The 72,089-nt window shown below is 36.4% G+C and overlaps 1 protein-coding gene across 1 annotated transcript; it reads left to right on the top strand.

Moving 5' to 3' along the window:
• The first annotated feature begins 26,393 nt into the window (after positions 1–26,393).
• Positions 26,394–59,523, top strand: LOC149217942 (cationic peroxidase 2-like). The gene is made up of 3 exons (XM_089390413.1): positions 26,394–26,471; positions 59,102–59,281; positions 59,380–59,523. The coding sequence occupies exons 1-3, from the start codon at positions 26,394–26,396 to the stop codon at positions 59,521–59,523; spliced, it is 402 nt and encodes a 133-aa protein (XP_089246539.1).
• Positions 59,524–72,089: the final 12,566 nt, after the last annotated feature.

The raw sequence follows: 72,089 nt of genomic DNA, 5'->3' as shown, positions 1-72,089 counted from the left end.
ACTAAAACATAAGCAAACTAGAATTTGAATTTGACACTCTTGTTCACTTTCGGAAACTCATATGGTGGAATGTGATCTCTTTATCCTCATCTTTATCTTTTTCCTAAAAAATAAAAGCATACAAAAGCGGGAAAGGGCCATAAAGCATCGGGAAGATTTTTCCTAAGCAGAAAAGCATCTAAAAAGTGGAAAATGCCATTTTTATATGAGGAAACATTATTCACCCAAAATATTTTTCCCAAATTGAATTAATGAGGAATTTGGGAAATCTTCATAGCCTTCACTTTCCTGTATATTGGAGGCTTGGCCATTGAAAAAATGATGGGAATTCTTGTATTGTCACGCTGTTGAGATCTATCTTGAGAGGGAGATTTTTGGAGCTACGAGTTGTGGGGGGGGGGGGGGTGCTGTTGCAACTGCATCTGATTTTTGTAACTTTCCTCCAACTCCTTTATTCATATAGATTAGTTGTTCTTCCTTCCATTTGTTTCTATTCATTCTTTACTTCTTCTATTTAACTAATGGATGTATGGAATTTTGGTTTGTATTTATTTATTCAATAATATTTATATGTTTCTGATCGTTTCGATTATCAAGATATTATGCTGTGAAGGTTGCTTTATTCTCTCTCTTATGTGTAGGACCAAGCTTTGGAGCTAGCTAGGAGTGCTTCCTAGCTATACTAAAATGTCCAAGAAGATCTACATGCGAGGATTCACAAGAATTCATTCTCTTTTTCTTAATCTATACTCTACATCTTGATCTACTAAGAATCCTAAGCCTTAGAACAACCTTTCTCTTAATTGGTTTGTCCTAGGCTTCCGAGATAAACTGAGAGGGTTTTATTTTCATCTAACAGTGCATTAAATCCTACAACAAAATGATATTTAGAAACTTTAATATATTTCACTATGTAAATGAACTTAGTAAAATGAACCCATAAAGGGGGTTATAAATGGAAATAAAAGTAAAACTCTAAACAAGAAGCCAAAAGTGGATTTAACCATGGATGCAAAATTGCGTGTAGAATTGGATGTTAAACTAGCCATCAAAACAAGACGAAAATATTGACACAAAAAGGGTTTTAAAGTAAAATTAAAAAATGTTGCAACACTAGAGACAAAGAAGGGAAAAAAATAAGGCATATGAAAGGATACCGAATTGGGCGCAAACAAGGATGCAAAAATGGACACCAAAATGACAATTCAAAGAATGGTGTAAAATTAGGATGAAAAAAGGATGTAAGAAAAGACACAAAACAAGATGCAAAAGGGGACTAAGAAAATGGTGAAACCAAGGATGTCAAAAATGATGCATAACTAGATGAAAATTCAAACTAAAATCTAGGTGCAAAATGAGATGCAAATATGGACACAAAATGTGGCAGAAAATGGGATGCAAATTTGGAACCCAAAAAGGATGAAAAACTAGATACCAAAAAGGATGCAAATTTGGACATAAAAAATGGTGAAAATTGGACACAAAAGAAGAAAAAATGGTGCAAAAATGGGCATAAAAATGGCTCAAATTTGGATGCAAATTGAGATGTAACATTGGATGTAAAATGGGGTGCAACAAATCATTCAAAACTTGGTGCAAAAACAAATGCAAAAGTAGACGAAAAAATGGCTCAAAATTGAACTTAACAATAGACACAAAATGGGATGCAAAGGTGGATGCAACATATGGTTCAACATAGGATGCAAATTTAGATGCTCAAAAGGATGCAAAATTGGTTGCAAGAAATGGTGTTAAAAATGATGCTAAATTGGATGCAACAAATGATGCAAAATTAAATGCAAAATATGGTGCAAAATAGGATGCAAAAAATGGAGATAAATAAAACGCAAAAGTGGATGCAAAAAATGGTGCAAAAATGCATAAAAATTTGGCACTAAATCGGATTCAACATATGGTAAAATTGGATGGAAAAAATGGTGTAAAAAAAGGCAGAAAAACTGGCACAAAAATATATGTAAAAATAAGTACAAAATTAGAAGCAAAAATGGCATAAGACCAGATGAAAAAATTGGCACAAACTAGATGTAAAAAAAGGCACTAAATCAGATGCCAAAGATGGTGCAAAAATCGATGCAAATTATGACACAAAATTAGAAGCAAAGAATGCCACAAAAGAGGAAGCAAAAAATGATGCAAAAATAGATGCAAAAAATAGCACAAAACTAGAAGCAAAACTTGTTGTAAAACCAAATGAAAATCTTGATGCAAAATATGACACAAAAAATGATGGAAATTTTGCCATAAAAAAGATGCAAAATTTGGTGCAAGAAAGGACGCTTTAAAAATTGTACAATAGAGCTAGATTTAGCACTAGGCTGCTCATCCCAATTGAGAAAAAATGGCACTAAAATATGGTGCTAAATCTGGCGCAAATTGCCTGTTTTGTTGTAGTGGAGGGAATGATATGCATAGGGCTCTTGTTATTTCAAGAAATTTCATTTGAAGTCATTGTCAAGCCAGGGAACCTGAATGTGGGTTCAAATCATCTATCTCAATTGGAGTCAGGTGAATCTATAGGATCAATTGATGACCAATTACTAAATGCACATTTATTAAGAGTTGAAGCAGTCCCATATTATTTGGAGGATATTGCATTGTTCGTCACAACTCGTTAGTTCCCTGTTGATTATACAACCACTCAAAAATGACATACGGTATCCCATGATGTCGATTTTCAACTTATTGCAGTCCAATTATATAAAATGGTTATCAATCAAATCTTGCGTCGGTGTATTTTGGACCATGAAAGGGATAACATTTTATGGGAATGCCATGCAGGAATTGTGGGAGGCCATGTTGGAGGTAAAGTCATCTTGTAGACTAGACTATGGTGGCTCAAACTTTTTAAAGATTCTAAAGAATATGCTAAGAAATGTGATATTTGTTAATGAGTTGGTCAACTGCCTGAGAGGGGTGAACTTCCTCTTCATCTTGTTAGATCCCTTGAAGAATTTGAAAAATGGATAGTTGATTTTGTAGGCCTGATTAATCCACCTGCATGACACTCACATGCTAGGTACATTATTACCACAACAAATTATTTGACATGCTATGCAGAAGCTACTCCTATTAAGGATTGCACTGTTGATACTACTGCACGATTCATATTTGAAATATCATAACTAGATTTGGTTGTCGAGGAAGTCTTACTAGTGAACACGGGGGCTTCATTGGGAGAGAAATACCATACCACATGGTTTCATATTGGGGGATATAAATTGAGGAAAAAATGATATAATATATTGAGCATATAATAGGGGGTAAAGGGTTTTTATATTTCCAGATATAAAAAATGGAGCTCAAAGTTAATGAAATAATATAAAGGGGTAAAAAATGTTAATGAAAAAATGGATACCTACAATATCTAGTGAAAGTAGGGGGTTTTTAAACTAAGAAAGTTTATTGGGTTTGTATTGATAGGGGGTTAAATAATGTGATTTTTAGAGGTATTTTCCAATATGTAGTCAAATTAAGGGTATTGTTTAGTATACCACAAACATAAGTTCTATGTCAGAGGTTCATTGAGTGAAGCCCCTGTGTCAGTGACCAAGACTGGAATTTTATTAATGAGATGGTTAGTTTGATGCTCCACACTTTTATGATTCAAAGCCACAAAAGCAACCGTTATCACTTGCAAGCAAATGGAAATGTTTAAGACTTTAATAAAATCATAAAGAAGGGTCTCGCTAAAGTTTTCTTCACGAATAGGGATGATTGGGACGAGCACGTTCCAACAACTTTATGGGCTTATCACACTACAGTTAAGCGATTTCATATGTATACACCATTTCAACTTGTTTATGGATGGGAAGTAGTGGTTATGGTCAAATTCATAATCCCTAACCTATTCATCTCTAAAACCACTAGAAAGTCCAATGATGAATCCATTATTGAACAATTACAGGAAATATGGAAACTAGATGAGCAACAGTTTCTTGCAAAATTCCATTAGACTATTGAAAAATAAAGGTAAAAGGCTTGGCATGACTGGCAAATTAAGAAGAAATCATTCTCAGTTAGAGACCAAGTGTTTCTTTATGATAACACACATCTTTAGCATCTAGGTAAATTACAAATGTATTGGCTTGGATCATTTTATGTTGCGAGCTTCAAGACCCTCGAGTTGTCAAGCTTTCTTAGTTGGATGGTATCATTTTGCCTAGTTGGGTGAATGGAAAATGCCTGAAGCCCTACCATGGCTCATAAAATCAATTTTATTTTGAATTCTATTTGCAAAGGGAGCATTAGTTAGGTTTAGAGTTTAGTCATTTGCACAGATTTTAATAGTGATATGTTTTTTTTGTTTTAGTTATGTCAATAATTTTTTTCCTTCTTAGTTGCAACTAAATGCAACTCATTATCGTCGTGGATGTGTCATCGTGTCCAGTATATGTAATCGTTAGTCATAAATATTTTTTTTCATTAAGTCTCTTATTTCTCATAATATATGTCCTTCACATTTAGTAATATTTCCATATATACTTTAGTTAATACCCTAATGTTGTCAATCAATGGTTTCATTTCTCTAGGAAAGTTGGGCGATTTTATTGGTCTTTTTGTAGATTTTCAGATTTGCATTAAATTGGTTAAGTATTGATTTTATCAAGTATTGGTCCATTCTTTTTGATGTCCCACCATGTGTTCTATGTATCCCTAGCCACTTATCATTTATTTATTACCGCACTTGTGATCTCATCGAGTTTCCATCTTAGTTCTTGTGACTTCTGGATTTGTGTCTCCACCTCACTTTCGACCCCTCGTTCACCTTTTTTACACCCGTTACTTGTCCTCAATGGGCCATTCTACAAAACTTGCAGTTCCCCCGTTCCCTTTCATCCCCATATCAACACCATAGATGACCTTTTTTGGAATTATGAGAAGACTACTCTAGTTGACAATGATTTGTCTCACCATGTTCTTTTTCCTGCACTCAAGTATGATGTGTTCATGAAACTGAATTTGTGACCAAGTGCCTGAGCTTCCCACATGATTAAATAAGAATTTTGCATTTGAAGCTATCGACCTTGATGATACTAAGTGACCTACCTATCTTTGGTATTATCGACGAGGTTATGGACTGCACCAAATTTTTTATTAGTAAACTTCAAGGGGGTTCATTATGGATGGATATGGAATATTGAATTCATGTTGATGATATTTATAGGATCACGAGATTATCAACCTATGGTAATTATTTTTCTACAAATTTTAAGAGCATTTCCAAGCATGACAATAAAATAAGAGATAATAACTTGCATAGAAAGTATGGTACTCGACGGAAAGGGTGTGGAGCAATGATCGATTTGAAAAATAATGAACAAATAATACATTCCTACCATATCATTACAGGTAAATTTATGTAAAATTACACAAAAGGGGAATGTTTGTTGGATGCCATCTTTATTGCCGAAGTCTACAACAATGGTGAACAACTCAATTGGTCAAGTTTGTTGTTAAATGAGCTCTTTGAGGTGTGCAAGGATGTTCATAAGCACACTACATACTTTGTTTTTGGCTACATGTTGATCCTGTTCTCAGTGATGAAGTGGTGCCCCCATAAGGTAGATACCTTACTGAAGTTTTATATGGTAAGCCCTACGCTTATGCATATGCTCCTTGAAAAACTGTTGTCGATTCAACTAATAAGGAGTATAATGAACAAGCATTCACAAAATGGTACAATAAGATGGTCAAGGTCACACATAAAATATCCAGTGTGCCACTTTATTTTATCAACATATATGCTCACCTTATATGGTTTGGTATCAACCACAACAACTCTTATGTCTACCCTCATATTATGAATCCAACAACCTTTTCTATGCAAAAAAATTCCCTTCTACTTGAAAACGATGCCTTCCACACAAAAGTAAATTTCATGGCTATGGGTCCAACATATGGTGACAGAGGGTTAACACATATATTCATTCGAAGTAATTATGCCACATTATTTTTTGGATGACACTCCATTTTCCTCCAAGAAACATTCAGCTGATTTTGAGCACGACCTCCAGCCGTTATTGAAGAAATCCCAAGAGTGCACTTCATCTGTCTATAACACCATGTTGGAGGTGGGTTCCATGGTACATTTTGATACACCTTTATCTATTGTTAATCCCATCTCCACCTACCATTTCTGAAACCCTTCCCATGTCCACAAAACCAGCTACATTTTCCCGTAGGATGCATTGTCAAAATCCCAAGCCTAAGTCCTCCAGTGTCATTAATATTAAAAGTGAAGGCACTCCAGAGACTCGTGAATCTTCTCCCATAAACGAAGAAAAGAAAACCCCCTCTACCCCTCATTCTCATAATTCTTCACCCCACACTTCTTCAGAAGCAACTATCTCCGACTGACCAAATCCTGATATTACCCTCGACGATGCTGGCAACATGGAAATTTAGTCTGTTCTAGAAAACCTTATCATTTTGCCTGAATATTCCACCCTAACCCAAATCCTAATGGAATAAGTTATAATGCACACTGTTTTATCCTCAACTTTCTCTCTACTAGAACCTACCTAAGTGCTCTCTGCTGAACAAGTTTCTACCTTTGCTAGTGATCGAAAAAAAAAGTCATGAAGTTATTTCATTAGTTTCCCAATGAAAAGATATTGTTCCACTACTACCTTAGCCAATTATTGCTAAGCTTTGATTAGAAATTTAACAAAAATGGAGTTAGGATCTGGAATCTTCATGCCAAGGCCACTCAAAAAAGTTTGTTCCTAATGGTCAACCCATGAATGCTTGTTTCACATCATCAAACACTCTCTCCGCTGATGATCTTTAGATTTTGTCAACATCCCACTGATTTCAATTCATCCGGGCTTCTACTACTTAGTTAGAATATCACCTCACTATTGCTAGTTCACAAAAATAACTCTTCGCTACATGTGAGAAACAAAAAAAATGGCTCGCTTTGGTCACAACTTAATCAGATCAGTTGCATGAGATAAAGAATAGTCGGAGAAATGTATTTGAGATTTGGGATTTTGGTTTGCGAAGAAGCAGCCCACCATTGTTGAATTTGTTTCTCAACCACCAGAAGATATCTCTATATGTTCCCCTACCGAATGTTGTGAATATGTTGAGTCTACCTACTTGAAACTTGTCGTGCTGAATAAAGAATTGTAGGGTACTATTACCAAACTCTTTCAAGCACTTCCAGACCCTTCCATGTAGTATCGGGGACAAAATACTTGGGAAATTGCGCAACATCATCAGTCAGAAATTCTCTCAATCAACTCATGGATGATTGACGATAAATTTTTAGTTAAGTCTCAGGTTGGAGTGGTGTGCTCGAAAAGAATAATTAGCTATTGTACCTTCTTCGAGAGACTGTGAAGAAGTTATTTGATTGAGAAACATAGAATTTTGATTCGTATCAAGAGAAAAGTATCCTTGCACAAGCTGATACCTTGGACACCCAAATCTACCAGATATAAGAAGCATCAAAGGCTACCAAGCATGTATTAAGGGACCTTCGACCTATTGCATAGAACCACTTTTTCACTCTATGGGCCTTAAATGCTACAATTGATAGCCAATTATAGGAAGACTTTCAATCTCAACATGTTAAGCCTACTATAGAGGCTATTGAGCAATTCATTAGTAAGGTCACTGCCCTTTTGGATACTTGGAAGGCTACTATTAATAGATATACCAGTTTCAATGATGAGGTGTTACGCGATGTGATGGATATAGGTCTTTCATTTGAAGGAGAATCATAAACATAGAACAATGAAGCAACAGGTGAAGAAATACAACCGCAGATAGGATCAAATGCACAAAAAAAATTGACTCAAGGGTGAGTCTATAGTTTTTTGTTGGGGCCTATTAGGTCCTCCATTTTTTTGAAAGATATTTTGGAAAACATGGTTGAAAAGTAGTTGCAGAGAAGAAATGGACACCAGTTAGACTTGCCAGAAACGACGACTAGAAATCAAGGAGCGAAATATGAAGTTAAAATTTAGTCATATTGGGATTTTAGAAGCCACAAAATAAGGAAGTGCATGCCAAGTTTTAAAAGTATCAAATTTGATAAGGAAAAAAGCACTAAAACCCATCAAAGTGGACCCAGTCATGATTGGGATCAAGGAAGTTGCATGTTGATTAGATTGGACCAAATCAAGCGAGCGTGATGTATAAAAAGAACCAAAGATGAAAAAATCAAGCTGTTATTAGTAGAAGGATTTATTTGTTGAGAATTTAGATTTTTGTTGATGTAGCGTTGTGTAATAGCTCATTAGCGTCTATTCTCCCTCTAAAGTTATGTTATGTTCATGTAATATAATCTAGTCTATAGTATTAATATCTCGCAAGCATGCAGGAGTCTCCAATGTAATGGTTTTAACTAATGAATAATGGAGTCGTTGTGGGAATGATTTGTAATTTGATGGTTGGTGATCACATGGTCCCTTAAAATTTTAATTTTTTGCACATGATTATTTTAGTGTCTGTTGGGTCCCTATAATACTAGTGATTACCCCATTACTATTGTAGTTATACCACTTATTTATATTGTTGTGCCCCTATTACCCCCATGTTGTTATTTCTGTGCCCCATAGAATCCCTCTATTGTTATTTTTGTGGCTTTATATTATTATTGTTAGGTCGGCTGGATTATATTGTGACTCCTTAGACTCCTATATATAGAAAGGAGGTTTTGTCATTTGAATCATCCAAGAATTGTTCATTTATGTAATGTAAAGGAGGTTGCCCCCTCGAAGAGGTTGAATTCTAAAGCGTTGATCTGTATTTTCTATCTTCTCTTGAGCTGGTTTCATAACATTTGGTATCAGAGCTTTGGATTCTAGGGTTTCGTTGCTCCAAACAGGTCATCGTGGCATTTTCGCTATAACTTTTCTCTGTGACGTTTTAGAAGTCGCAAAAAATACCCATTTGAGAAGAAATTGCGCTAAACCTTGGGTCCGAATTTTAGAGCTTTTCACGTGATATTTTCGGAGATATGATCTGAGGAAGTTGGTCATTTTGCAGACTCCTGAATTATATTCAAAACAGGTGACCTGTGGAAATCGTCATAACTTTCTCTCTGGGGATCGGATTGAAATTTCATAAGAAGGTACAGAAATAGGACGGACTGTAGTTTCTTGTATGCATGTTTTAGATCCAAAGGTTGAAACAGTGACTCGTGGCATGTCGTACAAGTTCGCTCTACTGAACTAGTCTAGAAGCAAGTCACTGTGGGAGATTTCACATAACTCTTCCTTGGAGAATCCAATTTGGGTCAGACTTGTGGCATTGGAAAGAGTATGCAGAAGGATACTATAGGTCTCAATTTCAAAACTGGATGATCCGAAATTACAGAGATACATCAGATTCAATATCAGGCTTCTACGAAGTGAAAAAAGGTGTGTAGTTTTTTTATAAATTTTTGTGTAAGCTTGGTTTAACGGAATTCAAACGGTATAGTAAAGCATTATTATCGGTAACTGATGCCCTGAGGAAAGAAAATGCAAACACCTAGTAAGGAACCTGAAAGCTCTAGCATGACTCATGAAGAAGAGGAAGAAATGCTACATGATATATCAAAATTACAAGAACAAGTGCAACAAATGTCACGCTCACAAAAGCTAACAGAAGCTAAGATAAATGGCGTGGAATCTAAGATAAAGGGCATGGAAGCTAAGATGGATGATTCGAAGACAGATTTGAAGAGAGACATGGCAGATTTGAAGACAGATTTGAAGACAGACATGGCAGATTTGAAGACATATTTGACAAATTTTCTACAAAAAATACTTACTAATGGTGAAAAGGTTGCAAAGGAAACTCATGATGTGAAAAAAAGTAATGTTAATCATGATTCCATAGACTCTAATGTTGGATCGAAGACCCACCATATTCCAAAAATCGATATGAGGAAGTTTGATGGCAAGGATCCCGCCACATGGATATTACAGATGGAGCAGTTCTTCGATCTCAATAATGTGCAAAACACACAAAAGGTACGTATGGAAACTATATATTTGGAACCAAATCAGTTTGTATGGTATCAATGGCTTTGCTCTCGTAAAAAAATTATCACTTGGGCAATTTTTACGGAAGAATTGATAGCACATTATGAAGATACAAAAAGCAACACTTTTTTTAGCCAATTGATAAGTCTCAAACAAAAGGGTTCAGTAATGGAGCACATTGAGGAGTTCCAAAAATTGAACATAAGGGTAAAAGATATTCCAGAGGAGCATAGGATTGATGTGTTCATAGGGTCTTTAAAGGATAATATCCAACATGATGTTCGCCTTTGGGAACCTGATTCATTAGAGAAGGCATTCAGGTTAGCAAGAAAAATGGAAAGCAAAATTATGGCAACCAGGAAGCATACCACTCACAACTATAAAGACGGAAGTGTTTTTGCCCCTAGTCTTCCACAACCTATAAGGTTGACACCACAAAAATTGGAAGAAAAAAGAGCAAAAGGGCTTTGTTACAGTTGTGATAGCAAATACACTAAAGGTCATAAGTGTGCTGAGAAGAAATTATTCTACATAGATTGTGAAGAGGAAGAAGAAAAGGAGCAAGAAAGGTCAAAAGAAGAAGATATACTCCAGGAACAAAGCCTAGATGAAGAACAAATAAATCCGACCATATCTTGTAATGCATTGGCGGGAATTACCACTCCTCAAACCATCAAGAAGAAAAAGGTAATAGTGTTGATTGATTCAGGAAGCACCCACAATTTTATTCATTGTAGGGTAGCAAAAGAATTGAATTGCTTCCTATATCCAGCACCAGAGTGTCAAGTGATGATTGCAAATGGAGGAACAATAAATTTCTCTGGAAGGTGCCATAATATCAAGCTATCCATGGGAGAATATGTATTGACTAGCCCAATGCTTTCCATTCCAATGGGAGGTGCTGATGTTGTACTAGGAGTCCAATGGCTACAATCCTTGGGTACAATAGCTTTTAATTTTCAAGAACTTTTCATCAAATTTTCTACGGAAGGAAAGGAAGTTGAATTAAGGGGTATTGCAGGGAAACCAGGAAAGATAATCAGCTCTAATGGTATGACAAAGCTTCTAAAAAAGGAGCAAAGAGGTGTAATTGCACAATTATGTTCGCTAGATGTTTCCACATCGGAATCATCTATTTCTCCAGATCTCCAAAAAGTCCTGGACAATCATTCCAAGGTATTTGAGACTCCCAAAGGTCTCCCACCTATGCGTGATCATGATCATGCTATTCATCTGATTCCAGGAAGTGTTCCTCCAAACATCAGGCCGTACAGATATCCCTATGTCCAAAAAAGTGAAATTGAACGTATGGTTGCAGAAATGCTAGAGGCTGGTATAATTCAACCAAGTCAAAGTTCTTTCTCTACTCCAGTAGTATTGGTGCACAAGAAGGATGGATCATGGCGCATGTGTCTGGATTATAGGGAGCTCAACAAGCTCACTATTAAAGATAAGTTCCCCATTCCTGTCATTGATGAATTACTGGATGAATTGCATGGATCAATTTACTTCACCAAGTTGGATCTTCGTTCGGGATATCATCAAATCAGAATGAAGATTGAAGACATTCCGAAAACGGCATTTAGAACTCATGAGGGTCATTATGAATTTTTGGTCATGCCTTTTGGCCTTACCAATGCACCTTCAACATTTCAAGGTTTGATGAATTCAATTTTCAAACCATTCCTTAGAAAATTTGTGTTAGTATTTTTTGATGATATACTAATCTACAACAAGTCTTGGAAGGATCATGTTGAACATGTTGACAAGGTGCTACAACTATTGGAGGAGAAACAATTATATGCAAAAAGATCCAAATGTTTCTTTGGAGTCCAGGAGGTGGAATATTTGGGTCATATTGTATCTCATGAAGGAGTTAAGGTAGACCCTAGCAAAATTAAAGCCATTAAGGAATGGAAAATCCCCACATCCATAAAGCATCTGCGAGGATTTCTTGGGTTGACAGGGTATTATCGCAAGTTTGTTAAGAATTATGGGAGAATAGCAGCACCTCTAACAACATTATTGAAGAAAGATGCATTTTCATGGACTCCGGAAGCAACAAAGGCCTTTGAACATCTTAAAGAGGCAATGTGCCAAGCACCGGTCTTAGCTACACCGGACTTCACAAAAACCTTTATTGTGGAATGTGATGCTTCAGGAAATGGAATTGGTGCTGTTCTAATGCAAGATGAAAGACCCATTGCTTTTGAAAGTCGTCCAATCAAGGGAAAGTTTTTAAGCAAAGCTATTTATGAGAAGGAAATGTTGGCAATACTCCATGCACTTAAGAAATGGCGACCCTACCTAATGGGAAGACACTTCAAGGTAAAAACGGATCATGATAGCCTTAAATACTTTTTAGAACAAAGATTATCCTCTGAAGAGCAACAAAAGTGGGTCACAAAGATGTTGGGTTATGACTTTGAAATCATCTACAAAAAAGGGAAGCAAAATGTGGTGGCAGATGCACTCTCAAGAAAGGATGAGGATGTGGAAGCATTGTTGTGCACCATTTCTATTATCCAACCAGATTGGATAAACGAAGCAAGGGAGGAATGGAAGAATGATGAAGAAGTGTGGGCACTTATTCGAAAGCTACAACAAGATTCCAGTACGTCTGATACATTTAGCTGGCAAAATGATTCGTTATGGTACAAAGATCGCTTATACCTCTGTAAGAATTCCCAGCTAAAACAAAAGATTCTTATGGAATTGCACACTTCTCCCTTAGGAGGGCACTCAGGATTTTTAAAAACTTACCACAGGGTTAAGAAGGAATTTTTTTGGGATGGCCTTAAATCAGATATTCAAAAGTTTGTGGCAGAATGTTTGGTTTGCCAACAAAATAAAGTTGAAACAATTAAGACACCGGGTCTATTACAACCTTTATCCATTCCAAGCCAACGTTGGGAGGAGGTTTCAATGGATTTTATCACAGGTTTACCCAAGTCTGAGGGAAAGAGTGTCATCATGGTGGTAGTTGACAGACTTACCAAGTATGCACACTTTTGTGCATTATCACATCCATTTAAAGCCAGTACAGTTTCTACTGCATTTATGGAAACAATTCAAAAGCTACATGGAAACCCAAAGATTATTGTAAGTGACAGAGATCCCATTTTCACTGGAAATTTTTGGACAATTATTTTCTTGTCTTGGTACTCAGTTAGCTCATAGCTCATCTTATCATCCTCAATCTGATGGGAAAACTGAGATAGTAAACAAATGTTTGGAAGGATATCTTCGTTGCTTTGTATCTGATAAACAGACACAATGGGTCAAATGGTTGCCTCTGGCTGAATGGTGGTATAACACTTCCTTCCATACAGCAACAAAAATGACCCCATTTATGGCACTTTATGGGTATCAACCACCATCCATCACATCATATTTAAGAGAAAATTCTAAGGTTCAGGCAGTGGAACATCACATCGAACATCAACAACAAGTCCTCCAACTCTTAAAGGATAACCTTGTGTTGGCACAAAATAGAATGAAACAACAGGCAGATCAACATCGCAGTGAAAGAAGTTTTGATGTAGGTGATTGGGTATTCCTACGGCTACAACCATATAAGCAAATGTCCCTAAAGCAAGCTAAGAAGGATAATAAATTATCACCAAAGTATTATGGTCCGTACAAGGTGTTGCAAAAGATTGGTACTATGGCATACAAATTGGAGCTTCCTGCAGCTTCTCGATTGCACCCAGTTTTCCATGTTTCATGTTTAAAGAAGGTTATAGGCAACAAGCTCCCAGTTCAAACAATATTGCCAAAACTTGACGAGGAAGGAAAAATTATATTGGAACTAGAAGCAGTCACAGAAACAAGAACTCGACAGCTACGAAATCGATCAATTTCAGAGTATCTTATCAAGTGGAAGAACTTATCTGCTGAAGATTCCACATGGGAGGATGAGAATTTTATGCAGAAGTATCCAGAACTACTCAAGCATTCATAACAGTGTCTTTAGTTATGAATGTTTAATCTACATGTTGGCTTTGTTGCATTGGTTAATGGAATGTTTAAAATAAATGCATAATATGATGGTTAAAAATTATTCACCATTGTTCTAGATCCTTTACCTCTCATTGTTCAGGAATGCCTTGGGAGAGACACTCCTTTTCCCTGAGGAGTGAAAATCCTAGCGATAATATAGACTATGACGATACTTTTTGTTGGCAACCTAAGCTTGAATCCTGGTTTTATGATGTTTAAATTTTACACCAACATGATTCATTTATTGGCCAATATGACTGATTAAAATTCTAGATTGTTTATTTAATGATTTTACACACTTTTACATTGTTATATCTTTACTTTAGTCTTAAATATTTATACTTCATATTTCATACAACATTCTATTTTTTGCTTCGACATGCCTTATTTGAAAGTTGTGTATAAGTGGGAAACATCGTTATGTAGGATATTTGTCAAACATGATGCAAGATTATATTCTAAGGTTAGGACTTGTCCAATCATGTCCCACTTCAAATTTCATTACTAAGAGTGTAATTGGTTTGGCCTGGGAGTGCATATTTGTTCCAATTGTGATCATTGCTAGATATGATTAATTGCTATTCTGACATACTTGGATTTCAGTGTATAACATTTCCTTTATGAAAATGACTATGCCATGTTGCATAAAATGGTTTTATATTTAGGTTGGAATGATCATTATTGCACAGTAAATTAAGTACAAGTACTTGTGTGCATTTATTTTAGGCACAAAAACCTTGACTTTAACCCTACAAAATCGATCCAATTTGGCATATTCTTGCACAACACAAATTTGTATGTGAAAAATTAATGTTAATTATGAGTAAAAAAATACTCTCAATGTTGAATCATTCAGTTGGCCTTGAAATGAAGGCTGAGCATGCATTTTTGTGAAACATGCCAAAATTTCTTGCTTCACTAAAATGCATGCTAAGAATTCATTTATTGGCCAATCTGAATGATTCAAATTGTAGACTATTTATTTAATTATTCTACATACTTTTGAACTATTTTATTTTTACTTTGACCCTTAAATAATTTTGTTTCACATTTCATACAACATTCCAAGTTTTTCTTCAACTTGCATTATGTGAAATGTATGCATAGGTTTTTCTTCAGCTTGCTATTGGGTAGAACAATTATCCTTTTAATTTAGAGATATGGTTCCAAATCTTCACATTAATTGTCATTCTAGGTAGGTTTTGTTACTTTAAGGCTATTACACAAAATATATGCAAGGGAAAATGATGACTAGTGCTAATGAATCTCAAACACAATCATTGTAATCACTCTCACAATAATTCAACACTCTGTTTGTTACACTCTTAAGAAATAAACACACAATGTAGAATCAAACCACTTTGTCACACTCTCACTTTTATTCAGAAAAGAACAACACTCTTGAAAACCATTCTCTCAATAAATGCGGAAATGCACATTCAAATGAAATGAACACACCATCAAACTCTAACAGGAAGTAAATTATTGTCACACTAACAAAGGGATCAATCCAAGACCAATGCTATTACACAATATAAATGTTAGGATTATGTAATCAGTAAAGCTTCAACAAGAATAATAATAATAGTAATAACAATCACACATGAGTTATAACTAAGAGGAAATAAATGAAACAACTACAATACATTCCTAATGAGTGTTCCCTACTAAGAAGGATGACCCTTCCTTCCTAGCAGAGGCTGGTACACTACACAACACCCAAGCTAGTCAATAGAAAGGTATGATGCCATTCCATGATTTATTAATGTTTATTATAATTGTTGCATGTTTTACATCATTGGAATGACATGTTAGTTGTAACTTGATTGAAATTGTATTGTGGTATATATGTGCACTTTGATACGATGTAATATGATTATGGTTGTAATATTAGAAATATAACAAAAATATTAAATATTGCATGAAATAAATAATAAATTTTAATTTTTTATTTTTTTTTAGTAGAACATGGGTCTTCCATAAGATCCAATTGGTCCTGAAATTGATCTCGATTATCTTGGATCTGGTTTATGCATTCGAGACAATGACGATGAGGTAGATGGAGAGGACGCCGAGTCTGAAGACAACGATGATGACAATGATGATGATCATGATGTTGATGATCATGATAAACATGATGATGACAACGACGAGGAGAAATCTACTAGTAGTAGCCAATGGCATTGATCATATAGAATCTATCATGGATTAGTATTGATAAATCGTTATGATGTCTATTTTGATGTTTTATTCTCATATGTCTCATTTTCACCTCCAATACCATATTGAGTTGTATTATTTTGATTTTGATTTTTTTGACTTATATCATTTGGACATGTATTATCTAAGGTTGCATTATGTGTAGCTGGTCACAGACCAACAAATTTTTGTTATTAATAATGTAAAAATACAAGTTATATTTAAAAAAAATATTATCTAGTTATTTTATTCCAACGTTGTGGTGTGGTTTGTAACTATAAGAAGCCTTAAAGAGATTTGCCTTGGAAATGTCTATGACATGAATTTGGGCCTGTATTATGTGTATCTAGTCACGAACAACAATTTTGTTTATTAATAATATAAAAATACTGGTTATAGTTAAAAAATTGTTATTAGTTTGTATAAATGTCCATTTTCCCTGAAAGTTATTTATAAATGGTATGCTATAAAATGTTTCAAATGCAATATGACTTACTATATAATCATATAATTTATTTAAGAGGTATGATATACTTAACTAATTTAATTGAAATAAAAAAAATAAAAAATTAATAAATAGAAACTATAAAGGGAGCATCATGAGTTGTTAAAATAGAAGCAAGATGTGGCTCTAAAATGGAACTAAAATTTGACATGAAATTGGAAGCCATGCTTAGAGCTATTACTAAATCTAAATAGGAAGATAAATGGGTTGCTTAATAGGAAGGAAAATTGGAGGCTAATTCAAAAGCAAATCCCAACTCTGAAAGGAAGGAAACCCTAGACCTAAAAAATAAGAAAACCTAGGAACTAAACAAGAAGTAAGCCTTCCAACTGAAAGGAAGCAAACCAAGAGGTTAACAGGGAAGCAATTCTGGAATTAAAAAAGGAAGCAACAATGGAAGACAAAGTAGAAGCACAGCAAAAGAAATTTTGGAAGAAAAACTTGGTGTTATCTAAGAAGAAAAATAAGAAGCAATTTAGGTATCAAACCAAGAAATAATAATAGAAGCAATACTAGCAGCCAAACTTGGTATTAACTGAGAAGAAAAACATAAGAAATTCAGGTAGAAAACAAATAAGTAATTATGGAAGAAAAACATGGTGTTACCTAAGAAGAAAAAGCATAAGAAATTCAGGTAACAAACAAATAAGTAACAATAGAAGCAATGTTAGAAGCCAGCCTTGGTGTTCCTAAAGAAGCAAACAAGGAAGCCATTTAGGTAGTAAACCAAGTAGCAATATTAGAAGCAAAAAAAGATAGTATAATGGAAGCCATATTAGAAGCCAAAGAAGATTCCATAATGGAAGTGAAGCTATATGCAACAAGAAACACCATATTAGAAGCAAAACTTGACGTTATGATGGAAGTATAACTTGGTGTTAATTAGGAAGCCAAAAAAGAAGTTATTTTCGATGCCATATTAGACACAAAAAAGGAAGCACAACTAGGAGAAAAACTAGAAGTACAGATGGACACAACAGTGGAAGCAAGAGTGAAAAAAATAGTTTATGGTGATATTCCCAATGCTATTCCCATTGCGTTATTCCTGGCACAAATCAAGGTGACCATGTAAACATTCCATTTTCATCGGATTTTGTGACACCGCTTGAATCCAATTTGAGCGCCCAAAAACATTGGATTTTGATGCAATTTGTGGCGCTAATGGAATGTTTTGTTGTACTGAGTTATGGATTTTTTGTCATTTTAATTACATTCATTAATTTAAAAAATGTCATGTTAGCATGTGTCATATAAAATGAGTTATGGTTTCTTGAGCATGTGTTATTGATAAGCCATGGTATTGTAACAAATCCTATTTACAGATTAAGAATTTCTATAATAAAGTGGTGTCAATCTATATAATAAAGAATCTTGTTACATGTGTTTTTAAAATGTGTATATATTTAGTTATATATTATTTTTTTTATCATTAATAATACTTGTTACAATTATATTAATTTTTTTAATAATTTAAGGCTAATTTTTATGATTTATTTATCTTATTTAAGCAATTTGAGATTTATTATGAGTGTTTTGATGTTTATTATAGATTGATCTTATCAATACTTAATATAAATATAAATATTTTAATAATAATAATAATAATAAATCATTTTATTTATTTATATTTTCACAGCTGTAAATTAAATAAATTATAATTAGTATAAATATAAATATTTTATTAATAATGATAATTTCATTTTATTTATTTATATTTTCATATGTTATATTTGAGACTTTTGTTATCTCTATTGTAGATAAATGTCTTTCAGAATAATCACATCATTAGGATTTGGTCGACCTTTCGAACCAACCAATGTGGTTCATCCTCAGGACAAGGTGAAAGAAATCGTATAATCTTCAGGAATAAATAGTAAGGATGCATCATTGCCCAAGGTTAGCCATTTGAAACTAGCTGCTGGAGAATAGTCAAACAAGTGAATAAAATATTATATTTATTTAAAAATAAACAAAATATTTTTTTTTTTTGAAAACTAGTTTTAATATTCTAATATTATTTAAAATCCTAAAATTTTTAGATATAAATTATTTCGTGTTCTTAATTTAGTTAAAAATAGATGTTAGGATTACATATATTGTTAAGAAATTTAATGAGAGGGTTAAAAAATAATAAATAAAACAAAGTTAAAAGGGGGGGATAAGTTAAAAATAATTGTTTATGTAATATTAGATAATGAATAGGAAATGAGATAATCTCTAAAATAAGGTAAAGAGGGGTTTCAAAAAATTAGTTTTAATATTTTAATATTATTTAAAATCCTAAAAATTAGATATAAATTATTTAATATTCTTAATTTAGTTAAAAATAGATGTTAGGATTACGGATGTTGTTAAGAAAATTAATGAGAGGGTTGAAAAATAAAATCAAAACAAAGTTAATAGTGGGGATAAGTTAAAAATAGTTGTTTATGTAATATTAGATAATGATTAGGTGTAAGGATACGAGATTTGGTTCCAACATAATCTCTAAAATAAGGTAAAGAGGGGTTCCAAAATAATCTAAAGGGGATAGGAATTAATAAATATCATAAATCTATAAAATAATATAATTATAAGCAAACCCATAAATTAATAAGGGGGGTAAGGAAAAGTTATAAACCTTCCTCGGGAGACTATAAGGCTTGGATCTAAATACAAGGAAAAAAGAGGTTAAATACTTATCCCCCCTTTTAACTTTCTCTTATTTATTATTTTTTAACCCTCTCATTAAATTTCATAACAATATCAAGATCGGTGGAGGTGGCTGGTTGGTAAAGTCAGACTCGTAAAGACGGTGAGGTCTTGTGCTCAAACCTGAGTGAGGGCGTTCACTAGTTGTGAGGAGTGACTTGCCTGGGCCAAGCTCGCTCACATTTTAAGGTTGGAAGAGGCAGCTGGTTGGTAAAGTTGGACTCGTAAAGACGGTGAGGTCTTGTGCTCAAACTTGAGTGAGGGCGTTGACTAGTCGCGAGGAGTGACTTGCCTGGGCCAAGCCCGCTCACCTTTTTAAGGTCGGCGGAGGCAGCTAGTTGGTAAAGTCAGACTCATAAAGACAGTGAGGTCTTGTGCTCAAACCTGAGCGAGGGCGTTGACTAGTCACGAGGAGTGACTTGTCTGGGCCAAGCCCGCTCACCTTTTGAGCCCCACGGGGGTAGGCGAGTTGGTAATCACAATGCAGTGAAGTTCATTAGAAAGGAAAGCTCTGTACTAAAGGTCACGAATTCAAATCCCCCGGACTAGCTCGGAGCTATGGGGAGGGGCGGGCGCAGTTCCCAGGGGTTACAGTGCTAGTGGTCAGAATTGACCCTGTGTTATGCGAGTTGCGAGGCTGCTCTAGTTGCCGATTCCTCTGTAATAAAAAAAAATAAAAAAATTCATAACAATATCCGTAATCATAACATCTATTTTTAACTAAATTAAGAATACGAATTAATTTATATCTAAAATTTTTAGGATTTTAAATAATATTAGAATATTAAAACTACTTTTTAAATAAAAATAATATTTTATTTATTTTTAAATAAATATAATATTTTATTTACTTGTTTGACTAATCTCCAACGGCTAACCTTGGGCAATGATGCATCCTTACTATTTATTCCTGAAGATTATATGATTTCTTTCACCTTGTCTTGAGGATGAATCACATTGGTTGGTTTGAAACTTCGACCAAATCCTAATGATGTGATTATTCCGAAAGACATTTATCTATATTTTCATAACTGTAAATTAAATAAATTATAATTAACATATTATAATTAATATAGATTCATTTTATACAACTAAAATTTTTAACTTTAATAATTTGATCTCTTTTAAAATTTCATATAATTCTATCTTATAAAAATGTATTACATATTTTCAAACAGAAAAAAAGTTCTTATATTAGATAATATAAAGATAACATTACAAGGCTAAACATAACATCCCAATACAAGTTGATCACCAAATGATCATCCTTAACTTCTAAATCCCCAAAAAACAAAAAACTACCAAACCCTTACAAAAAGACAAACTTCTTCATTATTCCTAATAAGGAATTTATGAGATCATAACACCAACTTCCCAAATTAAAATATATACAAACATTCAAAGTGCTTAACTGAATCACCCTCACATTTTGCAAATTATAATTTTCCTTCCTGTAAATCCAACGCCTGTTTGGAAAGAAGATCAACTCCCCTATTGTATTCCCTGTAGATGTTTCTAGTTTCAACTCCTGAAACTTTGCACTTAACTGACGAATACATTACATCCATGGTTGAAAAGATATCAATTTCATATTATTCTTAAAAGAGAACCAATCCACTATAACTTTTGAGTCTCCCACCAGTTGTAAACTAGAGATTTGCTTGAAATGAGAAAATACAAAATAAACCATAAAGCCAAAATCTTAACCCGAGTATCAGTCCCCTACCTACAGTTCAATTTTAGGTTGTAAATTCCCAACACTAGACATTTTAGAACAACACCAGCACCACATCTAAATCCCCCTTCCTAAGATGCACCATCAAAATAACCAACTATAGTATGACTCTGCAATAATGGAGGACGAGCTATTCTCAGAACCAGACTACTCTTTTCTTTATCAATCTACCCCATATCTTGCAATACCTACTGAAAAACCTTGCCAATAGACAACATGTGACCTTCAAAGATAATTAAATTTTGAGACTTCCAAACTTCCCAACTGATGAAGCATTTAATTTCTTTCCAATGAATCATCACCTTAATCCAATTTTGAAAACATACAGGAAATTGATCAATCCCCCATACTTATTGAATATGAAAAAAAAATAAAACAAATCTCCATACTTTTTTGTAAACTGACAATCAACCATTAAATGGTTAACAATTTCTTCCTCAACTCCACATAGAACACATCTATTTGGACCAGCAACTCCTCGCTTTTATAAATGGTCCCAGGTCAACACTCTATTCTCAACCAAAATCCAACAAAACAACTGAATTCTAAAAGGAACTTTCCACTTCCAGATCTCAACAAGCTAGTATTTAAAACCATTGACAAAGTCCTCATTGAATTGGACTTCATACACTAGCTTTGCCGACACCTACCCTCCTTTAACATCCCACAAACAAACTAAAGAATGATCAGAATCTGATGGCATGAAACCAGAGTGATTAAGACCCAATACAAAGGCATCCCATTCACCTTTTAAATCCTATGAAAGGTAAAGTTGATCCACATATTTCCACTTGAAATTAAGCGCACTTCCATAATCATCTGAAACAGCCTAAGCTAGAAACAAAATTCCTTTTTCATGGAGCTCGAGAGAAGATCCAAAGACAATTTAAAGTACGATTGTGCCCCCACTAAAGGATCTACGCCAAGACGAATCTCCCAATAATTACTTGGCTTCCACGCAATCCAATCCGAAACAATATGAAGAGAAGAAGAAAGAGCCTTCCAACATTTAGAAACCCCTTTGTAATGCTTTCCCCCATATTTAAACGAATCGTTTAAGTACTATATTTTTATGGGTTGAGGTGAATGAATGTTCAGTATGGTGAATCAAGCATTAATTTGATCTTGAATCAGTGAGATGCAACCATGGAGGTCGCAGACACTAATGATTGGTTGGAGTTTGAGCTAGCCTATTTAATGGATCTGGTGGATGAGGTTTTGTTGAGCCAAGAAGGGGTTTTAAATATTACGAAGAATATCGAGAACTGGCATGGAAAGAATTTAGTGACAACAAGATGTTGTTTTACGATATATATTTATCTTTTAATGAGAATAATCTTGAACCGTTGAAAGGGACAAATTCTTCAACAAAGGAGAGTCTAGATAATAAAGAAGTAGACTATCTTGTTGCCCCAAGGTCCATCGAGATTATCGACGAGTTGTTTGATGTATAAGAAGGTGATGGAGGAAAGGATTTGGGAAAGTCTTTGAAAGGTCTAGATGGTCTTTTCTCTGGTTGAATTTAGAGCTCTGAGGGAGGTGATAAATTCGGGGTTGTTGGCAGCAGGTTGCCTATTTGTTTTCCAAAGAAGAGTTCTGTTAAATTGTGGAAGCCCAGAAAGGCCAGATCCAAGATGGTTTTAGGTAGAGATGTGGGGTTTAAGGCATTTTTTGCTATTTTTGTGTGTGCTTTTGTTGGAAGGGCCAACTATTGAGCCTTATCTAAATTTGAAATTGAAGGTTGTGTTGAAGACAAGTGGAAAGCCTTCCTTGGCTATTCTCTGGAAATCATGATTTTTGTTCGAGGGTTTTTCTGCTTCAAGTTTAAAGAGGCATAGGATGCAAAGAAGATCTTAGGTAGGGTTTGGTTACGTGGTTCAAGGAGTATGATGTTAAAATGATGGATGCATTGGTTTAACCCAAAGAAAGATCATTTTCCTTTTTTCCATTTGTGGGTTTTGGTGCTGGGGTGTCCACTGGCTGTCTAAAATCATGAAGATTTTGAGAAGATTGGTGAATCTGTCGGTAAGTTTTTGCATGTTGACTCATAAGTTTTTTTTGGTAAGGAACAAAGGGTTGGAAAAATTTAGGTCAAGATGGACATGCATAAGGGCCTTCCAGCTGAGATGGAAATTGAATGGAGAGGGTTTGCTCATACTTAGAGATTAGATCCATAAACCTTTTTACATTAAATTTCATATAAATTTATGTTATAATAAAAATATATTACTTAAACGAATAAGCCTCCATAAACCTTTTTACATTAGTTCGAAAATTATGCAACTTATCACTGTATACTTATTATGATGTTAAACATTTTTGAGGTGAATTGCATGAAAATTTTAAAACATAACACATCACTCGTTATGGAAGAAATTTTCCCAAACAATTATATCAATAAAATGTAATTAAAAATTTTATTTACACAGTTTTAATATAATTTCCTTATAACTAATTCGATTGCATCCTATTTAGAAGACCCACTATATTTTATTTATTTATTTATTATTATTATTATTATTATTATTATTATTATTATTATTTTTTAGATTTGGATGATTGCGCTGAGAGGCACATTATACAACCTAGTATGACCCCAATGTGTAAGTATGTTACGCCCTCAAAAAATAATAAAAATATTTTTTGCTAATGTGGCCAACCTTAAATTATATATAACTTTTTAATCTTATTAATGGACTAAGATTAATTATTAAAATATAACTATGTATTTGAATGGATAGTAAATTATCTCATGTGTTTAATAGTTCCTTTATCATATACGTGAATTTGAATGGATCATAAATTTACCTTTAACATATTTTTTTACCACATTAAAATTCCAAATTAGGTAAAATTTTAAACATGTTTACTCTTTACTAAAGCCAATGCCATTTCTTAAATCAAAGGAAAAATGTTAATTCAACACATAGAATCGAAAAATCTTATCTTGCTCCAAAATATTTTAATATTTGTTTTAAATAAACATTTGTAAAATCAATCTTTAAAAGGAAAAGCCATATCCTAGGGGTACATGAAAATATTTAAAGACATAAATATTTCCACATCAAAGTTGTAATAATTAAAAATATTAGTTTGATGTAGTTTTATTATAAATTTTTCTATCATGCCATGTAAAAAACATCATTAAATCTAATATTAATATTAATATTATATTTAATATTAATATTAATATATTATAATATTAATATTATTAAATTTAATAACTTTAGATTAATGCAATATTAAATTTGAAGTAATATTAAATTTGTTATATTATAATATATATTAATTTATCATGATATATATTAACTCTAGATATATATGGAGGGAAGAACAATGACAGAGTGATAAGAGGCGGAGAGATACGGGGAGTCACAAGGGAGAGGAGGAAATACAATGAAGGGTAGGGAAGAGGAGGAATGAAGAGATAGAGAAAGAGAGGAGTAAGAGAAGGGTAAGAGAGATATAGGGGAGACACAAATATGAACGGGGGAGATAGATAATGACAACGTTGGAGGGAAAAGGGAGAGAGAGAGGGGTAGATAGTGATAAGGTTAGAGGGTAGAGAGAGAGAGAGATGGGGACAAAGAGGGAGGGACATAGAGATGGAGTTTGAGGGGGAGAGATGGAGTGAAGAAGAGAGACATAGAGAGACAAAAGTGGAGAGAGAGAGGGAGTAACACGAGAGGGTGTGTATGTTTTTGGGTGAGATAGAGAGACAAATAAGGAGAGATGGAAGGAATAGAGAGACAAATATGGAGAGATGGAAGGAATGGGGGAGAGAAGGAGAGAGGAGAGAGGGAGGGAGATAGTGACAAAGTTGGAGGGAAAAGAGAGAGATGAGGGGGGTAGATGGAGTGAGGTGGGAGAGAAATGGACAAAGAGGAAGGAAGAGAGAGAGGAGAGAGGGAGAAGGAGAGATATATAGATATGGAGAAAGAGTGTGTATGCTTTAGGGGTGATATAGAGAGACAAAGGAGAGGCAGAGGGATATGGCGATATATATGGGAGGTGAAGAGAGGGAAGAAGAAAGAGATAAAGAGAGGGAGGGATATATACATATACATATACATATATATATATATATATATATATATATATATATATATATATATATATATATATATATATATATATATATATATATATATATATATATATATATATATATATATATATATATATAGATATATATATATATATGGAGAGAGAGAGTATTGATAAGCCGGACGAGAACAATGGCGATCTGAGAGCAAAACACCCGATCGACGATTCCATGCGCTCTGTACGCCCCTGCTTCTTCTTGCCATCTCAGAGGAGGCACGTTTGTATCAGCGACGCTTAGAAACAGAAACAGGAATCCTCTGTCGAATATCCACAGTGCCAGGGCTTCCGCAGAAAAGGTTAATGATAACGCCAAGGTTCCCAAGACTTTTGACGTGCTGGCGCCCAGTGAGCCGGGGAAAATGCCATGTATTCCCCAGCCTTTTATGTGGCTCACACCATAGGAGGCATTCTCAGATGCGGTCTAACCGATAATGGCGTAACCCCTCTGGACCTCGTCAAATGCAACATGCAGGTTGGATATTGGTCAGATCAGCCAGTAGCAGGAAGGTCGAGCTGGACAGAACGAAGGGGTATATGGTCTGTGCAGAATGCGATGGCCCGATACATTGCTGAACAGACGAGGGTTTACGTCATTGAATGGAAGTCGGGCCTAGAGACCCTAACCATACCGGCCATGAGCCTGAAGATCTGGATCCCACTACTGGATACAAGTGCCCATGACAGAGCGGGTGGATCAGTGACTTCCAGATCTGGCCTGGATCTACCCGATCTGGACAACAATCGAAGGAAGTGCCAAAATCCAAGAGATCTGGAACCTCTCTCGGATACGGAGTTAGATGGCTCAGATCTGATAAGAACCGAGCCACCCCAGATTGCTAGATCCGGGTTTCAAATTTTTGTGAAGATGCCAAAAGGAACTACAATCGTGATCTGGACTTATGACAACGACAGGGTTTCAGATCTAAAGAAAAATATTGCCAATCAGACTGGCTACCCGACTGAGGAACAACACCTGTTAAATGAGGGCAAATCGCTGCAGGAATACAGAACCATGCAATGATATAACATCAAGCCAGGTTCCATAATCATTCTCAATATGAGATTATGAGGAGGAGTCGAAAATGCAGGAAATAGCTCGCAAAGCAATGGGTCCTTTAAGGAAGCAGTGAAGGGCAAAGGAAAAAATTCCACAATGGCTACGGAACCTCCAGGGCAGTTCATTGTAGATCAAATGCCGGAGAGCCCAGCTATCTCTATCGAAATACCAGAGGTAAAAAATATATATTCAAATCTACAAAAAAATGCAGTCATTTGTAGATTTAACGGCTTTTGGCCTAGAACTGATGCATTATATCAATGGATTCATTCTGCTTGGACAAAAAAATGCCAAATCTACCTATACCCCAAAGGATTTTTTATAGTATGTTTCGAAATAGAGGAAGAAAGGGAAACAATACTCAACCAAGGGCCATGGTTCTGGGGCAGTGCTGGACTTTTTATTACCCCTTGGTTTCCTGATTTTGATGCTAACACCATGGTGGTATCAAGGATGCCTATATGGGTGAGGTTGCATAATCTTCCTCTACATTTTTGGCATTCAAAGGTTCTAATAGCAATTGGAAATACTCTGGGGAGAATGATAAAGATAGACGCAGAGAGACACATAAAAGGAATATTTACTTTTGCCAGAATATGTGTCGAGGTAGATCTTAGCCGAGGACTACCTGAGAGTATCATTCTGAATTTCAATAATACACAGTGGGAACAACCGTTGGACTATGAGAATATAGCTTTCAGGTGCCGGGGATGTCAACAAACAGGTCATTTATACAATGCATGTCCAAGCCTCAACAAGAGCAAGCAACAACAAAGGAAGCCGAAAGGATGGCAGAATATAGACACTGCATATAAGAAGGCAACTATAGAAAAGAAAAAAGAACAAAATACAGCAAAGGATAAAAATCAGGACAAAAAGGACAAGGAGATCAATGAGGAAAAGGAACAAGAGCTCCAAATGGAAATAAGCGATAACAAAAGAAGCCACAATCCTGAAGGATCGGATTCAGATAAGGAGCAACCAATGAGTACGATGGAAAACCAGCTAGCCGTTATTGACTCCCCTCCCAACATGGACGGTTGGTGAAAAGTGGAGAAGAAGAAGGGCAGAAAGACTTAGACCAGCTGGTTTTCCTTTTTTGTTGCACTCCAGAAAACTGGAGCAGCTCATTCTTTTTCTGCTTTTTAGGCAGTGCTGTACATTGTGGGCTGTATGATTAATTTCCACACAGCCAAATTGAATGCTTAAAGCATATGCTTGTAACTTTTTATTTTTTAATAAAAAAGTTCGCTTTTTTCTTTGGAAAAAATATATGCAGAGAGAGAGCATGTATGTTTGGGGGGGTGAGATTGAGAGACAAAGAAGGAGAGATGAAGGGAGATATAGATATAGATGTAGGGGGAAGAGAGGGAAGAATATTTCTTGCACAAGATGCATTGATTTCAGTGTAGATGATGATTTATAAACCTATTTGATTACTTTCACTAGATGCATTGATTTCAGTGTAGCTGTTGATTTGTAATTATATTTGATTGTTTGCACTAGATGCATTGATTTTAGTGTAGATGTTTATTTCTAATCCTATTTGATTGGTTTCTCTAGATGCATTGATTTCAATGTAGATGGTTACTTCTAATTCTATTTTATTGATTGCACTAGATGCATTGATTTTAGTATAGATGTTGATTTCTAACTATATTTGATTGCTTGCACTAGATGCATTGATTTCAGTGTAGATGTTGAATTCTAATATTATTTCACTGATTGCATTAGACTCGTGAATTTCAATGTAGATGTTGTTTTATAATCCTATTTGATTACTTGCATTATATGGATTGGATGTTTTTAACCTTGAGACTTCTAAAACCTGGTCAAGGCATCAATCTGTCTCTGTAGGCCCTCAGGGGAGGAGCCTAGTAGGATCAAGTCATCAACGAAGGAGACAATCGTCCCCGTTCAGGATATGCTCGCGGGGGAAAGATTCCAACTTGTCGATGTAGTCCCAAAAAGTGACGGTGATAGGGGACACCCCTGCTTAACTCCTCTTAACTCCTATGGTACTCTATCTGAAGTGATAGAGGTCGTGTGCCGTACGAAGGCAGCCAAGGACCGACTCGTATAGCCTCATCGTCTGCTAGACGCAAATGTCTCAAAGCTGTTGAAACAAAGGCTCTCTTAGTATTGTGTCAAATGCTTTGAAAAAGTTATTAAAGATATTTTTAAAGATTTGATGGAGGGGAGAGAGGCAAGAATATTTCTTGCAATAGATGCATTGATTTCAATGTAGATGATGTTTTCTTAGAATTCTATTCATTTTCTTGCATTAGAGGCATTGATTTCAGTGTAGATGTTGATTTATAATCCTATTTGATTGCATGCTCTAGATGCATTGATTTCAGTGTAGATGTTGATTTCTAATCCTATTTGATTACTTGCACTAGATGCATTTATTTCAATCTAGATTTGGATTTCTAATCCTATTTTATTACTTTCATCGAACACATTGATTTTAGTGTAGATGTTGATTTCTAATCTCATTTGGTTGATTGCATTAGATGCATTGATTTCAGTGTAGATGTTATTTTCTAATATTATTTGATAGCTTCCATTAGATGCATTACAGGTTGTTAATATTGACATTGTATATTATTCATAAAAAATATTTTCAAGATATATTTAGTAAATGCCTAAAAGGAAACTATTAAGAATTAATTGGCTATCAGAAATTGCGATACCTAGTATTAAAATGAAATAGATGTGAAAAATGAATCCTCCTGGAAAGTGAAAATTAATCTCTGAAAAGATCATCTCCTTTCTACATCACCAACTAATTACTAATATGCAATTGCATATATTCAAAATATATTCAAAATATATTCAAAATTACATATAGATAATTGCATAGAATAATGTATTCATAATATTTATAAGAGGAAAAGATATATTTATAAACATTAAAAAAAAATCAAAATATTTTTGAAGGAGATGTGATAATTGTTTGGAGAAACAAATAATGTAAAGATTTTATAATTCTAGCTACTCATTAAAAAATTTCAAAAATACATTATTTATTGACTTCGCTGAATCGACTATAGATAAAAAGTCATCAAAATATTCTTAAAGGAAATAAATTATTTCAAACATTAGCAAAGAAAAAAATTATTTCAAGAGTAATCTTGACGCAATAAATTATTAAAACTACTCTTCAAGATATATTTAGTAATACGTGGAGGGACACTAATTAGAATTAATTAGTTGTTAGAAGTTGTGATGCCTAAAATTAAATGAAATAGATGTGCAATATCAATACGCTTGCAAACTATTGATGAGATTGTCTCCCTTATTAATTACCAACTAATTACTAATAGCAATTACATACACATAAAAATATAACACAACAACTATAACATTCAAAAACATTATCATCCAAATCCAAACACATAAACACACAAAGCACTCAAATCATCCAAACACATATGTACAAAGCATTCAAGAAAAGAAACATAGACTAAATTAGAATGATGTGGTCATGTCAGGCAAAGACAACATAATGTGAATTTTGATGCTAATCTCAAACATATACATAATAATGATAATCTAAAAACGTGACACTGTTGCCCTCAACTTGAACTAGATTAGATCCATCTAACACTGGATCTATCATGCCCCTAGAGGGATCAAATCCCTCAAGGTGCAAACCTTTCCTCAAATTCTACACTCTAAAAAGAAGGTTTGCAACTCCAGGAATTTGATCCCTCTCGACGCATGATAGATCCAGTTTTAGATGGATCTACGATGGTAAAGTAGAAGTAGATCTCCTTGGTTAAGAATCTTGTTCCATATATTCTCAAATATATATATGTTTAAGTTATATATTAATCTTTTTTGTAATTAATAACAATAATAATTTAAAATAAAGTTACAATTTACTTAGTTTTTATGATTTTTCTTATCTTAACAATGATATATTAGTTATGGATTCATAGCCCTAAGGGTTAGATCAAGTAGCCTATAGATAGATGTGAAATTATTTGATAGTGTTTCTCTCTTTGATTCCTTTGGGAGAAGCATTGTAATCAAGGGTGAATGTTTACCAAGTTTACCATACATGAAATGTGGGGAAGTACTAAATTTTTTGTGACTTCATTCCAAGTAAAAAAAAATATTAATAATAATATATATTAATGCCTATTATTGCTTACCAACAATTTAATTTATATAGGTAAGCTAGTTTAAAATATATTTATTTATAATAGAATTTTATTTGATTGAAAAAATATAAATATTTAGACAATAAAAGGGTTTATATTGTTAGGTTTCATTTATTTTAAGTCTCATAATATTATTATTGTTTAGTATTAAATTATATATATATATATATATTAAAAAAATATTAATTTTTGTTTGTTTGTTAAGTGGTATGAGTGCATTAGATATTATATCATGCTTGATTTATGGCTTGAGAAACCGTGACTCCCTGACATTCTCACTATTTCTCGAGTTTTCAATAAAACTAGTTTAAATCCATCTAATATTGGATCTATCCTATACCCAAAGAGATCAAATCCCTCAAGTTGTAAACTTTCTTTTTCGAATTTTAATGTGGTAATTTTTTTTGTTAAAAGTAAATTTATGGTCCATTCAAATTCACTATTAAACGCATGAGATAATTATTTATTGAAATTCTATATAATAATATATAATTTTAGTTTAATAATTAATCTTGCTTCATTAATAAGATTAAAAAGTTATATATAATCTTATGAATTTATATATAATTTAAATATTGAAGTTATATATAATTTAAGATTAAGGGAATATTTTGGGCAACATTAACCAATTTTTTTTTGGAAGACCTGACATACTTACACATAGGGATCATACTGGACTGTAAGCTTCTTAGTGCAATAATTTATCAAACCATCTCTCGAGTGTTCATAAAATAAAAATGTATTGACAGTGATGGTTTTTTCCCATTGCTAATATGCAAATGCCTAGATAGTGAAGGTTTTATGCTCTTGGGGTTTTCTGCCTTCTAAAACCATAGTGAGAAACAGTCGATTGATTACTCATGTAATTTCATCATATGGTCGAGCATGTATTATAAAACATAATGTCAGCTTTTATAAATTTGAAAGAGATCACATCGAGATATACAAAGAAGTACAAAAGAATATGCACACTTGAATTCATCAATTATCATGTCCAATCACTACTACACCAAGGGCACTTTTAAGACATTTTTTAAAGAAAAAAGAAATATTTTGTCTTAAAAAGTAAATTTTTATTTTATTTATTTTACATTAAAATTTAATATCAATTGAATTGTCTTAAATATAAAATTTAAGACAAAAATAGTTTGAGACAAAAATATTTTAAGACAAACTTTATATTTAAGACAAAAACAGAGTAATGCAAAATTATTTTAAGACAAAACTTTAAATTTAAGACCAAAATAGTTTGAGACAAAAATATTTTAAGACAAAATAGTTTAAGGCAAAACTTTATACTTGAGACAAAAACAAATTGAGACAAAAATATTTTAAGACAACTTTATATTCAAGACAAAAATAGTTTAAGACAAAATTATTTTAAGGCAAAACTTTATATGTAAGACAAAAATAGTTTGAAACCTTTTAGTGGGCAAGTGGTTTTCTCGATGGACCAGGTACTTGGATGAGAGAAAACATTCATTATTCTCTCCTTTAGTGGGGTAGCATCTGCGAACTGGAAGAGCAGAGGTTATGGAATTTTGGAATTGGACCCAAGAAAAAGGAAGAGTCTTTCGGCTTTGGGAAGAGAGGCTTGACTTGGCTCAAAGGCACGAAATGAGTTCCTACTTCCTACCTTCAAGAGCGTAGTCAGTAAGTATAGGTATGGTTTGTTGAAAGAGAAGAGAGTAGTTCTTCTATTAGTTTGTCTTTGAGGAGTAGTTTTTCCATTACTTTTTTAGGTCCTTCTTGAAACTAGAGCTTTTTTAGTGCATAGTTCTTGGGTCAATGGGGAGTGATTATCCAAGAGTATGTCACCCCTCGTCTCGATCATTGGATATCGTTGAAAAATCAGTGTTATTGAATGATTCCATGTGATTCTTTTCATTATCGAAAAATTCAATAATAAATGGATTAATTAGTATCTTATTCATAATAAATGGTGCAATTGTTCCTTCATCAAAAGGGGTTTTCTACCCATTTCATTAAATATCGATCATCATATATTAGTAGTGAGTTGAGTGGTTGGGTCATTCTTTCCATTAGTCCTTGTGATCCTCAAAAGGATCCCTAAGTTGTTTAGAGGCATTCAAAGGTTTCCTTGGGCTAGATGGAAATTGGCCCTTGAGTGCGAAGGCATAAGGGAGCTTGACTGCAAGACCTACCCATTGAGCAGGGAAGAAATTCAGCGTTAGTGATCTAATGGTGCCATACTCACCATAAGGTCCACTAAAGCTAGTCTAGTCCAATAAGCTAAGAATAAAGCTTACACAGAACTATGGCTTAAGACTAAGGAAACGTGACGCTCAAGCCATGAATAAGGGAAATAATGGTTTATCACTAACTCGTTAACCCATATCGATTGAGGAAGGAATCATTGAATAATTGGCATATTCCACCAGTTCAGAGAAATGAGACATTATATCAAATGTGAGGGTTGGCTGCTCTCTCCTTACAATTGGACCACATGCCTTATCCACTTGGTTCCATAGCAGAATCCTCTAGTAGACCTTTGTCTAAATTCCTAGTAAAACATTGAATCCCAACCATGGTCATTTTAACGCAAAACTATGTAAGATAAAAATAGTTTGAGACAAAAATATATATATTATTATCGTTTAGTATTAAATTATATATATATATATATATATATATATATATATATATATATATATATATATATATATATATATATATATATAAATATATATATATATATATATATATATATATATATATGAAAAAAATATTAATTTTTGTTTTTTTGTTAAGTGGTATGAGTTCATTAGAGATTATATCATGCTTGACTTATGGCTAGAGAAACTGTGACTCTAGGACATTCTCACTATTTCTTGAGTTTTCAATAAAACTAGTTTAAATCCATCTAACACTGGATCTATCCTATACCCAAAGAGATCAAATCTCTCAAGTTGCAAACCTTCTTTTTGGAATTTTAATGTGGTAAATATTTTTGTTAAAAGTAAATTTATGGTCCATTCAAATTCACTATTAAACGCATGAGATAATTATCTATTGAAATTCTATATAATAATATATAATTTTAGTTTAATAATTAATCTTGCTTCATTAATAAGATTAAAAAGTTATATATAATCTAATGAAGTTATATATAATTTAAATATTGAAGTTATATATAATTTAAGATTAAGTGAATATTTTGGGCAAGATTAACCATTTTTTTTTTGGAAGACCTGACATACTTACACATAGGGATCATACATGACTGTAAGCTTCTTAGTGCAATAATTTATCAAACCATCTCTCGAGTGTTCATAAAATAAAAATGTATTGACAGTGATGGTTTTTTCCCGTTGGTAATATGCAAATGCCTAGATAGTGAAGGTTCTATGCTCTTGGGGTTTTCTGCCTTCTAAAACCATTGTGAGAAATGGTCGATTGATTACTCATGTAATTTCATCATATGGCCGAGCATGTATTCTCAAACATAACATCAGCTTTTATAAATTTAAAAGAGATCACAGCGAGATCTACACAGAAGTACAAAAGAATATTCACACTTGAATTTATCAATTGTCATGTCCAATCACTACTACACCAAGGGCACTTTTAAGACATTTTTTTAAGAAAAAAGAAATATTTTGTCTTAAAAAGTAAATTTTTATTTTATTTATTTTAGATTAAAATTTAATATCAATTGAATTGTCTTAAATATAAAATTTAAGACAAAAACAGTTTGAGACAAAAATATTTTAAGATAAAACTTTATATTTAAGACAAAGACAGTTTAAGACAAAATTATTTTAAGGCAAAAAATTAAATTTAAGACAAAAACAGTTTGAGCCAAAAATATTTTAAGACAAAACAGTTTAAGGCAAAAATATTTTAAGGAAAAACTTTATACTTAAGACAAAAAAAATTGAGACAAACATATTTTAAGACAAAACAGTTTAAGGCAAAAATATTTTAAGGAAAAACTTTATACTTAAGACAAAAAAAATTAAGACAAACATATTTTAAGACAAAACTTTATATTTAAGACAAAATAGTTTAAGACAAAATTATTTTAAGGCAAAACTTTATATGTAAGACAAAAATAGTTTGAAACCTTTTAGTGGGCAAGTGGTTTGCTCAATGGACCAGGTATTCGGATGAGAGCAAGCATCTATTATTCTCTCCTTTAGTGGGGTGGCAGCTGCGAACTGGAAGAGTAGAGGTTATGGAATTTTGGAATAGGACCCAAGAAAAAGGAAGAGTCTTTTAGCTTCGGGAAGAGAGGCTTGACTTGGCTCAAAGGAACGAACTGAGTTGCTACTTCCTACCTTCAAGAGCGTAGGTAGTAGGTATAGGTATGGTTTGTTGAAAGAGAAGAGAGTAGTTCTTCTATTAGTTTGTCTTTGAGGAGTAGTTTTTCCATTACTTTTTTAGGTCCTTCTTGAAACTAGAGTTTTTTTAGTGCATAATTCTTGGGTCAGTGGGGAGCGATTATCCAAGAGTATGTCACCCCCCATCTCGATCATTGGATATCGTTGAAAAATCAGTGTTATTGAATGATTCCATGTGATTGTTTTCATTATCGAAAAATTCAATAATAAATGGATTAATTGGTTTCTTATTCGTAATAAATGGTGCAATTGTTCCTTCATCAAGAAAGATTTTCTTCCCATTTCATTAAATATTGATCATCATATATTAGTAGTGAGTCGAGTGGTTGGGTCATTCTTTCAATTAGTCCACGTGATCCTCAAAAGGATCCCTAATTTGTTTAGAGGTGTGCAAAGGTTTCCTCGGGCTGGATGGAAATTAGTCCTTGAGTGTGAAGGCATAAGGGAGCTTGACTGAAAAACCCACCCATCGAGCAGGGAAGAAAGTCGGCCTTAGTGATCCGATAGTGCCATACTCACCATAAGGTCCATTGAAGCTAGTCCAGTCCAATAAGCTAAGACTAAAGCTTACACAGAATTATGGCTTAAGACTAAAACAATGTGACACTCAAGCCATGAATAAGGGAAATAACGGTTTATCACTAACTCGTTAACTCATATAGATCGAGGAAGGAATCATTGACTAATTGGCATATTCCACCAGTTCAGAGAAATGAGACATTATATCAAATGTGAGGGTTGGCTACTCTCTCCTTACAATTGGACTACATGCCTTCTCCACTTGGTTCCATAGTGGAATCCTCCAGTAGACCTCTATCTAAATTCCTGGTAAAATATTGAATCTCAACCATGGGCATTTTAAGGCAAAACTTTATATGTAAGACAAAAACAATTTGCGACAAAAATATTTTCAGACAAAACTTTATATTTAAGACAATGACCACTTAAGATGAAACTCATTTAAGACAATTAACAATTAAGACAAAAACTTATCAATTTAAGACAATATTAACTAACAACAGCAAAAGTGGCTTTGATAGTGCACCCTAAGTCTATCATCTTGTAGAATATTATTGTCCCACGCCTATATTGAGGTTGTTATTTCAATTAGCATTCATGTTATCTTATCTAAATATAATGATTTTTTGGGCTCTTCATTTTGTGGGGGTATTCAACTCTGAAGAACATGAAACCTTTCCTTGTCAAGATTTCCTGGACATTAATTCCACTTCTATTCCTTCGATCTCTGCTGATATGATTATAGACAACTTGTTTATTGTTGCATTCGGCCGATAAGTCACTTTGGTGCTTACTATTGTAGAGCAATTGATAAACTAACTAAACAATGGACTACTTCTCTTGGTTATGTGATTAAGCCTAGAATTTGAATTTCCCTTAATATGCATCCCCTCAGACTTTGGATCTAGCTCAGGGTAATCAGTTGCAAGAAAGATTGCAATGTGGATGGCTTACAATTGAGTGGAGAGTTGAAGTCCTTCCTTCATTTTTCAGTCATCATTAAACACATAGATAAGTGTACATTTCTTATGTGTATTTTCTTATGGAGTGTGATGAATCTTGTTACATTGTGAATGGTGAAAGATCTTGCATATTTGTAAATGTAAATGAATGTCTGAGTTTTAATGTTCAATGTATCTTCATGATTAGAATTGTGTCATGTATGCACATGAATTTTAACGTGTGTCTAGAATATGCTATTCATTATTATGTTCATGGTGAATGTGCAATTATGTGTTCATATTCAACCAATTGATTTCCAAAATTATGGGTATACTTAGTTTAACGAATCCCTATGCTAGTTATTCTATCAAAAATGAGATTTTTAGGTATCAAGAATTAAGCCATGATTCTCCTTGAAAATACAGGAGGGTGGGCACACAAAAATTGTAGTTCTGCTTTATGAACCTAGCCTAGGTTTCGTTTTAGTCCATATACACTATGTTTTCGAGGTCGAGAGGAAGTTTGAGAACATGACTTTGTTGACATGCTAGCAGGTCTAACACCTAGTGGGCACTAGTGAAACCACACCCTAGTGGAACCATGTTGTGTGTATAGACACCAACCATAATCCATCGACCCCAGTGATCAAATCTGAGGTAAGGGCAGGGTCTATACACTTGGCCAAATTTTGTTTTATTTTGGGTGAGAAGCCTAAAGGCCAAGAGTGTGGTCTAGGTAGAACTGGGAGTGTGGGAAACATTTTTAGCCACCCATCGCTAAGATATTTGTACCCTACAACACCCTAAGAATGTAGAAATTAATATAAATTTTCTACTACTGATGTATTCGAACTGAAAACAAGAGATTACAAATTTCCTCTACTATTCTGCGAAATGGAAATCACAATTTAGAAACACATGCAATGACATGAAACCATCAAAACAACACAAGAACACAATTATTTATAGGGAAACCCAACAGGGAAAAACCCTTCCACTTCTTTTCATTAATCATATGAGAATGAGAAACTATTACAATGTCTTGCTTCAATCCTAAAGCACACCCTGTGATGTAAACATGTTCTCCTACTGATTGTCCTTCTTTGGCCAACACTTAGTCAATTCAAGGCCCCATCTTTCTCTTCTTTCCTTGCACAGTTACTGAGGAAATTAGTTCCTAAATAATAAGAGAATTTACTATTTCATTGTGAAAATCCCAAGTAATTGATCACCTGCCTCAATTCCCAGCATGTACAATCAACTAGTATATAATTAATAATTACAATGTGCCTTTTCCTCCACTTCAATCTAGAAATTCAAATTCCATGCATGTATGGGCTATTTTTAGCTGATTGACTAGTTTAATTGAGAGATCATTGAGTTAACAATAATTCTACTACTCAATTATCCTTCAACTAACTTGACTAGTTGCTTGAGCTAATTTAACTGAGTCAAACTGATAATAACTGAATTAGATTGCTAAATTTTAGCAACAATACATGCACAACTCTACTTCTAGCCTATAACTTGAATTTACTGAGTAAACAAGTAGACAAGGCCATGTCACACAAGTTAACTACCATCCAAGTCATCTTGTTGATTTGGAAAATCAAATTACTAAATTTGACTAAGGAACAAGTCAAATTTAGCCTTTCTTGCTATATTTTATAACACTCCCTCTTAGCAATAAAGGGATTTTGCACCACCCTTATCCCATACTTGTGGAATTTGAATTTTCCTCTTGACAATGCCTTTTTTCATATATCTACATCTGTATTGTAGCATCATAATTCTCCTCTGCACACAATTACGCAAGTGATGGCACCAGATATCAATGTGTTAGGACTTGTCATGAAATACTAGATTCTGATAGAGTTTGATACAACTCTAATTATCACACTAAATCATTGTTGAATCCATCTATTGACTGAAAAGAACCACAAGCTTTTTCCTTATCCATATGGCCCCACATAGTTCTTGACTTGTATCCATGTATTCGACCTTTGTTGAGTTGAGTGCCACATACCTCTGTTTCCCACTATACCAAGTGTTATAGACATTTTTGGGCATTGCAACCCCAAGCATGAAACGTCCATAAACCAACGGCTCCTAAGTCACTAAAAGTGTTGTTCTAACCCCTAAAGGAACAAGGTCAACTGATTACAGCTTCTCCCGGAAGTTCTCCATGAAAAACTGCTCAAAACTGGTCAAAACAGGATCATTTCAGCTGCTCCATAGGCAAAGTGCATTGCATCTCACCTAAGTACACTCTGTGGTTGCGTTGCATTTCAAAAAGCCCTTCTATGGGGTGCGATGGGCGAGAAGTGACAAATGGCAGTGTCAATCCGCGAGGTGGAGAGGCATGGAATCTTCCAGAAACTTCTCCTGTGACACTTGCCTCTTTGAATTCGACCAAGGATGAGTAAGAGATCATCAATCTCCAAGTGGAAGCAAGAACTATCAGAGGGAAGACACTAATCAAATCACAAGCTGACTCATCTCCCTTACAGATATCTATATATGGATCCCTCATCCCAGAGATCCAGAGGCTGGAATTTTGCATCTTGTAAGGAATTGCTGTTGGTTTCTTGAGACAACATCATAGTGTTGGGTGATCTAAGCTTTGTATGAGGTGAAGAAGGGCTTACTTGCTGAGAGGATGATGCTGGGTCAGAACAACTGGTTGTAACTCCCTTGGCTCTTTCTTGATTATCAATAAAAGCTATTCAAGTTTTCCTCCATACTCTTGTGTCATTTATGTTTTATGCATTTGTATGGTCAATTTACATCTGATCCTAGATTGTTTATGATTATAGATCCATGTTCTTGTATAGTGTTATGCTACTGTGATCCTACAGGTACTCTGTGAAGTTGGGCGTACAAGGGAGCAAGTAGCAAAAGACTATCAAGAGAGAGAGGAATCAAACTAGGAGATAAGCGCAAGACAGAGGTTGGTCTTCTTTGTTCTTCTCTCATCTATATTTCATAAAGGAAAAATGAAAGTAGCTTTACTTTGTTTGTTTCTAAGGTAGCTACCACACCTTAGTGGGATAAGCAGTTCTGTGTAGACACTTTTCCCTGTAACAAAATGGCGACTTCGCTGGGGAACAACTAGGTTGTTTGTTTATCTTCTTTGTTGTTTATTTTATAAACTTACAGATGGAGCCTGAAGTCGAGCTAGGTAGCTTTCGAACTGCATTTGCTATGCAAATGGAAAGTAGAGAAATGCCGCTTCAGTCAATCTCCAGGATTTGTTTATGAATTAAACAACTGATTCACAAACTCTCTAATTGCTCTCGTGGTAGCTCTTGGAACCTCCTTAGATCTACCCCTGATCGTTGATTTACTGATTACCATTTGCTCGGCCAAAACCCCTGAACTAAACTGCAAACTATGACCTAGAACCCAAGCAAAGTCTCGTCTCTAGCCCAGCGCAGGCTTTGTTCTGTGAATCTGAAATTCAGTGCACTTCCCGAGTGTAGTAGGTGCGCTGCATTTCAAGTTCCCTGTGTTACAGGTGCGCTGATCAGACTAGGCATTGTTCCTCAGTTTTGGTTTCTGTGTTCATTCTTTTCAGTTCTATTCATGAGTTTTGCTGTTTGTAATCAGTATATCTCTATTAGAAACCCCTTTCCTTGTTGATATTCTACCTCCATTGTGCAAAAGAACTGTAAATGTTTTTGTGTATTTGTTGAGTCATTTTCAGTTCTCCTTTGCAAAAAGTAACATAGTTGTACTATCGTTCCTTGATTTGAAAGTGTCGCAAGTGTCATTTTCAGTCATAGGAGAGAGTTTGGTTGCTCTTGATAGTCGATTACCCTGTTGCTATTGTACTTGGTCTGAATTTGTAGTTTTTCTAGTGTCGAAAGCAAGTATTCGTTTCCAAATCATAAAGTGTTGTGATTGTCTCCATTTTTTATTTTGAAAAGAAACTTGTTAGTAATTTTCGCTTGAAAAGTAATTCAGATTTGCGCATTAGCTCTCTTTTTACCATTCACATACTAAGAAAGCCGAAAACAAATACATGCATGTGCATTTGCATTTAGACTGTTTGATTGGTTTGATTTAGGACAGTGCATTTAGTGTGTGCTCTTTGCTCTTTGTGAAAGAATACTGTCTCTCCTTCCTTAGTAGCTAGGATTTTCAATGCACAAAGAAGATAAAAGATTGTTTATCATCTTATATTTCATTTTAGGAATTGTACATCTACATCTCGCGGTGAACCTGAAAGGAAAATTTCTTAAGCAAGATCAACTATAAAATAAATTTAATGAATCTAACAACGCTTTGGGACCTAACGCACAACATCTAGAAGTCTAGGCTAGAGACGTATTCCGACGTCGTAAAGCCTGGTAACTGTTGTTCTCTCTGATGGTTGGGTGATTCCTCCACTTTGAGACGATAAGTGCCAGTACGGACTTGTGCTCCCACGTATCGTCGAGTATATTTTGGGAGACCACAATAGGCTTAATCCTTTATCCATAGGAAGCCGTGTCTGCCGCCATATCGATCGCAATACACTGAACACAACATTCGGGAAGATTGACTGCCGTACCGTAAAAAGTATTCTGCAGTTTTGCGATTGGTTTGGTAATCCCTCTACCTAGATTTCCAGAGTAGTCCCTTTCGTTCCTTTTCAGACTCCTTAACGAAAAAGGTCCATCTGAGCACTTGTCACTTCAGGCTCATTAAAAATCGAAGGTGACTAGAGTCATCTTTTGTTTTTTCTCGACTCCTTAAAATTGAAAAAGCAAGTTGTGTCAAAGCGTCTAAAATTCATCTAATTCGGAAACATAATTCCCCTTGATTTTTAGTTGATCGAGTAATCCGCAATCGTGGAAGAAAGTCAATTGAAACCCCGTCGTTCGCGGAGGCTTACGAGTCAACCATCTTTGTCTCCGGAATCGAAGCTATTACAGACAAAGCGAACTCGTTTAACCGGTTCCAAATCTCCTGCTAAAGTTAGAACAAGTGTTCCAACAACATCAGAGACTCCGGTTACTCCAAACGTTTCTGGTATCCCTGCCTTTACAGACGAAGTTCAGCAGCCACCGAAGGACAGTAGTATTGATCCTAGTCTGAAAGTAAACACTTGTATCACTGAACCAGTTCCATCTAGAACCGGTTCGGAGAGTGTTGTTCCCCAAACATTTGTCGCTACAGATTCTATACCTTCTTCGGCACCAGAAATATTCTACGGACCTGACGGTCTACCCCTTCCACCTGGTCTGATTGCTATAGAAGAGATTGTGGAAGATCCTCCATCTAGTACTCCATCGCAATTTGGAGTCGGGATCACTTTGTATCCTTCTTCATCAGAAATTAGTCTACCGCTAGCGGAAGCTCCTGTAGAATCGCTAGGTAATCTTTTGGATAGACTAGAAATTTCTGAACAACCGTCAACATCTAGGACTGTGTCATCTGACACAGCGACGACATAACTTCCTGCTATCACTCCAACAATGTTCACCAGTATACCATCTATCCCAACTAGCTCTCAATTGCTAGAAGGAGCCCACTCAGGGGCTATTTCGACGGTATGGTCTGTTCCTGTTTGTTCATCCGGAATAATATCCGGAAACTCTTATGTTGAGTCTCAGCAAATTGATCCATTTGGAGGTCAATTTGGGCAGTCGGCCCTCAAGGGCAAACCATTCCCTTAAGTACCGGATTACCACCGTATGGGGGGCAGTATACCTTTCATTGTCCCCTCCGGGAGGACAGCCATACGGGAGTTCACAACAAAATTTGGGTTATGTTGGAATTAAGTCAAGCGGTTGGGTACCGATACTACCTCAACAACCAAGAGTTGTATATTCGATGCAACAATGTTTACCTATGTCAAGTATACCAACTATGCCAGCTATTGTGACGGTGTCGCAAGTTCAAGCGCTACCTGTTGTATGCTAACCTCAGGTTTCTCAGGTTGTAATGCAACAGCCTCTTGACCCTGTAACTCAACCACAATCACCGATTGGTGGAATGACACAGGTTCAAACGGGTACAATCACCCCTCATCTTGGTCAAAGAGTTAGTATCGGGCAACAACACATGGCGTCACAACCGTGGCTAATGCAATACCAACAACCGCAGTTCCAACAAGTATACAAAGGTTCTGAGCAACAAATCTTTGCAAATAGTGGGCAACGGTATATTCAAAATGGTCAAAATCAACCATTCTACAATGGTCATACCCACCAACCTTACCAAAATTACCAGCATCAAATGCATTATGCTGGTATGCAAAGACCAACTGCTCAGGCAATCCCATCTTATCCTGGGTATGCTTCACCTAACCTGAATCAACAGTTACCCTTCGTGGCAACTTTAGAGTTACCTGATTTAAATCGGTTAACAAACGATCCAATCGCTTACTCCCCTTGGTGGCCAGCGATTCTGCATAAACTTCCATCAGATATTCCTAAATTTAATGGAAATCCGGGTGAAGATCCGTCGAATCATGTGATGACTTTTCATCTGTGGTGTTCATCAAACACCCTAAACGATGATTCGATTAGGCTTCGCCTTTTTCAGAGGATGTTAACTGGTCCAACAGCAAAATGGTATATCGAATTGCCTAGAGCTTCATTTGACAACTTCAGTACCCTAGCCACAACCTTTTTAACCCATTTTCAGTTACCGATAAGGTACGAAACGGGAACGGAACTTCTTACCAATTTCAAAAAAACAATGGCCACTCACATATCTGATCATATACATGAGTGGCGACGTCATCGTAGAATGGTAAAAACGTATGTTCCTGATCAGCTTTTAGCTGAATGGTTTATTAAGTCATTGTTTCCTTCCATCACAGAAGATGTGGCGAAAGGGGAAGTTGTCACTAAAGAGTAGGTTATCGCTCGTGCACAATTTTGGACTTGATTTACACTCAGTCTGGCATGCTCTACGATAAAATACCTGACGCTCCTAGACCGGAATTCTCAGTCCCTCCTCCTCATAAATCAAACAATGACTCTCATGCTGGCGATGGCGTGATTGGCGCAATAGACACGAAATCGACAAAGGCTACATCTAAAAAGGCTCGTAAGATTTCTAGTCAAAATGCAAAAGAGGAACTTCTCGCCTCGGAAGTAAATGTCGTATCGACAGATAAAGGCAAAGAAACCAAGCAACTAGGGGGCAAGAAGAAAGGCAAAGGGAAGAAGAAGAAACAGGAAGAATCATCACTTGAAAAATCTTCTGCAAACCCTTATGGAAATAGGAAACCAAATCATCCATGCTTTATATGCAATGAGGATCATAGGACATCAAATTGTCTGTATAAAGCTGAGCTTAAAAAATTCTTCAAGAATACAAAGACCTCAGCAGTATTAACTGATCCGTTTCCGAATCCAGGACAGTGAAAATGCTTCCCTGTCTCAAGTGCTGATGTTGTGAGTTTCCAAACAACAAAATGATGCTTTGATATCGACAAGGAACAAAGATTACGGGAATCAACAGTTGTCAAACAACAAGGATAAAGATCAACCTAGTAGTTCGACAACAACTTCGACAGAAGTTGCGCCACCCATCATTCCTGAGTTGACAATAAAACCGCCAAAGGGAGTAGTACACAAGTCGACGTTTAATCCTCGTGCTAGAGCAGCACAGCATTATAATATAGTGGAAGATTTGGCCCAATCGCCATCCGCTATGTCGACTCTTGAGGTACTACAAAATTTCCCATCCCAAAAGCAAGCTTTATTATCAGCCATCGGTGGGATAGACCCAAAGGATTCCAATCTTGTATCCTTTGATCATAAAGGATACGATCCTCAGTTACTAGCTCAACTAGCTTTCCTCGTTCAAGTGAAAGCCCTCAACAAAACTGTTCATCGAACGATTATTGATGAGGGGGCATCTACATGTATTATGTCGATGAGTTGCTCGAAAACTTTAGGATCTCCAACCTTGTCGCGATCTTCGATGACATTAAAAGCATTTGACGAACGAACATATACCCCATATGGTATTCAAAGTAACTTGAAGGTGGAACTAGGAGGGAAAACAGTAGAAATAGATGTTGAAGTAATCGACGGGAATCTCGATTACAACATCCTACTGGGAAGACCATGGATATATGCAATGGCTGCTGTTGTGTCGACCTATTTTAGGAAGATTGCATTTCCCTTTCAAGAAGGAATTACAATCGTCGATCAACAAAACTTCCTCCCCAATGGTTCTCAAGTTACGGGAAGCATTCCAATGATCCATGGAAGCCCCCATTCGCTTCAAAATATCGAAGTAGGCCTACTAAAAGACCCTATATTAATGGGAACTTTTGCCCTTCCACCTCCAATCAATTTGGCGGAAGTAGCATCGGTAGGAACCTGCAATATGATATCTTCAATTAAAAAGATCTCAGGAAATGATATCAACATGGATCATGTGCAGGTATTGCCTCCAAGCCCAACAGAAATATTGTAGCAATCAATGTTCCTAGCATGGGAGGCAAACCCAAATCAATGCTCATCAAGTGTTTGGATAGATAGGTCTAAGGAATATGGCACCCCTTCAGATCCTTGGTCGCGAGTGCATGTCACCGATGAGGGAATTGTTCAATCAATGATAATTGAAGGGGCACCATGGGAAGATTACCACCATCGTTCCCTTCTTTCGGATAGTGAAGAAAATACTCCTGATGACCTTTGTCATCCTTCAGTTTTTGATTTTCTATCAAATACTGTAAACACGGTGGATTCCGAACGAAACTTGTCCAACATTGAAGAGACTATCGCCATAAATATCTCAACAAAAATAGATGTTGTAGAGAATATTTATGTTGGCAAATGTTGTTCTCCTTTAGAACTGGAAATATATAACGCTCTTTTTCACGAATTCAGAGATGTCTTTTCTTGGTCATATAATGAAATTCCAGGCATTGACTCGAGTATCGTTGAACACGAAATCAAGATGTATCCAGATGTCAAACCAGTACGACAACAGCTACGGCAGGTGCACCCCAAGAAAGCCGCTGCCATCAAGGCAGAAGTTGAAAAACTTCTCCATGTTGGTTTCATTTACCCGGTTCCTCTAACCGATTGGGTATCGAATATTTTCCCTGTTATGGAAAAACAAGGAACAATTAGAGTGTGCGTCAATTATAGGGATGTAAATCAAGCTTGTCCAAAAGACACCCTTCATCGACCAGATAATTGATGAATGCGCCGGATGTGAAATCTTTTCATTTATGGATGGATTTTCCGTGTATAATAAAATAAATATCCACCCACATGACCAGTCAAAGACTGCATTTATTTGTCCGTGGGGCACATTCGCATATCGAAAATTACCCTTTGGTTTAAAGAACACAGGGGCAACATTTCAGAGGGAAATGAATTATGCCTTCCATGACATCAAAAACATCGTTCAACCATACCTCGACGACCTTCCAGCTCATTCACGAAAGCGGACTGATAATCCGCAGCATTTAAGAGCGATATTTCTACGTTGCCGACACTACAAGATACGACTCAATCCACACAAATGTGTAATTTGTGTCAGTTCTGGTCGTTTACTTGGCTTTGTAGTCTCGAAAGACGGGATTCGTCTCTACCCATGTAAGGTTCACGCAATCATAAATTTGCCTCCACCTTCGAATTTGCTTCAAATCCAGAAAATCCAAGGGAAAGCAAACTTTCTGAGGAGATTCATTCCGAACTACGCCAAACTTGCTAAAGGTTGTACACGTCTTTTGAAAAAGGAAGTACCCTTTGTCTGGGATCAGGTTGTGCAAGCTTCCTTTGATGCTTTAAAAGAATCCCTAATGAAAGCATCATTAATGTACGCTCCTGATTATCAAAAAGACTTTAACCTGTATCTGGCTGCAGCGGATACAACCATCGCAATGGTTTTAATTCAAGAAGACAACGGAATTGCACATCCTATATATTATTTAAGTAAGAACTTAAATGATATAGAAAGCAAATATTCTTATGTTGAAAAGCTAGCGCTCGCAGTTGTTCAAGCGATACAGAGATTTCGACACTATATCCTCTTTCGAAAAACTACCATTCTGTCAGATTGCAACCCCATGACTTATATATTGTCGCGACAGTTGCTGGGGGGAAAATATTCAAAATGGATAGCAATTCTACAAGAGTTTGATCTGGAATTTGTAAAATCCAAGTCAAAGAAAGCTCTGGTTTTCGCAGAATTATTATGCGATCTCCCATCGTCGTCCAATGATGAAACATTCGAAGAAATGATCGTGGACGAAAATTTGTTTCTGATATCTTCAAGCAATCTGTGGTATGGGGATATAATCATTTATCTCCAAACCCAAAAATATAGGCCAAATACCTCTCGCTCCGAACAAAAATGTATTCGATACCAAGCAAAAGACTACATGATCGTTGGTGATACACTTTACCGTCGTGGTGTCGATACAGTTCTGAGAAGGTGCCTCACCCATGAGGAGGCCGAAAAAGTCGCGTGTGGGGGACATCAATCCAGTTATGCTACAACGCAAAAATTTTTACGAGCAGGATACTTCTGGCCAACAATGTTCAAAGATTGCATAACCGCAGTCAGAAGTTGCCATGCTTGTAAAATTTTCGATAGCAAAACCAGAAGACCACCCACACCTCTGCAGCCAATAGTTGCTGTTGGGCCATTCCCCAAATGGGGCATCGATTGCATGACATGTAACCCCACCTCGACCGGGGGGCATGGGTATATCATAGTCGTAGTTGACTATTTTACCAAATGGGCCGAGGCGATGCCTACATTAGATAATACTGGTGAAACAGCTGCCCTCTTCTTTTTCAATCATGTAGTCGCCAGATTCGGCGTCCCACAAGCTATAGTCATAGATCATGGATCGCATTGTCGCAATCACATGATGGTCAAATTAGCTACCAAATTAGGGTTGTCTCACGACAGCTCTACTCCATATTACCCGCAAGCCAATGGACAAGTTGAAGCAATCAACAAAGTCCTGAAGCGCATGCTACAAAGGATGATTGGAGTTCACAAAAGAAGTTGGCACCTAATCTTGTACTCAGCCTTGTGGGCTTACCGAACATCGGTAAGGAATGCAACCAGGTTTACACCTTTCCAACTGGTATATGGCCTGGAAGCAGTCTTACCAATCCAGTGTGAAATCTCATCCCTCAAACTCGCAATTGACCTTCTCCCCAGGACTTCAGAAGAGGAGGCTCGTTTCTTGGAACTAATCCAATTGGATGAAACCTATCCTGATGCCGCTTTGGCTAATGAAGCCCATAAGAAACAAGTCAAGGCGCAGTTCGACAAGAATGTCAAACGCCGTGTCTTCTCAGAAGGTGACTTGGTCTTACTTTATGACCAAGAATTCGATAAATTGGGGGCAAGTAAATTCAAGTCTTTATGGATGGGCCCCTATGTTGTTAAGCGAGTGTTAGCAAAAGGAGTCTACGAGTTAATGGATTATGACGGGATTCCACTGGCACAACCTCGTAACGAGTTGTACCTCAAGCGTTACTATGCGTGATTCAGTATAGTAACCTATATGCTTTTGTTATGTTTTTGTTTTCGCTAAAGTATTTGTTTTGGTCAAGTAATCCACTTTTTACATTTATTGCAGATGTCAAACCTATTGGAGTCATGTGTTGGGTATGCCGACGGAGCGAGTCGTAGTTCATAGAACCTATCTTCCGCGGCCTGGGCCATTTTTGATCCAAGTGGCGAGTTAGTAAGTTTCAGAGGGGTATGTATTGGTCGATCAACGAATAAAATCGCTGAATATAGCGTGTTGATAGAACTTCTCTCTGATGCCATCACACATGGTATACGCCGACTGATTGTCAGGCTAGACTCACAACTCGTCATACTACAACTCACTGGTATCTACTCTATCCGAAATCCAACTATTTATCGCATGTTCCTAAGGGTTAAGATTTTGGAAAGGCAGTTTGATTTTATTTAATATCAGCATATTTCCAGAACCTTAAACACATTAACTGACTCATTGGAAAATTATGTGTTAGATAGACATTTGCAACATTTATAAAAAGAAGCATACCATCAATATTTGCATTTGGATCATGTAACTTAACCAAAATAAAACTTCGAAAATCAAAAATATATATATAACTATTTATGGTTTACACATAATGTTCTGTAACCAAGACAAAATTGGTCAAATGACCCAAAACTCAAAACGCTAGGGGGCACCCTAGTCTAATGGTGCTCGTGATAGCAAGTCACAGCCTGTGCGATCATGCGTAAGAGCTGAGTCCATCGTCTTGGCACACCAATAGTATGCCGCTGCAACCTCAAGGGCAGCTCGTTAGTACTCACATCTGGAATACCGATAGTGAGGCCCTCGACTTGGTCCTGTAATGCTATGAGAGTCTCGGCCACATCGAGGTCACGAAGGATAGCCCTTCCAACATCCTCTCCTGCTGGGGTGGCAGCTGGCACTCTCAGGCGTATTACTGGCCGGACGGGACCAACATCTGCATGAACACATGAGTTTTAGAATAAAGCACAAGGACATTATAAAAGAAAAATGATAAACAGAAATATGGTCAAAGAATTTACCAATAGCACCCCACTGTTCGCCAGCCGGCAGTACTAAATCTGGGTCACCCTGGAAGTCCATACCAGCATATGGATACTCGGAATAAACCATCTCCTGATGATTGAACTACCCGAAGAAGGTATCAGAAAAGGAAATCTGAGACTGACCAGCATGCCTAGACATATGGTCGACCCATCTCTGCATACGTGGTTCAGTCAGTGAAGGTAAATCGAGTGCAATATACTGCGGCTGCATTAGTGGTTTCTTTTCCAAGGCAAAGGCGGTCAAGATAGAACCATACCCAAAGTTCTTCAATCTCCCACTCTTCACCTTGGTCAACTGTTCTTTCATCACAAGAAGTACTGCGTCACACCAGTTGAACACCTTCGGTTGGATACATTCCAAGGCATACTGCATATAAGATCGGTTGGCTACATGAAGAGCCGCACCACCAGCCATCCTACCAAAAGTGAACAGAATAGTCCTGAGGGACCTTTCAGTGACATCACGAATGATGATATTTCCATCTTTACTCGACTGAGATCCCTCTCTGCAATACCGGCAAACATAATCTCTCACAGATTCACCTCCTCGAGCCGAACCTGATAAAGAGATGGGGGAACCCCGCCTCGACAAGCCAGTCAAGAAATAGATGTCCACTACAGTCAAGGGGATGGATTTTCCCCTAATCTGGAACACCTGGCTGGTAGGATCCCAAGCATTGAGCAAATACTGCAGCAAGTTGATTTGTTGTCTCATGCTAGAAATGCGGAAAAACTTCAGCAAGCCACAGTTCCGCAGTGCGTTTACTGTAACCGGATCATGTAAAGCAAGCATGTCCTCTTCTTCATGCTCACGTTCTCGCCATGTAATAGTCATCTTGCTCCAAAAATCTCTGAAAACAAACAAGAGAAGAGTTAGATCCTGATTTTGGTAAGAGACAGGCAAAATTTCCATAAAAAACTGTGCATAAACTTCCTTCCTTGCGCCCATCGCACCTACAGTAGTGTTCTGGGTGTGTTGCATGTCAGTTAGCCAGTAGACAGGCTAACATCCAACACACCTTTCGATGCACAAGGGGTGCGCTGAAGCCAAGGCGAGTTTTTCAAACCCCAGAGGCTTAGAAAAACCAGGAATCAAGCTCAGAATGCAAAATGGAAAGCATGAAATGAAAGAGCTCAAGTTTAGCTCCTACCTGGTCTAAACAACGCCGAGAATCGTCCATAGAATCTCCCAGAATTAGCTGATGAAAATCAAGGGGGGAAAAGCACCTCCAAAGCTCCAACAAACCAAAGTTCAAATGAAATGGTAAAACGAGAGGTAAAAGCACTTTTACATTACTTTTTATGTAGTTCGAGTAAAATATTAGTGTTCTAACTCATTTTTCAAACATATATTGTTCATTCCTAACTAGTTTGATGAAGCAATTGAAAATGCAGTACAATCTTTGAAAGAACAAAGCTATTTATGGTAAAGTCAAGAAATGACCGTTCAATCGAGCAGTTTTAGCACATAGTTCAAGCTCGTTAAAAAATAAACATAAGTCATGAGCAAATGTTTCTCCCCGCGTTTAAGCTCATTAAAAAATGAACTATTTCCCGGTAAATAACCATCGTGAATGTAGTACTTCAGCCTTTAAAGCCTTGGTCATGTTCTCATCTTCACCTCCACTTTGTATTGGCCGATCATTCACCTCCATTTGATTGTTTACCCCTTTTGAGGGACAGCTGCGAAGAGTGATCCCACTAGCCATCCTTGTAACACTGCCATGATTGGAAAATTCCAAACCTTACCTGGAATCAGCTGCTACCCAATTTTATCACTTGTTCCTCAAAAGACGAGTCTCGTTTAAGCTCTTTTCAACTGACTCGTAAAATATGAAAAGATTGCCGAGCCATTGGCCTCTCCAGCTCATTAAAGGGACCGAAAGTGCTATCCATCCTTTAGATTTTAATCTTTTTGGACCCGAGGGATTATTACACAAAAATATCGAGTGCTTGTTTTGTTCGGCTCGTTAAAAGTATCGAAAATTCATCCCTTCTGTATTGTTTTATACTTTTTCGGACTTAAGGGATTAGATGACGAAAAAGGAATTTTGGAGTTTCCTTTACGTCACTTTTCAGACTCTCTAAAATTGAAAAGGACCAAGTTATCTTTGTCGTTAAACTCGTTAAAACTTAATAGCGACAAACTTGTCCATAGTAGACAAGAACGAGTTTCACTATCGCTAGGCTCGTTAAAACATAGCGATGGGTTTGCCCGAAGGGAAAATTATAGAACAAGCATATGTTATCCTCCTCAAGCTTGACAAAAATAAAGAGGTACTGGTCAGCAATGACTGGGGAAAAATTGGGAAGAAAACTTGAAGAAACTTTGTTCGTAGCAAGTCACTCTTGAACATGACACTTTCACTCCGCATCTAAGTCGGGTTGGGTTGTTTCATTCACCGGTCACATCACCATGGTCCCATCACACCATCCACATTTGGGGTTAATGCTACCAATCCATCACGTCAGTGTCGCCGATATGTTCAAGAGAAGTCACTCAGAGAATTCACCTATGTCTCACCCGCTACAATACATTTACACTCCATTCTTTCATGACCGCCACCCTGAACCTTATATCATCAGATCGTTTTCACCTCCATTAAAATCATTTGCTCCGTTCCGTGTCATTGATGTGGGATTCATTAAGGCCCTCTTGTGACGGATCGCTTCTTGTCGACATCAACTCATTATCCAAGAAGTCGATCTAGGAACACCCCATTCAGTACTTTGAAGCTTGCATGCCTCAATGGCAAGTTTCTCACTTCCGGCCACAGGTTTACATCAATGGCCTTCGACCAAAAGATTTTGCGTGGTGTTCGACGCCAAGTCCTTTATTCACACCACGTGAATTGTACTGCAGTACCTTGAGGGTCATTATCATTATCGGTGATTCCTCTCGCGCCTGTTAACGACTTACATCATTGGCTGGTAATCAGGCGATGTCTTTCCATGTTCGACTCCAGAACATCTCTCACATGGATAGACTTGTACCTCGAGTGAAGATCGAACGAGATTGAAGACCCCAGATCTAGTTTCATCCATCCGGGCTGCGATATATATTCAGGGAAATAAAGACATCAAATGTACATCATTGCTGCACAGATAATCATCCAATCAAAGGGATGATGGCTCTAACAAAATCATCAGTCTACACTCAGACGATTGTCTGTCCTATGTACATGAAGATGAATTTATAAAGCTGAGCATGGGAATGCCTGCCTCAGCTAGATCATGAAAATATTATGAAGATAATGTATTGTATCTTATTACAGGTCTTCTCCCAGCTTGAAAGAACTTTGTATCCTCATAATAAAGCATTTCACCCGACATCAAAAGATTAACGACCTCATGCTTTAGGGGGCAACTGTTATAGACATTTTTGGGCACTGCAACCCCAAGCATGAAATGTCCATAAACCAAGGGCTCCTAAGTCCCTAAAAGTGTTGTTCTAACCCCTAAAGGAACAAGGTCAACTCATTATATCTTCTCCCAGATGTTCTCCATGAAAAACTGCTCAAAACTGGTCAAAACAGGATCATTTCAGCTGCTCCATAGGCAAAGTGCGTTGCATCTCACCTAAGTACACTCTGTGGGTGCGTTGCATTTCAAAAAGCCCTTCAATGGGGTGCGATGGGCGAGAAGTGACAAATGGCAGTGTCAATCCGCAAGGTGGAGAGGCATGGAATCTTCCAGAAACTTCTCATGTGACACTTGCCTCTCTGAATTCGACCAAGGATGAGTAAGAGATCATCAATCTCCAAGTGGAAGCAAGAACTATCAGAGGGAAGACACTAATCAAATCACAAGCTGACTCATCTCCCTTACAAATATCTATATATGGATCCCTCATCCCAGAGATCCAGAGGCTGGAATTTTGCATCTTGTAAGGAATTGCTGTTGGTTTCTTGAGACAACATCATAGTGTTGGGTGATCTAAGCTTTGTATGAGGTGAAGAAGGGCTTACTTGCTGAGAGGATGATGCTGGGTCAGAACAACTGGTTGTAACTCCCTTGGCTCTTTCTTGATTATCAATAAAAGCTATTCAAGTTTTCCTCCATACTCTTGTGTCATTTATGTTTTATGCATTTGTATGGTCAATTTACATCTGATCCTAGATTGTTTATGATTATAGATCCATGTTCTTGTATAGTGTTATGCTTCTGTGATCCTATAGGTACTCTGTGAAGCTGGGCATACAAGGGAGCAAGTAGCAAAAGACTATCAAGAGAGATAGGAATCGAACTAGGAGATAAGCGCAAGACAGAAGTTGGTCTTCTTTGTTCTTCTCTCATCTATATTTCATAAAGGAAAAATGAAAGTAGCTTTACTTTGTTTGTTTCTAAGGTAGCTACCACACCTTAGTGGGATAAGCAGTTCTGTGTAGACACTTTTCCCTGTAACACCAAGAAATAACTACAAATCCAAGATTGAAGATAGCACCTGAAGTACTTTTCTTATCTAATGGACTCCCTGCCCAATCTGCATCAGTGAAGCCTTGGAGCTTCCCTCCTACCCCATACTCGATTGTACCTTTAAGGTACCTTAACACGTGCTTTGTTTCCTTCCAATAAAGCCTGGTAATATTTACCATGGCTTTACTCAACTGATTAGATGCATAACATATGTTGGACCTTGTGTTCACCAGATACATCAACGATCCTAGAAGATGTCTATAGATGGTAGCATCTACTACCTCTCTTAAAGAAGCATTCTCCTTCCTCAAATTTGTAGTTAGAGGTGTGTCCATAGGCTTGCAGTTCTCCATGTAAAATCTCTGAAGTATTCAAAGGTGTACTTCCCCTGCTCACAAACATCGCAACATCACCCTGCCATACTTCCAGCCCAAGGAAGTAATGTATCAATCCCATGTCCTTCATCTCAAATTCTCTTGCAAGGTCCTCCTTGCAAGACCAGATCAACTACTCATCTCCTCTAAGTATCAAGTCATCAACATACAATACCAAGATAAGCAACTCTTCATATACCACAATGTGACAGAGGTTGGCATCTCTTCACTTTTGGTGAATCCCAATCCATTAAGATATGTATAAGTTTGAGTGAACCATGCTCAGGGTGATTGTTTGAGACCATACAAGGCTCTTTTGAGTCTACACACGTCTCTTGGTCATATATCTCAAATCCCTCTATCTACTCTATGTAAATTTATTCCTCAACAAAACCATCGAGAAAGGTGCTCTTCACATCCATTTGGTGGATCTTCTAGCCCATCTGTTTAGCTAATGCTAGAATGGTTATGATTGAGGAATATATTTCCACTGGTGGAAATGTTTCCTCATAGTCCACTACCTCTACCTGAGACAAGCCTTTGGCCTCAAATCTAGCTTTGTACTTCTCGATGCTCCCATTAGTTGCATTCTTCACTTTGTGGATCCATTTGGAACCAACTAATGACTTGTTCTCTAGCCTCAACACCACCTCCCATACATTTTTCTTCATTATGGAGTCATACTCCACCATGGCATCAACCCACACTGGTTGAGAAACTTCTTCCTCAAATGAAGAAGGCTCTGACTCAATGAGCTCTGTAATGAGAGCCATATACCCAATGTACCTATTTGGTGACCTCCTTTTACTGGGCTAAGATGAAGGAGATCCCACATGCTCCCATACATCCTGTAACAATCTGTTAGCTTCTCTGGGTCTCTTCCTGCCCTCTACGAAAGATTATGTTTGAATGGATGCCTCCACTCGGCCTCTTGTTTACTCATATACATGTGGCTGCTCCAAAACCTCCTAAATCTCTACATGAGGCTACTCCTTAGGAACTATAAGCTCCTCCTATGGTGGGATACTCAACTCTCACTCTAGAGAGAATATCATAGCCTTCTCCTCATCAAATTTGACAACTCTCCTCATTACTGTCACCCTAGGTGACAACAAAGACACCTCATAGTTATGTGGCTTCTCTATGTATCCTACAAAGACTCGCATCTCAGCTGCATGCTCATGTTTTTTGATTATATCCTTGGAAACATGAAAATACACAATAGCTCCAAAAAATTTGAAATGAGATATAGATGGCTTCCTCCCATAGAAATATTCGGAAGTGATCATTCCAAGTATTCTATGAGGACTCTGGTTCTACAAATAAACTGTGTTGTTGCGTGATTATGCGCATAGGTGTAATGGCAGCCCCTAATCATGCAACATGGATATTTATACTCCCACTATTATTTTGTTCTTCCTTTCAACCACCCCATTTTCTTGTGGACTATGGGGTGTTATCAATTCTCTTCTAATGCCCTCTTTGGCACAAAAACTAATAGAAAATGATGAAATTGGTGACTAGGTGACTAAAAAATTTAGTCACTGCAATTATTTCAAGTGAATTACTACTAAATTTGAGCAATTTTAAGTGACCGAACTAAAAATGACTAACTTAAACAACTGATTTAGTCTAGGGATAAAATATACGACTAGATAATAAGTGACCAATCTAAAAGCGACTACCTGAAATGAATAATTTAGTCCATGACTAAAATATATGACTAGATAATATGTGACAAAATTAATAATGATTAACGTAAATGAATACTATAGTCCAAGAATAAAAATATGACCAAATAATAAGTACAACAAGTATATGAATTAGTCATTTATGTTAGTAATTTTTTATTGTTTCACTTCGAAAATGGAAAATTGCAATTTTGATACTAAAGTGTTTCATTTCACTATAGGGGTCTCTGAATCCATCAGTAGTGTTAATTAAATTTAGAGACAAAGGGGTCTTTGAATCCATATACAGTGTTAAAATTTTCAATACCCTTTTGTCTCTAAATTATAACACTGTAGATGGATTCAGATATTCTCAACATTAGTTTGACCTTCCTTCGTCATCAGGGCAATGCTCTCCTTCACCAGTTCATCCAAGGAGGGTGAGGCCAATGGAACTTGATATGAAGTACAAGCAAAAAAAACAAACTAGAGAAAGTCGTAACTTTTGAAACTTTTGAAATCCATAAAAAAGTCATAACACATTGCATGTCTTTCTCTAATGTCTATAAGGATGAAAGGGAAACCAAACTCAGAGTTAGAGAACCCCAAGAAGAGTTTTGCAGCCCCTCACTAATGGCCTCGAGGCTTGGGCTTACCGAAACTAGAGGACCCGAACAGTGAGGAATTGGAGTAGGGGTTAGGGCCTTTGAATCGTTAGATGACTACCCTACCAAATTATTAACTTTTCTTTCTAAAGACCTAGTAGGCCCAAAAATCGAGGCATGGTGACCTTTCAATCTAACTTCCAAATGCGAATGGATAAAATCCTTGAGATTAGCCCAAATTTGTTGAAAACCCCCTCCTCTAATGCATCATCCACCAACTCCTCCTCCTTCATGTGGGTCCAATAGTAAGAAACCAACATCTCATCTGAAAAGCATATTTGATGAGTACTTGTATGTGTTCAAAGGGTTTATCATGGCCATGATCTATGTACTTAAAAAATAAGCATCATGTCAATAAAAATATCATGCTTATCATTTAATCTTATTTTTCATTTTTACAACGATATCAAAGCCTAACATTGTATATAACCCATTCACTCTTTGTCAAAACTATGCCTTGCTCTAGTTAAAAACTCCACACCCCTTTCTCTGCATGTAATCTTTCCATAGGCATATAGGGTTTCTCCATAATTATTGAATTTCTCTCCCATGGTAGAGATGTTGTGATGTCCTCTTTAACATTTTGACTCCGTAAAAATAAATAAATTATAACTATAACTATAATTTAGCTGATAGGCATTCTTTTTGAATCAGTTCACTTTACAATTTCTTTGACCAGGAGATTTATGAGAAATAGAATGGAACTATCGGTGTTCTCACAGAAGAGGCAATGTGATGAATGCTTGAAGAAGTTTGAGACACTATGTTGGGCAAGCAAATTCCTTCGCATTTGGGAGGCTGGCATTGGGAGAACATAACATTTGTGATATTTGGCAAGAGAACATGGTTGTGATTTGCAAAGGCAGGGAATCAAATATGGGGTATCCAAGAAACTAGTTCTTTGAATCTATTTTTGCAAGCCTCCACTATCTTATTATCTATGATGGGGTTTGTGGTTAGCAACATAGGTGCCCATTTTTGAGGCAAGTTTATTCCTGATACAAGAGATTTTCAATCCCTGTGCTGGGTGGTGTTTGACTAAAGTAAAAATATCATTGTTGTGCCATGATAAGATTCAGTAAAAGTGCCATACATTCATACATTTTAAAGATATCCTTTCTTTGGTAATTTCTTTAGATTGAATATGCCTTTCCCACCATCTTTCATGCCTCCCATGTGGCATTTCAAAGATTTGATGAAACCCCTATCCATAACTACAGATACAAGTTTTCATACATTTTAAAGATATCCCTTCTTTGGTAATTTATTTGGATTAATTTTGCATTTTCCTACCGCCTTGCATGCCTCCAGTGTGAAATTTTGGAGATTTGATAAAACCCCTATCCATAACTACATATACAAGTTTCTGCTATGAAAGTTCATATGTAACAATACATGTCACCACTAGGATTTTATGTCTTAATATTTTTTAAAGAGAAACCCTTTCCCATCTTAAATCGATACTGATATTCCTTTTTGTTTTATGCAGGTTTCATTCTAGATATACCCGAAGGCCTTCTTGTACTCTGGTTAACCTGAGTGATGACATGGAAACTCAAGGGATCAGATCGATTGGGTAATCATGAGTGCGACATAATCAAATTTTCTAATATTCAACCTATTTAATTTTGGATGTTCCTATGTACAACCCACTACTACTTCATGGAATTAACTTTTGGCAACTTTGTCCATTTCTTTGGATAAGATAGAGAGGTTTGGTGAGCCATCGGTTTTAGCATGCCAGCACCGACAATTTACAACCAAGAAAATGTTGGATAATGCAATCTTTGACTATGGAAATGATGGTTGAATTCTTTCTCAGATAAACCTTGTCTCATTAACTGTCGATGCATGAATTTTATTGGCTTTTGTAATCAGTAGGGCATAGCTTCGGCTATTGCGTGCTATTTAACTAGAGTGGATTTATTAGAGGATATTATAGTTTGTTTTCTTAACTATTGGCACTTAATGACTAGTTAGTAATTACTAGTGAGTTAATAACACTTCACTAAATGTACTTTAACATATGTTATCTTATTCCATTAAGTTACAATATTGTAAAAATATTTACACTTCAAAACATTTGATCTCTTTCTTTTGTTAAATTAATACAAAATTGCTAATTAAAATGAATATATATATATAATTTTTCTTTTTCAAAAAAAACCTCATTGAGCATCCGTAAAACTAAAATATTAAAAGATTTAAAATATAAAATCTCAGATTGCAAAGGACATCGGTAAGCTATAATTCAAAGGCTAAACATGTATCGATCTCTATGTGTCACAGCAGTGTAATCCATATGCCCCCATAGAGGAGGAGCGCCTTTCATTAAACCCAAAGTTTTTACTGATTTTGAATGTGTACTTTTGCTACTGAATCTGGTGAGCACTCATTCATTGCTTCATATTTCCACACAACCTCTCATCTCATGCTTTGATGGTGTTAGTGACAGTTTATTGACGACTTTAAATTTGCGCGAACAGAGATGCCAAGGCAAGACAAGAACCTGCAAACAGACAACAGCGATGGAATTTAGGGAAGAATTTATTATCAGAGGCTAGTAACACCAAGCCATTGACAACTGACACCTTGAAGGATATTATTGCAGAAAAGGCTATTGAAATACCCCTTGGATCTTCATCTCTGGACTCTCTAGTTTCGCCTCTAGCAACTAAAGCAATTCATTCTTTGTCGAAGGCCACAAGGACAAAGAAATGCAATGGGAGCCAAGTAGGTTTGGGATTATAGAGCTTGGGGTCATGATTAGTATTGGCTTGGTCTTGGGTTTGAGTCTTAGTGAGGGTAGCTTACAAATAGGATTTTACTCTTCAACTTGTCCCACAATAGAGTCTCTAGTGCGCTTGACCGTGCAACAGAGTGTCCAAGCCGATCCAACTCTTGAAGTAGCGCTTCTGCGTTTACACTATCATGATTGTTTCATATAGGTATCCCCATTTTGTTGTTAATTATCTATACTTGTTTTGTGGAAAAGAAAATTTTGGGTGATTTCCCTAAAAAGTTGAATTTCCCTGAATTTGATTAAGTGACCTATCGTGACAATTTATGCCTTGAATGGTACTATTGGGCTTAATTATATATATGTGTTTGGGTGTTTTATTTGGACATTTCAGGATTGCGATGCATCAATCCTTATTATCGGGCCCAATGTTGAAAGGAAGACGTTGGGCCATTCTGGATTGCAGGGCTTTGATGTCATAGAAAATGCCAAGAAACAACTCGAAAGAATCTATCCCGGAGTTGTTTCCTATTCTCACATCGTTGCATTGGAAGCCAGAGATGCCATGGCACTAGTACTCTAAAACCCTAAATCCCTCTCGTCATATTTCTGTACCTTTGGTAGGCACATTGCATTTAACACTGAGTAATTATCTAGTGAAAAAATTGTTAGAGTAATGGACCCAATTATGATGTACCCACTGGACGAAGAGATGGAATGAGATCCTCTGCAGGGGATGCTTCGAACATGATAGACCATACAGATTCAGTCGATGTTCTCAAACACAAATTTGCTGCAAAGGGTTTATCTACATGAGATTTTGTTGTTCTCAATGGTAGGTCGATATCATCCTGCCATTCAGCTAAATAGATTAATGGCTAAACATCCACCAGATCTGTTATACATTTCATAAAATGTGCTTTAGGATTGTGAGCATAATAATGATTAAATATTTAATAAAATAGGAAATAAACAAATTATTTACTTGTGATGTATAGGACACAGTAAACCTGAAAATAATATCAGCCTTGAACCTTGAAGGAAAACTTTTTGTCCCTTAAATGTTTTGGGTTTGACCAGTAAAGCCAAGGTCTGGATGTTAAGTAGATTTGAATTGTTCCAGTATGTGTTATCTGTCACTCTGAGGTCATGGGAAAAATTTCAGTATGTAGAAATCTATAATTCACACAAATCTATAAGTACCAAGTAATGCTGCATTTGTTGTAGTTTTTAAGTGACAGGTACTGCAGGTTGGAACAATTTTTGCCAATAGATCAAACCTGCCCCTTCAAGGTTATGGGTATATAACAAGAACATGGTTGGTAGGCAGGTTGAAAAGCTGTCCACCATGTAAATTCTGGTCATTTCAAGGTTTTGGGCCGAATTTCCATATGTGGAGAGCAGTTACACAGTTACTCAACAATAGATAAGCACCAAAACAATGTTGTATTGAATGCAATGCACACTGATAGATATACTGGTTCTAGTCTGAGATGCTTCATAATATTCAAATATTATGGTGTGTTTCCTACTATGTATTGCATTTAATGCAAGTACATTTTTCATGTATGTATTGCATTTAATGCAACATTGTTGGTGTTCAACTATTGCATGATATATTGTGCTATAAATACACTTCACTTCGTATTCAACATTAACAACCTTTCGGTGTTCTTAAGCAGTCCAAATCAATGCCTTCAATTCGAACTAGTCAACGCTAAACAAATCTGTCTTCAAACTGTTCAAATTTCATAAATTTCGAGTTTGTGATGAGGAGGTTGAAAACAGGTCTGTCAACACTTTAGAAGTTCGATCTTATACACAAAAAATGTGAGCTTTACTCCATATATAATTCAGTCAGCCTTTTGGAGTATACTTGTAGTTTCTTACTCCATTCTTCTTTTAATTTTCAACTCCTTTTGCTAGTTTCAGATCACTCTATTTGATGAATCAAATCTGAAGGAGGTTGAACCATATTCATAGATATACTTGACTGGAGGTTGAAAAACTGTCATTGAGGCTAACTTGAAGGCTAAATTGGTCAATTTCTTGTATACTTAAGACTTCAACAACAAAAAATTGATCTTCTTTCTTTTACAAATGTCCAAATAGGACATGTATTTTTTCTTCCCAGGGAAAAAGTGCAATTTTCATTAATAAGTTAAGAAAATTACATGTTGTATCTTCAGCATGTATGAGATGCAGTCACTTGAGATCAAAACAATCTTTGTTCAATTCAATCTTTATGAATATCAGCATAATATTTGCATAAAAAGTAAATAAACGGTATTAACATAAACCATAAGGAGTCTAGAAAACTGTGTAAAGAAAAATATCATGGAATGATCATGCGGATCATTCCAAAATATTTTCATCTAGTTTGATGAAAGGATGATGGAAAAACTGGAAAAAGGCACCATCTATGAATTCTTGTATCATCTAATGCCCCCTGTTCAATTGCGTGGCCTCTTTGGAAAGACGATCACCGATTTCATTCCTTTTACTATATATTTGAGAGCATACAATAAAATCAAATTATGATTTTAGAGTGATGACATCATCTAGTAAATCCTTGAGTGTGTGCAAGTGACAATGATATGCATCGCTAATCTAATTGAAGGAATGAGTGATCATGTCTGACATGTGCAAACATCCAACAACATTGACCGATGCTACCAAAGCACATATCGAAGCCACTAGCTCGAGTGTTTGCTTCCTAATAGCTGAAAATGAGCGAATTGCTAAGGAGCTACAGATGACCAAGTAGGGAGGAGAATTGGTTGCAGCATCCGCTCGAGCAGAGTTGAAGAAGGAAACATGGGATGAAGTATTGTCCCTTGAAACAGTCATGCGGGTGTTGTATTCCAAGTTTGGCATTGTCTATAAGGCATTTGTCCGTCTCAATGGTTGGCAACAACGATGTGCTAGAAGAGAACATATCTTGTCGAACGTGCATGCTACAGTTGATTACATGTAAACATGGACTATGAGATACAAGGGAACCCTCCTTCACTTACCTAATATGACAAAGGTTAGAGTGGTTGAGTTGAAGGCACGCATCCGAAGTCAGATCTGGAACTATGAAGAGCTCCTGCAGATCATCACCAGTCTAGATGATTCCCATGCACATGTATTCAAGAGTATGGATGTCGTTGTGTGCGCACATGTGATCCCATCTATTGGGACACTCACCCAAGTGAAGACAAAGGCACAAGTCCAACTGGAGCTTGAATCCTACTTTGATGAGTTGATGTGCATAGCCACCAGCCTAGACTTGTCAATCGATGCAGACATCATGCACAAGTATGTTGTTGGTTCAGTATCACTCAAGACAATGATGTGCATGCTATCAGACGAGTTTGACAGAGGAACTTGAGCAGTGTACCGGATGCTATGGAGGCAAGAGTTCGTTTCCAAAAATATGTCACCTTAGCATACACGGACGCCATTGCGAACTACCGAGCTTGGCATCAATTTTCTACTATTGACCACCGTGAGGATGTCGAAGAGCTGGTCTTCCAACAGTTGTCCGAGTCATAGTGATGTCTTGCATGGCTTTCTCAAGCCATTTTGTCTCACATGGGTACATGTGCATTGTAATGTAACATCTTGTGAAGTGTAAGTTCGAGTGTCGATAGTTGGATGTAACAATCATAGAGTAAATGAAGAGTCATGAGGGTAGGTGAACTATAACAAAGGGGAATGTCAAGGGCCACCCCACCCTTTGCTATATATAGTCCCTCATAACTTGTTGTAGAGGCTTTTGGTCAGCCAAGATTCCTATAGGAGTGTCTTAGAGAAAGCTTGGACTGTATTGTAACAAGCCTTGGCTTCTCCACTACGTAGAGCTTATATATCTTTTTCGAGGAGCAGGCGGTTGTGGCTGTAACATTCCATTGTCAGAACTAGTGGTTGGACATGGATGTATTGTATGACTAGAATTACACTTCTTAATATAACAGAGCCAACACGTTTCATGCATATGTTGTATTGCATTTCAACTATCTGTTTACTCTAAATGATATATGTATTTGTTTGCTTACGCATGCATGTGTAGCTATTTTTTGTATATGTATGTATGAATCCATTTGAAATGTGTTGTTGGTTTAACCATCACTTTGGATTGCTAGCTTACATGGCTTCCATGTTGTGATGCATCTTTGCTCGTTTGTTCCCTTCTTAACTCCGTGCTATCACAGGTTTCAAAGGGACGCACTCACCTCACTCTCCATGTGTTAGAACTGCTCATGCACCTTCCTTGACTGATAACATATGTCACACCCTTGCTACCAACAAGGACATCTTACTTTCCTCTATGCGAAACCGAAGTCAATGCATTACCGTATGACCCACTACTAGGACTCCTACACCAAACGGTTTGAGGTCTAATTAGGACTTCTTACCAGGGAGATCCCCTAACATGTTGGCGGGTCCAGTACCGTCAATAGGTAGTGGTAATTATTACAATTGTGTTGACATGTAGAGGTTAATGATGTTGTTGTTATGATGTGCTTGTCATGAATGCATGCCAGTTGTATATGCAATTGTTATGCATGTCAATGTCTATATGTTGTTATGCATGCATTGTCATCGTTATAGTTATGCCTATATAATAGGTCAGACATACATTGTAAGGTCATTGTATGTAGTTTGTGTCATGATGATGTTGTTGGTATGTATGATGTTGATGTGTTGGTTGAGATAGAGTAGGAGATGCAGATCATCAAAGTAAGTTTGTAGCACTAGACCTCGGGGTAAGAGAAACTCGTCATACCAAATTATATGTTAGGCATGCATGTATGTTGGTTAATAGTTATTATAAGAATTAGGTTTATATACATTATGGTCACATACATGATTTTCATTATACTGTTTTTGTGGTTACATGCATGATAGATGCTATTTGATTAGTGTGGTTTTATGCACATGCGTCGAGATTCCATGAATGGTAGTTCTTGTTGTCATATGCGTTCTGGTCATATGCATGATGATTATGTTCATTGTAGTTAAGATGTTGATGTTATATGTATCATAATAACTTGGATTGGTCTATGAAGATGGTTATGGTTATGATATTTAGGTATGAGCCAACATATTTGTAATATTGTGTTGTACTAATCTAGACTAACTGTGCATATGTGATTGTTATGCATGAATGGCAATTGTTTATGAGTTTATGATGTGAATACATTATCTAGTTATTGTATGGATATCATGAATTTATTTATGTTTGAGTTGATGTGTTGTGAAGTTATATCATGCTAATCTAGATTGATTGTGTAGATAAGATAGCCTCCCCTGAGATACATTAAGGTATGTGTTTTCTTATGTCATCTATTTGGTGTTTGAATGTTTGATTATGTCATTGATTTGGTGTTTGAGTGTTTGGTGTCTATTATGTCATCTATACGTTGTTTTATTGTTTGATTAATTTCATGATATGAGTATGTGTCTATAAGATTGCATGAAGGAATGATTGTGTTTAAGATGGTTGTACTAACACATTATGTGCTGGGACAATTGATATATAGTTGAGTGCAAGTGGGTGCTAGTTGCAGTATTATGACTGGTGACTGTGACTTGATTATGACATGGTTGTCAGTCTTGGTAGAGGTTGATTTTAGTTAATAGATATGATGTCTTGATATTTGGAACATGTGATTGACATGTGTGAATAGTTGCAGGGCAACATGCTTAGCATCAAAGTGACAAGGTAACACTTTATTTGTTTATATAACTAACAACTAGGTGATGTGTCAAGACATAATAAGACTCAATTGCAGTGAGGAAAAAGGAAAAAGGAAGGAATTGGGTAAGAATTCATTTGGCAATGTTTGGAAACCACCGTTCCAAATGAATGAGTGCTTGCATGGGTATAGGAAGTCTTCTTAACCTAGATTTTGTCTAACATTATGTGGATATGTGCTATATTTATGAACATGTACTTGATAGGTAAACAACTCGTTTCTAGTTATGGCTCGATCTATCAAGAAATTGGAGTTCCTTGAGATATGACACATGTGTAGGTGTTCAAGACAACTTGCTTGATATAACAAGGTAAGGTAACTGATATATTGTTATATTTATTTATACAACGACAATTATGTGTTTATGGCAATATGATGCAGGGATTCCATGACAAAAGAAACTGCCATGATATCTTGAAAAAGGCTCGGGTTTAGCTTTCCTTTGGAAGCATTAAGAACCCATGGGGATTGAGTCATGGTGTTTGCTGCTAGTTTGTCCTTTTGGTATTTTATGATTTATTTTTCCTTGATTTGAAGTTTTTTTTATGTCTAGTGTATGGCCATACCACTTTGTTTATGGTGTTGTATTGTTATTAGATTTTCATGGTTTTCTTCTTGGTTACTTTTGGTTCTTACCTTTTGTGTTTTGAGGGTCTTGGGAATTGGTTTGGGAAAGAGGAAGTTAATGGAGCTTAGGGAGAGTTGAATGGAACCCAACAGACAATCAAAGACTTGGATGAAGCTAAGTGCATGAGTAAAGAGAAGCTAAAGGCAAGAGTATGACAATCGGTTGGACTGGTTGGGTCCATTGGGATAAATGGATAGTGGAAATACAGTCATGGAAAAGGTAATAGGAAGGTAAAGTGAACAGATGTGAGGTATTTGATGCCTTGGATAAGTTGGGAACTCTTGCTCTCAATGTTTTGCATGTTGTGCATGGATAAAGGACGTTCTATTAACCTTTACCTTATGATATCTAGTATTTACGGAATGATCATGATTATGTTGATATATATATATATATATATAGATATATATATATATATATATATATATATATGCCATTGTATGACAAGGTCTTCATGGATCATGATTATTTTATGCTAATGCTTGTATGTATGTATATATGTAGGTATGTCATTATCTAATAGGGTCGTTAGGGATCACGATTGTCTTATGATAATGTTTTTATGTATGTGTGTGCGCATGTTGTTGTCTGACATGGTTGTCGGGGATCATTCTTGTGGAGGAATGATTTCTTATGCAGGTGAATTACTTGAAGAGGTTCCTGGTCATATGAGGAATGATCTAGGACGATCTCTAAAAAAAAGTACCAGTGGCATGGTAAGAAGGCTCAAAAATCAAAGTGGAAGAAACTCTATAAACTTAGCATCAGATCAAAGTGTTCATCATCCTGATTTCAATGGTGTGAATGACACTCAAATCAAATCTCATATGCAGAAGTTAGAGAAAGTCAAAGATTATGTTGGACTTGGACAGGTGGCATGAGGATATGATGTGGAAAAACTTCAGCGAATGGGGAAGTGCCAAGTGGCAGGTAGCCATTGGTCCCACATTTCTCTTATCGCAGAAGGAAGAGGTTAGCAGTTTCAAATCGGCCCTAGACAAGAAACTTTGCGATGTGATAATCGCATATCGCAATCACAAAAGGCAAAGTGTTTCTGAAGCGGCCCCGACAGGATCTCAGTTGGGATTGCGATATCGCATATCGTAGATCAGAGGGGATCAAGTCTTTATGAATCATCCTCCAATAGAGTCCAGTTGCAATGTGATATATTGCAATCGCAGTTCACAAAAGGGGAGTAGTAGTATGGAGTGCCAACCCCATTTCTACACCGATTGTGATTTGAAATGAGGCCTGATATGTTTTGAACTATGTTTAATAAGCCATCAGGTTCACTATTATTGTAGGGAACCTATTGTAAATGATGGGGTTTGTACGCCAGTAGAAAATTTCGATTGCGATATGTAATGATGCAAACTGTGTCGATGGGTTATTCATCATTTGAGTGTTAATGATAAAACAATATGTGGACTATTTTTCTATGTTTAATAGAGTTATTACCACAGACTATTTAGGGGTCCGAGAATCTCTGCCTGAAATAAACCTGCCATCTAAAACTTGTCATTTGTTTGGAACTGCCCAGAAATTGAGGAGCTAGCCACAACATATATATATTGGACTGTCCACGCAGGAAAGGGGAGGATACCGGCCGATAGTTCATAATTGTATGCAACAATAATCTGACCTAATAGTAGGGGGCTGAAACCTTTCCTTCAGTAGCAGGGATGTTCCGAGAAGGTGCATAAAGCCCGATTATCTGAATTGGGTGTTCGGATAGGCATTTTTGCATGATTTTTCACCAGTACTTCGGTGGTATTGTCTGTTTCTAAAGTTCAGTTCTCCATTCTTCATCCATATTCTAGCTTGGAGGTATAAGGATTGGAGTTGAATGTTGTTTGTACTTTTCTCTCTTTTTATGCCACATAATGAATGAAGGCCTCCCCACTATTGAGTAGGGCCCGGAGACGTAGTCCAAATTGGACGAACTCCATAATAAAATCATTGTGTCATGGTTTCATGTTTATCTTGTTATTTCAACATCATTTTATGTGATTTTAAGTTCCATGGTTAATAAGCTCTATTATATGTAATTCTGATGCATTTATAAGAAAAAGATCTTGGATCAAGTTTGGTATCAGAGCATGTCTTTGTTGATGTGAATTGCATGAGTATATGATAACCCAGAACAAGCTATGAAAAAGTGAAGGAATGCTTAATTCCTTTGATCCCAAAACATGACGTGCACAACGAAGAAGAAACATGGCAAATGAAGAAGCCTATTGGGAAGAGGAACAAAATTTCCACAAGGTATTCTACAATATGGCAGAGAAAGTGGACAAGCTATTTTTAGAGTATGAGAAGGCACTTGGGCATGAGAAGGAAGATGTCAGTGATAATAGATCAACAAATCATGAAGGTGGTGGAGAAGATCACCCTCCCTCTCCTTCTTTAAGTGATAGTTCTCGTCACTCTAATGGCGATTCCAAACATACATCTAAGAAACCATTCTTCAAGCTAGATGTAAAGTTTCACCTACCCATGTACAATGGAGAGTGTAGTGCAGAAAAAATAAATAATTAGATCAGATAGATAGAGGTCTAATGCTATATTCAGTAGATTGAAGAAGATGAGGCAAAGGCCAAGTTAGCATCTCTTCGGCTAAGTGGCACTGCTCTCATTTGGTGGGAGAGAAAGTTGTAGAAGGGCAGTAAAATGTCAGGTAACCTTATCTCGTCTGGGTCCAGTTTTATTTCTGCATTGAAAGACCAATTTTACCCTTTGGGTTATAGAAAGAAGGAACTAATGGAATGGCAATATCTAAGGCAAGGTAAAGGCGAAAATGTGCAAAGCTTCACTGAAGAATTTCTAAAACAAGCATTGAATTTGGGCATCTCATTAAATTCGCCCGAGACTGTAACTAAGTATGTTGGTGTGATACATAGTTACATAAGACACTCACTATTATTATTCAAGCATACTACAATTGATGCCACCAGCATAATGGTGATTCATCTTGAAAGCCAAAGCAATAATGATAGAGATGATCAAGCCAAGAAAACACTATTAAACCCTCAATGTTGAAAGTTCTAGAAGAAAGATAAGGGGAAGGCTAAGAAGTCCATCGAAACCAACAAAGAAGACAAAACAACACCATCTTGCACGCATTGCAAGAGTGAAGGTCATGGCGAGGACCACTGTTGGAAGCTACACTTAGAGCTGAGACCAAAGAGATCCAGTGGAAAGGGCAAGCAAAAGAGAATGGAAACAACGCAGCAGGACCTTGGATTAGATTTTGGCAATAAGACATTGATCACATCCGTGGGCACAAAAGGTACTCCTTTTGTTAATAATAGTTCAAATTCAATTACAAGTACTAGTTATTTGAATGAGAATGTAAGTAATGAAAGAAAGAGAATTGAACTATTCCACATCATGGTTATTATAAAAAACACAAAGGTGGAAACTTTGTTCGATTTAGGTTCCCAAGAAAATTTGATCTTAGAGTCCTTAGTGAAAAAGTTAGGTCTCGAAACTAAGCCTCATCCGAGTCCATACTTGCTTGGTTGGGTAAGCAATAAAGAAAAATTACAAGTAACAAGCAGTGTAGGGACAAACTTTTTATTGCTTCCAAATTAGTTGATGATGTAGAGTTAGATGTTTTTCCTTTGGACATATGTGGAATTATCTTGGGAAGTCCATATCTATATGATAGAAAGGCATTTTTCTTTCGGCAAGAAAATAAATACCACCTCACAAAGGACAGGGTAGAATATATAGTCATAGATCATCATATGAAAGTTAGTGCTAGCCTTGTAAGTGCAAGACAAATTAAATGACTGGTTAATTCCAATAAAGGGTGCATGCTCATGGTAGTGAGAGCAAAAGAGGTTGAGACAGCTGATGCTTTCAAATATTGTGATCCCGATCATAAGAAATAATTGTTGAAATTATTTTTGACTATGATGGATTGTTTCAGGAACTGAGAGGATTTCCTCCAAAACAAGAAATCCAACATGAGATCCATTTACAAAAGGATGCTCCTTTATCGAATATTCGCATGTACAAGATGCCTTCTATCGAGATGGAGGAGATCAAGAAATAGGTTTAGGAGTTTCTAAATAAAGAGGTCATCAGACCGAGTTCTTCTTCGTGCATCTCACCAATCATGTTGGTGACAAAGAAAGACAGCACATGGAGAATGTGTGTAGGCTACAGGGTGCTAAATAAAATTACAGTGAAGAATCGATACCCTCTCCCTCGCATTGACGAATTATTAGATCAGTTGAAAAATGTTATCTACTTTACAAAACTAGATTTGCGTAGTGGATATCACTAGGTTAGAGTTGCAGAATAAGACGTTTCGAATACTGCATTCAAAACCAAATAGGGGTTGTTCGAATGGATGGTGATGCCATTCAGACTATGCAATGCTCCGGCCATGTTTATGAGGCTAATGAATGTCTTTTTTGGCATTTTCTTGATAATTTTGTGCTTGTATATCTGGATGATATTCTTATGTATAGTAGGAAATGGGATGGACATGTATGTCATGTGAAGAAAGGGCTTGATGTTATGAGAAAAGAAAAACTGTATGTAAAGATGTCAAAGTGTGAGTTTGGGAAGACCTCTCTAGTTTATTTAGGTCACATAGTTGGTAATGGGCAGTTGAAAATAGATCCCTCTAAAATATATGCGATTATGAAGTGGCCTGAGCCCAAAAATATTACAAAGGTCCGAACCTTTTTGGGTGCGGTATAGTATTGGAGAAGGTTCATTGGAATGTCTCTATTATCACAACCCCTTACATGCATTGACAAGTGTGAAGCAGGCCTTTCAGTGGGGAGGGAAAAAACACAAATCGTTCAACGCGCTGAAAGAGAAGATAAACAAAACACTAGTGCTAGCCTTACTAGACCTTCAACATCCTTTTGAGATTGAAACTGATTCCAGTGGATATGCTATGGGTGTTGTATTGATGCAACAAAAGAAGCCTATATGTTACCACTCAGAGACTTCCTACCAGGCTGTTGTGAATTATCCCACATATGACAGGGAGTTGTATGCCTTGGTCCAAAGAGTAAAGAAGTGGAAATGCTATCTGATCTGTAAGGAGACCATCATCCATATGGATCAACAGCCCTTACAGTACCTTCCATCACAGACCAAGCTTTAGCAAGCCCGTCATTTCATATGGATGGGATTCCTCCAACAATTTCATTTGGTAATAAAATACAAGAACGACACCAACAACAAAGTAGAAGATACTGTTTTTTGCCCTCCTATTTTTGCATCTGTAGTTTTTCAAAATTCTTCTTTACCGTTAGAAGGTTATGCTAAAAAATATGCTAATGATAATGATTTTAAAGATATTTATGCAAAACTGACTCATGGATCATAGGTGGACAGTTATTATTTGCAAGGAAAAATATTGTACCACCTTGGAAAAATGTGCATACCCATTGATGAAAGGGTACATGTAATTAGAGAGGCTCATACCTCTCTTGTGTCTGGTCATTTTGGGGTTGAAAAAACTTTATGTCATTTATAGACGTTTTGTTTTTGGCCTCATATGAAAAACATTGTGACTCACTTTGTAAAGGGTTGTGTTTTGTGTTCTATTTCAAAGCCCTCTAATAGAAGACTTGGGATCTACACACCCTTCCCTCTTCCGAGTGGACCATGGTAAAGTGTGTCCATGGATTTTGTAGGTGGTTTGCCTATGCTTAAGAAAGGTCATGACTATTTGTATGTTGTCATGGATTGTTTTAGTAAAATGTGTATTTTAATACCTTATAAAAAGAAGGTTACTGCTGAGTAGACTGTTTATCTTTTCTTTCAACATGTTTTGGTCCATTTTGGGTTGCCCACATCTATTGTGTTAGATCAAGACTCTCGCTTTCTTGGAGAGTTTTGGATGAGCTTGTGGAGAACGATGGAAACCAAGCTTAAAAGAAGCACAACATTTGATCCACAGACCGATGGGCAGACAAAGGTTATCAACTACACTATGGTACACTTTTTACGAGGCTATTGTGGAAAGCATCCCAAGTTGTGGGATGAACAAATTTCTTATGTGTAACATGCATACAATCGAGTAGCACATTCATCCACCTAGAGCTCACCATTTGAGACATGTTTTGGTTATCTACCAAGGGATCCCTTAGACATGGTCTTTGGGAAAGAGGAGGATGGAAATGGACAAGATGATAGGGACAAAGCATGGAAGCTTATTCAATGGATACAGATGATTCATCAAGCAGTACAGGAGCAATTGGAGAAGAGTTAGACTTGGTATAAATCTCGACATGATAAGCACCGAGTTGACCATGAGTTTCAAGTTGGGGACAAGGTATGGCTCCACATAAGCAAGGATAGAATGAAGGGAGAAGGGAATAAATTGAGAACCATTTGATATGGTCCCTTCACCATATTGGCAAAGATTGGAGACAATGACTTTCATCTTTACTTGCCCGCTTATATGAAAATTTACTCACTAGTGAATGTTGAAAACCTGAAGCTTTATGAACCTCCATTGATTACGAATACCGAAGAGGTAGCACAGATTCCTACAGTGGATGATTTTGCACCAGAGTATCTAGATAGGTTGCCCGAAGATATCATACTCCACAGAGAAAACATAACTTCACGAAGGGGAGATGTTGAGTACATTCATGTTCGCTTCAAAGGAATTCATTAGAGTAAAGCTCAATGGATGGAGAAAGAAAAAGTGAGCAATCAATTTCCTCACTTGCCAATTGACTGAAAAGGCTTTTGGAAGTCCAAAAGCTCTTAGTGGGGAGGATTGATCGAGGTGGATCTCTAGAAAAAAGTACCAGTGGCATGGTAAGGAGGCTCAAAACTCAAAGTGGTATAAAATCTATAAACTTAGCATCGGAACGAAGTTCTTGTCATCCTGATTCTAATGGTATGAATGGCACTCAATCTGATCTTGTATGCAGAAGTTAGAGCATGTCAAAGTTTATGTTTGACTTGGACAGGTGGCACGAGGAGATGACGTGGAAAAAATCCAGCGAATGGGGAAGTGCCAA

Source organism: Pinus tabuliformis, chromosome 1_1 (assembly GCF_031772625.1).
Source record: "Pinus tabuliformis cultivar Carrire ecotype Pingquan chromosome 1_1, CPIR1, whole genome shotgun sequence".
Taxonomy (NCBI): Eukaryota; Viridiplantae; Streptophyta; class Pinopsida; order Pinales; family Pinaceae; genus Pinus; species Pinus tabuliformis.
This window is presented reverse-complemented; position numbering and strand designations above follow the sequence as displayed.

What these genes read in the sequence shown, in the direction of transcription:
- LOC149217942 (XM_089390413.1), top strand. Translation starts at nt 26,394, where the DNA reads ATGGCTACGGAACCTCCAGGGCAGTTCATTGTAGATCAAATGCCGGAG. An exon ending in TCTCTATCGAAATACCAGAG is followed by an intron (nt 26,472 to 59,101) that starts GTAAAAAATATA and finishes TGGACATTTCAG; the next exon opens with GATTGCGATGCATCAATCCT. An exon ending in CCAGAGATGCCATGGCACTA is followed by an intron (nt 59,282 to 59,379) that starts GTACTCTAAAAC and finishes AAAAATTGTTAG; the next exon opens with AGTAATGGACCCAATTATGA.